Source organism: Salmo salar, chromosome ssa01 (genome assembly GCF_905237065.1).
Source record: "Salmo salar chromosome ssa01, Ssal_v3.1, whole genome shotgun sequence".
NCBI classification, from domain to species: domain Eukaryota; kingdom Metazoa; phylum Chordata; class Actinopteri; order Salmoniformes; family Salmonidae; genus Salmo; species Salmo salar.
The window spans coordinates 133,677,907-133,730,818 of NC_059442.1; the positions used below are offsets into that span (position 1 = coordinate 133,677,907).

Genomic DNA, 52,912 nt, shown 5'->3' on the forward strand with positions numbered 1-52,912 from the left:
AAGTTGTAATAGTAGAATGCATAAGGTGCCATTTCAAAATTGGGTTGTGCATCATCAGTCCCTCTGTCATGTCAGTCATTACATACCTTAGAAAGCCATTTATAACTTGTCAGAAATGTCCAGATCAACTAGCCCATGTCAGCTAACGTTTTTTTATTTTGTTTTTTAGCCCATAGATATTGTTGTAATTTTTTTGTCACTCAAATAACACATGAAAACCTATTAGACACGGCAAAATGTATAGAATTGCAAGCAAATCTGCCTTAAAACGGCAAAGTTTTCTTTGCACCCCATGACAAAATATGTAGAATTTCAGGAAATAAGCTTTGAACCTGCAAAATTCTCTCCACCAACAAGAGGGGTGTGAACAGTTTGTGTCATAAACAGTGCTTGTGCCCATAGAAATAGATGTGGCGTGTGAACGCTTGCGCGGCGAGGGAGACTTGTACACACTAGAGCTTGAAACATTACAATACTCATGTCTGTTCCCTTAAAAGTTACAGTATCCGTACGATAGGTATAAAAACAACATTTGACAAGGCTATTACGTTTGTGTTTGTTTATTGGACAACATGCATCCAGACATCATGTTTATAAATGTATATTTGATGTGGTGACGGGTACATATGTGCAATTACAGTGCATAGGATGAGATTACTGATGCTGAAAGAATGCCATAGAAAGTTCAACCAAAGGCAACAACAGACAGTGCGAGGACACTTGAAGGTTCACATGAGAGGTCATTTCTATACACCATGTCCATACAGTATACAGTATATTGCGTTAGTTTTTATTTGCAAGACATTTATTTCTGATAAGAAATACATTTGTTTGCAAGTTATGTTTCTATCAAGAATATTCGATCCCTAAGACATGTTATTCTGAAATGATTGATATGTGCATTTTCCCCCGCGTTTGGCACAAAGTATCAGAGCTGCACTATGTTTGACTTGATGAAAATCACAGTCACATATAGAGAACAAAACTGCTTCATATGACAACACATTGAGGGATATGAAAAAACATCAGATCACGCTCAACAAACTGTACATTAACATATTCTCCTCATTATTGCAATGTAACATTGGTCATATACAATATCATTGCTTTACTATTTTTTTTATGTATTGTCTATTACACTGGCTATTTCACATTTGCACAAATGCATATAATGTCAAATAGTTATTTCTCATATATGAACAGATAACCGAGCAACATTTTGTCAACCTCATCAAGGTAGACTTTTGCAAGCCCTGTTCTTTTTCACTATTTGATATACTATTTTCTGGTATGATACAGACTTGATTCAGCTTGTGATAAAAAGAGCAAGAGAATATATATAGCATTTCATTACAATGATAGTTAAATTCTTCATATATGATAAAGAGAAAACAGATTTCTAAAAAAGTAATATGACAAAAGGGAAAAATGTAAAATTTTAAGTACATGGCCATTAACAGATTAGTAATTGTGTTAGAATGATATTTCAGTTTCAGTAAACCTGGGAATCATACATTAGAACCCTGATTTAAACAAAAAATGTATATATTTGCATTCTTGATATCTTGATCTTTGATATAAAGTATCTCTTCTTCCATTAAGAAAATAGAACCATGTAAAAATCTAAACAATAGCTTAATGTTGTTTTGGTGGACCATGTCAAAAGCCAAACAAAACATATGTTTAAATGTCCTTTGAAACTGTCTCCACATTCACAGAATATAAATATTTACAGAAAACGTTAATGTACGATGTACTTTTTTGCAATAACAACTATCATTTGCATAATCATTTTAATAAATACATCTGACTTTGGAGGTAAACACCACAGAGGAAGTACACAAATCATATAACTTGGTATTATTTACATGTACATGTGCTGTGTGTTTAGAAGGAGAATTGGGCTGAGCCAGCAATCGGAACAGTGACTCGAGAGATAGAGATTGGCAGAGATAGAGATTGGCAGATGCATCTCAGGTTTGCTGATGATAACTATTATTATCTGTGTCTACGAAATTCCCCAAATGATATCTCCACATTTCTAAATTCATTCTCTACAATAGGTAGGATACTATCTTTAGAAACTGCCGTTGGTACTGTAGATTTATGTTGTGTATGTACTGTACATGTTCTTTAAGTGCTGTTGAATAAAAATGTATGTAGAAAAAAATGCCGTTGGCTACGTGCTTTGCAAGGGCAGGCTGTAATGCCACATGATATACACTAGTAATGTCGATATGTTTCAGACAACATAGTTACCAACAGAGCACAGACACTACGGCTTTACTCATTTATCTCATAGGAAATAGAAGGCCAATAAATTACCTTATGAATGGTATAGGGTGACATTATGGTGAGTTACATTTACGTCATTTAGCAGACGCTCTTATCCAGAGCAACTTACAGTAGTGAATGCATACATTTCATACATTTTTTACTCCGTACTGGTCCCCTGTGGGAATCGAACCCACAACCCTGGCGTTGCAAACACCATGCTCTACCAACTGAGCCACACGGGACCTAGTTCAATCAAAGAGATTGTATAATTGCTTAGTATTTGTTCTTTCTTTTTGTGTATGATACAGTGTGTTTGGTGGTAACCTTCAGAACATCTGAAACTAATGGTGAAGGGTAAACAAGACATTTTGTTCCTCAGGTTCCTGGCCTATATCCATTTGTCCAGTTGACAGTTTTGGTATCAGGGTGTTCAGTCTGTGTTTTGGCTCTAAATGGATCTCAGGACAGAATGGTCATTAAATATATGTCTCTGAAAAAAATTACATGCTCTCTCGGTTCCTTTCTATCAGTTCGATTTGTCTATGCTTAGTCACTGGGTTGAGTGTGAAAGGATAAAAAAGGAAACAATCCTTCTGGTAGTAGAGGACAGGGTTTTCTACTTCATACCTCTACGAAGCATCTGGTTAGCTGCAATAAGCATTACGCTGATGATAAATGCAAAGGCGAAGGCACAAATCAGGCTCTTCCGCACACATGTGTGCTTCTGTTGTGTTGGGCTGGCTGTGAAGATAGAGAGAACGTCAGAGAGAGTTATATACTGTATATATAGATAGAGAGAAGGTCAGAGCAAGAAAACAACAGAGACAGATATGTACAGTTGAAGTCGGAAGTTTACATACACATTAGCCAAATACATTTAAACTCAGTTTTTTACAATTGCTGACATTTATTCCTAGTAAAAATTCCCTGTCTTAGGTCAGTTAGGATCACCACTTTATTTTAAGAATGTGAAATATCAGAATAATAGTAGAGAGAATGATTAATTCCAGCTTTTATTTCTTTCATCACATTCTCAGTGGGTCAGACGTTTACATACACTCAATTAGTATTTGGTAGCATTGCCTTTAAATTGTTTATCTTGGGTCAAACGATTCCGGTAGCCTTCTACAAGCTTTCCACAATAAGTTGGGTTAATATTGGCCCATTCCTTCTGACAGAGCTGGTGTAACTGAGTCAGGTTTGTAGGCCTCCTTGCTCGCACACACTTTTTCAAATCTGCCCACATATTTTCTATAGGATTGAAGTCAGGGCTTTGTGATGACAACTCCAATACCTTGACTTTGTTGTCCTTAAGCCACTTTGTCACAACTTTGGAAGTATGCTTGGGGTCATTGTCCATTTGGAAGACCCATTTGCGACCAAGCTTTAACTTCCTGACTGATGTCTTGAGATGTTGCTTCAATATATCCACATAATTTTGCATCCTCATGATGCCATCTATTTTGTGAAGTGCACCAGACCCTCCTGCAGCAAAGCACCCCCACAGCATGATGCTGCCATTCCTGTGCTTCACGGTTGGGATGGTGTTCTTCGGCTTGCAAGCGTCCCCCTTTTTCCTCCAAACATAACAATGGTCATTATGGCCAAACAGTTCTATTTTTGTTTCATCAGACCAGAGGACATTCCTCCAAAAAGTACATTTCTCAAAAAAGTACAATCTTTGTCCCCATGTGAAGTTGCAAACCGTAGTCTGGCATTTTTATGGCATTTAAAAAATATACACTGCTCAAAAAAATAAAGGGAACACTAAAATAACACATCCTAGATCTGAATGAATGAAATAATCTTATTAAATACTTTTTTCTTTACATAGTTGAATGTGCTGACAACAAAATCACACAAAAAGAATCAATGGAAATCCAATTTATCAACCCATGGAGCTCTGGATTTGGAGTCACACTCAAAATTAAAGTGGAAAACCACACTACAGGCTGATCCAACTTTGATGTAATGTCCTTAAAACAAGTCAAAATGAGGCTCAGTAGTGTGTGTGGCCTCCACGTGCCTGTATGACCTCCCTATAACGCCTGGGCATGCTCCTGATGAGGTGACGGATGGTCTCCTGAGGGATCTCCTCCCAGACCTGGACTAAAGCATCCGCCAACTCCTGGACAGTCTGTGGTGCAACGTGGCGTTGGTGGATGGAGCGAGACATGATGTCCCAGATGTGCTCAATTGGATTCAGGTCTGGGGAACGGGCGGGCCAGTCCATAGCATCAATGCCTTCCTCTTGCAGGAACTGCTGACACACTCCAGCCACATGAGGTCTAGCATTGTCTTGCATTAGGAGGAACCCAGGGCCAACCGCACCAGCATATGGTCTCACAAGGGGTCTGATGATCTCATCTCGGTACCTAATGGCAGTCAGGCTACCTCTGGCGAGCACATGGAGGGCTGTGTGGCCCCCCCAAAGAAATGCCACCCCACACCATGACTGACCCACCGCCAAACCGGTCATGCTGGAGGATGTTGCAGGCAGCAGAACGTTCTCCACAGCGTCCCCAGACTCTGTCACGCCTGTCACATGTGCTCAGTGTGAACCTGCTTTCATCTGTGAAGACCACAGGGCGCCAGTGGCGAATTTGCCAATCTTGGTGTTCTCTGGCAAATGCCAAACATCCTGCACGGTGTTGGGCTGTAAGCACAACCCCCACCTGTGGACGTCGGGCCCTCATACCACCCTCATGGAGTCTGTTTCTGACCGTTTGAGCAGACACATGCACATTTGTGGCCTGCTGGAGGTCATTTTGCAGGGCTCTGGCAGTGCTCCTCTTGCTCCTCCTTGCACAAAGGCGGAGGTAGCGGTCCTGCTGCTGGGTTGTTGCCCTCCTACGGCCTCCTCCACGTCTCCTGATGTACTGGCCTGTCTCCTGGTAGCGCCTCCATGCTCTGAACACTACGCTGACAGACACAGCAAACCTTCTTGCCACAGCTCGCATTGATGTGCCATCCTGGATGAGCTGCACTACCTGAGCCACTTGTGTGGGTTGTAGACTCCGTCTCATGCTACCACTAGAGTGAAAGCACCGCCAGCATTCAAAAGTGACCAAAACATCAGCCAGGAAGCATAGGAACTGAGAAGTGGTCTGTGGTCACCACCTGCAGAACCACTCCTTTATTGGGGGTGTCTTGCTAATTGCCTATAATTTCCACCTGTTGTCTATTCCATTTGCACAACAGCATGTGAAATTTATTGTCAATCAATGTTGCTTCCTAAGTGGACAGTTTGATTTCACAGAAGTGTGATTGACTTGGAGTTACATTGTGTTGTTTAAGTGTTCCCTTTATTTTTTTGATTATTATTCTGACATTTTACATTCTTGAAATATAGTGGTGATCCTAACTGACCTAAAACAGGGAATTTTTACTAGGATTAAATGTCAGGAATTGTGAAAACATTTATTTGGCTAAGGTGTATGTAAACTTCTGACTTCAACTGTAAGAGCAGCACAGCATTTATTTATGGAAGTTTGTCCTGTCATTATCAGAGAATAAAAGATCAACACTAACCCTGATCGTTTGGTCAACTGTAAGCCGATTAAAAACACAACGAAGGGAAAACTTACACTGGTCACACTTATTGATAGTGGTTGAAAACTCTTACTGTCAATGTCCACTTGGCACTCTTGACTGTCCAGGTGGCTCTCTTCAGTCATGATGATGTTCTCAATGTCTTTCATGGTTAGGTGGTCACAGAAGGTGTCATACAGTAGCCTCTTCAGCTCATCCACTGTCAGCTTCGACATGTCACACTGGGGGACAGTACCAGACACAAACACTTGAGCACAGGTGTCTGTCTGCATATCAATGTTTGAGCAAGGTTACACAGAGGAGCATTTCTATGTAAGACAATTAGAGGTGGTGCAAAGGTTTTTATCCCATCACCGACACAGTTGTGGTGAATACATTTCAAATAATGGATTATGTTATATCAGATTTCACATATTTCATTTAGAGAATCATCAATTTTGATTAGCCTGAGCTTTTTTAGATGTGAATTCTTTGTACTGCTACAACGTTTAAAATCATGAACATCCTCCTGACTATTATGACATCCAATGTAATGATTCATTCATCACAGTGATGAAGAATTTAAACGATAAAGCAACTAATAAAGTGTTTGTTTTAATTGTCTGAACATGGCTCTGGAATAGACTCTCTCTCATGAATAAATTGAATAGAAATTTGAATCTCTGGGGAACGCTTGCAACGGCAATTAGGAATATAATACGTGATGTCATAACCACAGTGGAATTGCCCTCTCTTTAATGATTATTTAGCTCCTATCATGTTTTTATGGAAATTTTAATTAGACTGACTGTGGTTTATAATCACAAAAGCTTTGAAAGCCCTCAGGAAAATTATCTCACTCCAATGAGGAAATATTAAGCCATAATTAGCTCTGATAAAGAAAGAGGAGAAGGAGGTAGATGAGGGGGCTGATAGCAGATACCTTACCTTCCAAAATACAGAGTCAAAGTCCGCCCCATGGAACTTATCAGGCATCCCAGCAGCAACAAGTTTAGGTCCAAGCAGTGCAACAAATTCCTCGAAGTCAACCTGGCCATCACCTGCAGGGATAGGAGTGTGGATATTTAGTCAACATGTTGGTCAGCCAGACACTTTTACACATGTAATGGAGCAAAGGCCTTATCTTGAATGATCTCAGTGAACAGCATTTAAAATTGTGTGTGTTTGTGATTCACCATCCATGTCCAGCCTTTGGATAATAATCTCCAGCTCCACCTCATTGGGCATGTATCCCAGCGACCGCATAGCCACCCCCAACTCCTGCTTTGAGATGTATCCGTTTCCATCTCGGTCAAACACCTTGAAGGCCTCACGGATCTCTGTGGAGAAATGAAGGAACAAAACTCAGATAGGAGAATTGAGACTTGTCTGACATTCTAATGCACTGATAATGGGAAGTTCAGATTTCCCCACCACACAACATAGCTGTCCTGACCTTTCAAACTACCCACAGATAACTGTTAATAATGCTCAAACTTAGTTAGTTGCAGCTAGTTGGCTGATATTTTTATTGCTCAGCTGAATTTGTAGAGCTTTAAATCTCTGAGTGTGTATTTGAATCAAACAGCAGAGAGACTGAAGTTTTGCATATTTGATGCCAACTGTACCTTTTCACTTCAAACAGAATACTTTAGCACATGATGAGAGGCTACAAGCCTATTAGCAGTAGCTAGGGGGTTTGGAATAGTTTCCATACCAGATCTTGGAGGAAATAAACAAAATCCTCATCAAAATTGTAAAGGGCTTTGTAAGTTTGTTTAGATCAGGTGTGAAATATCCTTGACCTGGAGTTTACCTAGATACAGTACATCACTATTGAGAAATTTGTGCATAAGAAGATCCACAAAAAAAGGCTGAGCCTGGGCAGGACAGGGAAACACAACAGATAATAAGGTGAGGGCCTTCCAGAATCAGCAAGTACAAACTGAGCAAATAATTTTTTATTTTATTTTATTTCACCTTTATTTAACCAGGTAGGCCAGTTGAGAACAAGTTTTCATTTACAACTGCAACCTGGCCAAGATAAAGCAAAGCAGTATGACAAAAACAACAACACAGAGATACACATAAAAAATCGTACGGTCAATAACACAATAGAAAAATCTATGTACAGTGTGTGCAAATGTAGAAGAGTAGGGAGGTAGGCATTAAATAGACCAAAGAGGCAAAATAATTACAATTTAGCATTAACACTGGAGTGATAGATGTGCAGATGATGATGTGCAGGTAGAGATACTGGGGTGCAAAAGAGCAAGAGGGTAAGTAATAATATGTGGATGAGGTAGTTGGGTGTGCTATTTACAGATTGGCTGTGTACAGGTAGAGTGATCGCTAAGCTGCTGTGACAGCTGATGCTTCAAGTTAGAGAGGGAGATATAAGACTCCAGCTTCAGAGATCTTTGCAATTCATTCCAGTCATTGGCAACAGAGAACTGGAAGGAAAGGCGGCCAAAGGAAGTGTTAGCTTTGGGAATGACCAGTGAAATATACCTGCTGGAGCGCGTGCTACAGGTGGGTGTTGCTATGGTGACCAGTGAGCTGAGATAAGGCGGGGCTTTACCTAGCAGAGACTTATAGATGACCTGGAGCCAGTGTGTTGGTGACGAATATGTAGTGAGGGCCAGCCAATGAGAGCATACAGGTCACAGTGGTGGGTAGTATATGGGGCTTTGGTGACAAAACAGATGGCATTTTGAGAATGACGCAAATATTAATTTCCACAAAGTTTGCTGCTTCAGTGTCTTTAGATATTTTTGTCAGATGTTACTATGTAATACTGAAGTATAATTACAAGCATTTCATAAGTGTCAAAGGCTTTTATTGACAATTACATGAAGTTGATGCAAAGAGTCAATATTTGCAGTGTTGACCCTTCTTTTTCAAGACCTATGCAATCTGCCCTGGCATGCTCTCAATTAACTTCTGGGCCACATGCTGACTGATGGCAGCCCATTCTTGCATAATCAATGCTTGGAGTTTGTCAGAATTTGTGGGTTTTTGTTTGTCCACCACCCTCTTGAGGATTGACCACAAGTTCTCAATGGGATTAAGGTCTGGGGAGTTTCCTGGCCATGGACCCAAAATATCAATGTTTTGTTCCCCGAGCCACTTAGTTATCACTTTTGCCTTATGGCAAAGTTCTCCATCATGCTGGAAAAGGCATTGTTCATCACCAAACTGTTTCTGGATGGTTGGGAGAAGTTGCTAAACGGAGGATGTGTTGGTACCATTCTTTATTCATGGCTGTGTTCTTAGGCAAAATTGTGAGTGAGTCCACTCCCTTGGCTGAGAAGCAACCCCACACATGAATGGTCTCAGGATGCTTTACTGTTGGCATGACACAGGACTGATGGTAGCGCTCACCTTGTCTTCTCCGGACAAGCTTTTTTCCGGATGCCCCAAACAATCGGAAAGGGGATTCATCAGAGAAAATTACTTTACCCCAGTCCTCAGCAGTCCAATCCCTGTACCTTTTGTAGAATATCAGTCTGTCCCTGATGTTTTTCCTGGAGAGAAGTGGCTTCTTTGCTGCCCTTCTTGACACCAGGCCATCCTCCAAAAGTCTTCGCCTCAATGTGCATGCAGATGCACTCACACATGCCTGCTGCCATTCCTGAGCAAGCTCTCAACTGGTGGTGCCCCGATCCCGCAGCTGAATGAACTTTAGGAGATGGTCCTGGCTCTTGCTGGACTTTCTTGGGCGCCCTGAAGCCTTCTTCACAACAATTGAACCACCCTCCTTGAAGTTCTTGATGATCCGATAAATGGTTGATTTAGGTTGGAGGTTATTTTGTAAAGGACATCGCCGAAGTCAAGGATGGGTAGGATAGTCAGTTTTACGAGGGTATGTTTGGCAGCATGAGTGAAGGAGGCTTTGTTGCGAAATAGGAAGCCGATTCTAGATTTAATTTTGGATTGGAGATGCTTGATGTGACTCTAGAAGAAAAGTTTACAGTCTAACCAGACACCTAGGTATTTGTAGTTGTCCACATATTCTAAGTCAGAACCGTCCAGAGAAGTGATGCTAGTCGGGCAGGAGGGTGCGGGCAGCATTCAGTTGAAGAGCATGCACTTAGCTTTGCTAGCATTTAAAAGCAGTTGGAGGCCACAGAAGGAGTGTTGTATGGCGTTACTGTCTAAATAACCTGGATTATGCACTCAGCAGGGGAATATAGGAACCAGTTCCTCGAAACACATGCTCCACTTTGCAGTTTGTCGTTTTCAAACCCGTTGAGTCTTGTTAAAATTAAGTAACTGCAATATTTAAAACCTATTTTGCACTAGAAGGCTTATTTGCTGACAAATGTGGATTTAAATTGGCACAAGTTGAGGGAAAACAGCCTACGCACATTTGCATGGACTGTGTATAGGTTTAGTATAGCATTTTGATTTCATTTGTATACCTCATTTGAGCACAGTATTGTTGAAGTTTGGTGTGCTGAAATCTGATATGAATGTATGCTTCTACACCTTGTACACCGTGCTTCTAAATCAAATCAAATCAAATCAAATGTATTTATAAAGCCCTTCTTACATCAGCTGATATCTCAAAGTGCTGGACAGAAACCCAGCCTAAAACCCCAAACAGCAAGCAATGCAGGTGTATTGCTTGGCCGTGCTGCTGCTCCAGTTTCAACTGTTCTGCCTGCGGCTATGGAACCCTGACCTGTTCACCGGACATGCTACCTGTCCCAGACCTGCTGTTTTCAACTCTCTGGAGACAGCAGGAGCGGTAGAGATACTCTCAATGATCGGCTATGAAAAGCCAACTGACATTTACTCTTGAGGTGTTGACTTGTTGCACCCTCGACAACTACTGTGATTATTATTATTTGACCATGCTGGTCATTTATGAACATTTGAACATCTTAGCCATGTTCTGTTATAATCTCCACCCGGCACAGCCAGAAGAGGACTGGCCACCCCTCATAGCCTGGTTCCTCTCTAGATTTCTTCCTAGGTTTTGGCCTTTCTAGGGAGTTTTTCCTAGCCACCGTGCTTCTACACCTGCATTACTTGCTGTTTGGGGTTTTAGGCTGGGTTTCTGTCCAGCACTTTGAGATATCAGCTGATGTAAGAAGGGCTATATAAATACATTCGTTTTGATTTGATTTAGAAGCACGGTGTACAAGGTGTAAAAGCATACATTCATATCAGATTTCAGCACACCAAACTTAAACAATACTGTGCTCAAATGAGGTATACAAATTAAATCAAAACGCTATACTAAACCTGTACACAATCCATGCAAATGTGCATAGGTTGTTTTCCCTCAACTTGTGCCAATTTAAATCCACATTTGTTGGCAAATAAGCCTTCTAGTGCAAAATAGGTTTTAAATATTGCAGTTACTTAATTTTAACAAGACTCAACGGGTTTGAAAACGACAAACTGCAAAGTGGAGCATGTGTTTCGAGGAACTGGTTCCTATATTCCTCTGCTGAGTGCATAATCCAGGTTATTTAGACAGTAACACAATTGTATGTTTACTGTGAAACAATGAGCAACTGAGTGGCCATAGGCCATTTATATTTAGTGAGCTTAGACAAAGTCCGAAGGATTTGGCTAGTGGGATCTAGCATCACATACCTCCACAGCATCCACTATAAAACATGCATGGGGTCTGAATTACAATATAGTGAAGTAATTAGACACCACAAACTCAGTTCCATTTGACAGGAGAATGGAAATAGTAATAGTAATAGCATGCAAACGAATTAGTCGAGACTCCCATTACTTTACATTTACATTTTACATTTACGTCATTTAGCAGACGCTCTTATCCAGAGCGACTTACAAATTAGTGCATTCGCCTTATGATATCCAGTGGAACAACCACTTTACAATAGTACATCTATATCTTTTTTTTTGGGGTGGGGGGGGTTAGAAGGATTACTTTATCCTATCCCAGATATTCCTTAAAGAGGTGGGGTTTCAGGTGTCTCCGGAAGATGGTGATTGACTCCGCTGTCCTGGCGTCGTGAGGGAGCTTGTTCCACCATTGGGGTGCCAGAGCAGCGAACAGTTTTGACTGGGCTGAGCGGGAACTGTGCTTCCGCAAAGGTAGGGGGGCCAGCAGGCCAGAGGTGGATGAACGCAGTGCCTTTGTTTGGGTGTAGGGACTGATCAGAGCCTGAAGGTACGGAGGTGCAGTTCCCCTCACAGCTCCGTAGGCAAGCACCATGGTCTTGTAGCAGATGCGAGCTTCAACTGGAAGCCAGTGGAGTGTGCGAAGGAGCAGGGTGACGTGAGAGAACTTGGGAAGGTTGAACACCAGACGGGTTGCGGCGTTCTGGATGAGTTGTAGGGGTTTAATGGCACAGGCAGGGAGCCCAGCCAACAGCGAGTTGCAGTAATCCAGACGGGAGATGACAAATGCCTGGATTAGGACCTGCGCCGCTTCCTGTGTAAGGCAGGGTCGTACTCTGCGAATTTAGTTGTGATGAATACTTTGGGGCACTTGCATTCATGTGTTAACCTTCTGTTAAATGTTTGCAATTGATAAAAGGCAAATCGGAAACTCTTTTGTGTACTGAGGACTGAAACTAAATGTGTCTGTGTGTCCCTAACCATAGGCAGAGCGCCAACTATTCTGCGGCCAGGGTCAGCCTGACCTTACTGCTCTGGGACACAACAGCAGGATCAAGACAAATCACACGTTACAATTACAGTAAGTGCTTTTATAGCAAACTGTTATGCTTCCCAGAAAGCACATCAAAGGAAAACTATGATTAATGATTTCTATAACAGTCAAATCAATGAGTAAGTTGTTTTGATAGCTATTGTTCAGTCTTCACATCCTATGTATGATGGAGATGAATATGCCATTGCCAAGGTTATCTTTTTCCGTACACTCTTAGAAAGAAAGGTGATATCTACAACCTAAAACGGTTCTTTGATTGTCCCCATAGAAGAACCCTTTGAAGAACACTTTTTGGTTCCAGGTGTAACCGGTGTGAAATGGCTAGCTAGTTAGTGGGGTGCGCGCTAATAGCGTTTCAATCGGTGACGTCACTCACTCTGAGGCCTAGTTGTTGTTTCCCTTGCTCTCCAAGGGCTGCGGATTTTGTGGAGCGATAGGTAACAATGCTTTGAGGGTGTCAGTTGGTGATGTTTTCTTTTCTTTTTTACGTTACCTTTGTTTAACCAGGTAGGCAATTTGAGAACAAGTTCTCATTTACAACTGCGACCTGGCCAAGATAAAGCAAAGCAGTTCGACACATACAACAACACAGAGTTACACATGGAGTAAAACAAACATACAGTCAATAATACAGTACAAAAACAAGTCTATATACAATGTTAGCAAATGAGGTGAGATAAGGGAGGTAAAGGCAATAAAAAGGCCACGGTGGCGAAGTAAATACAATATAGCAATTAAAAAACACTGGAATTGTAGATTTGCAGTAGGTGAATGTGCAAAGTAGAAATACTGGGGTGCAAGGGAGCAAAATAAATAAATAAATACAGTAGGGGATGAGGTAATTGTTTGGGCTATTTATAGATGGGCTATGTACAGGTACAGTGATCTGTGAGCTGCTCTGACAACTGGTGCTTAAAGCTGGTGAGGGAGATAAGTGTTTCCAGTTTCAGAGACTTTTGTAGTTCGTTCCAGTCATTGGCAGCAGAGAACTGGAAGGAGAGGCGGCCAAAGGAGGAATTGGCCCAGGGGGTGACCAGTGAAATACACCTGCTGGAGCGCGTGCTATAGGTGGGTGCTGCTATGGTGATCAGCGAGCTGAGATAAGGCGAGACTTTTCCTAGCAGGGTCTTGTAGATGACCTGGAACCAGTGGGTTTGGCGACGAGTATGAAGCGAGGGCCAGCCAACGAGAGCGTACAGGTCACAGTGGTGGGTAGTATATGGGGCTTTGGTGACAAAACGGATGGCACTGTGATAGACTGCATCCAATTTGTTGAGTAGGGTGTTGGTGGCTATTTTGTAAATGACATCACCGAAGTCGAGGATCGGTAGGATGGTCAGTTTTACAAGGGCATGTTTGGCAGCATGAGTGAAGGATGCTTTGTTGTGAAATAGGAAGCCAATTCTAGATTTAACTTTGGATTGGAGATGTTTGATGTGAGTCTGGAAGGAGAGTTTACAGTCTAACCAGACACCTAGGTGTTTGTAGTTGTCCAGATATTCTAAGTCAGAACCGTCCAGAGTAGTGATGCTGGGCGGGCGGGCAGGTGTAAGGCAGCGATCGGTTGAAGAGCATGCATTTAGTTTTACATGAATTTAGGAGCAGTTGGAGGCTACGGAAGGAGAGTTGTATTGAAGCTAGCATTGAAGCTCTTCTGGAGGGTAGTTAACACAGTGTCCAAAGAAGGGCCAGAAGTATACAGAATGGTGTCATCTGCGTAGAGGTGGATCAGAGACTCACCAGCAGCAAGAGCGACATCATTGATGTAAACAGAGAAAAGAGTTGGCCCAAGAATTGAACCCTGTGGTACCCCTATAGAGACTGCCAGAGGCCCAGACAACAGGCCCTCCGATTTGACACACTGAACTCTATTGGAAAAGTAGTTGGTGAACCAGGCGAGGCAATCATTTGAGAAACCGAGGCTGTTGAGTCTGCTGATGAGGATGTGGTGATTGACAGAGTCGAAAGCCTTGGCCAGGTCAATGAATACGGCTGCACAGTATTGTTTCTTATCGATGGCAGTTAAGATATCGTTTAGGACCTTGAGCGTGGCTGAGGTGCACCCATGACCAGCTCTGAAACCAGATTGCATAGTGGAGAAGGTACGGTGGGTTTCGAAATGGTCAGTAATCTGTTTGTTAACTTGGCTTTCGAAGACCTTAGAAAGGCAGGGTAGGATAGATATAGGTCTGTAGCAGTTTGGGTCAAGAGTGTCCCCCCCTTTGAAGAGGGGAATGACCGCAGCTGCTTTCCAATCTTAGGGAATCTCAGACAACACGAAAGAGAGGTTGAACAAGCTAGTAATAGGGGTTGCAACAATTTCGGCAGATAATTTTAGAAAGAAAGGGGCCAGATTGCAGAGGGTTCCTGGTTCGAGCCCAGGTAGTGGCGAGGAGAGGGACGGAAGCAAACTGTCTTTTGGGTTCCATGTAAAACCCTTTCCCAGAAAATTCTTCATGAAACCGAAAAGAGTTCTACCTGGAACCAAAAAGGGTTCTACCTGGAACCAAAAAGGATTCAGGCTCAGGTGGAACTATTTTTGGTTCCAGGTAGAACTATTTTTGATTCCATGTAAAACCCTTTCCACAAAAAATTCTTAATGAAACCCAAAAGAGTTCTACCTGGAACCAAAAAGGGTTCTACCTACCTGGAACCAAAAACAGTTCCACCTGAGCGTGAACCCTTTTTGGTTCCAGGTAGAACTCCTTTGGGTTCCATGTAAAACCCTTTCCACAGGAAATTCTACATGAAACCCAAAAGGGTTCTACCTGGAACCAAAAACAGTTCCACATAGAACCAAAAAGGGTTCTAACCGGAACCAAAAAGGGTTATTCTATGTGGACAGCCGAGTGTACCAAGTAGTTTTATGGATTTCTCTTCTCTTGGCTGTATAAGGAAGGTTGATACAAATACCAGGGCCTCATTATAATTAACAGTTTGTGATAATAATGAGGTTTTCACCACATACAATGACAGAGATAGGCAGTTAAAACAATAAAAGGAGTGGCTCAATAGCTTACGTTGACAGTCCTTTGCCAATAAAATCATTGTTTAGTGTGTCTTGGAAGCAGACAGCTAGGCTGATGTTTGTTTATTCTTCATCTCCCTCCTGCGTGGCTGTGTTTGTTGGCTCTGTTTGATCTGCTGTCAGGTTATCACCTTTGTCTTTCCTTCATCATCTCACTGAAAGAGAGATCCTCCTCCTCCTCCTCCATCACAAGTCTCACATAACCCTATTTGTGATTTCAAGTCTTTGCATCAGTCAGACTAACATCCCATGAGCTCTAACAGAGAGATGGGGTCACGTCGCCCTGGCCATCAGACATCATTCAGCCCTGCTCAATGCCTCACAACAATAATAGCAACCAATGTCCTACTTCCACCTGACCAATGGGTGTGATTGAACAATTGTCTCATAGCTCATATAGTGCCAACTCTTGTTTTCTTTTACTGTTGAGATATGATGCCATCAGACTGACAAATGCAACACCCCTTGGAGTGTTGTAGCTGTAGAGACAGTCACCAGTGACTGACTGTTATGTGGGCAGCAATAAATCACTTATTTTAGTTTATACTTCTTTACTATTTCAGCACAGCCTCACTGATATACACATATCTTGATATGTTCATTGACAAATACTGAATATAAAGGTATAATTTTGCTAGCAAGTGACCTTGGCTCTTTGTCAGATATGATTATGAATGAGTTATTAATGAGTGAGAGAGGTTGAGGGTCATAGATTCTTGACTAGGACCACCTTCTTGGAAAATGAGTTTGTCTTAGTTCTTCATTAAATGTCAAGGGTATGGCCACCGCATTGGTCCTGTTCCAAGAAGAGTTACACTTGAACGCCTTTTACGTTCCTTGGCATATCCTGATTTCATTTTTCTTTCTCTGAACTTTGAAAGTCGGTCAAAACGTAATGTTTTCCACAGTTAGCTTAAGCTGTAGAGGTATTGAGTTAAAGTCATGGTCTGTTGCTTCAATAATGTTAAACGACAAAGTCTAGCTTGCTGCCTGCGCCTGTCAATTTTCTTCAAAGTCATTGCACAGCTGCAGATCATTGACTGGAGTTGAAGTCTCATGTCAACTATCATTATTAATGCTCACAGTACAAGTCTGATCTTTGGAATTGCTGACATTCCTGAGCAGTGACAGCACTATGAATACGCACCAAACCACATTCCATTATTGTAGAATTAATTTACATTCAAAGTCAATTCCTCCATTTCCACCTGGAAGTCACTTGAAAAAGATTCCAATCTAGATATGTAGATATCTAGATATGTATTAAAATCTCCTCGATCAATCTGCTCTTTATTGAATAGAGCAGAAATAAACCATTTCTGGTGTAGCAAGCCCAGAAAGGGGATCTCGACAGGGGTCTGTCTGTACCGTTCCCCTTGAAAAAAAACCTCTGAGCTCTAGGACAGTTTTTTTCTGCTCATCTGTCTCACTCGGCTTGTAGCTCTTGTATGGGCGATATAGCTGCATTCTGCACTGTCCCTAATGCTTTCCCAACCGATGACTAACGACAATGAAACCAAAATGAAAAAGAAATTGCTAGACTGTGCGGAGCCAACTGACTGATAATGGGGTTTATATGGTCGGCAAATATTTAAAAGCCTCTTTGGTTGTGCATACATCTATCAAAGATTAAATTACTTTATTCACAGCCATCTCACTGTATTTGCTGAAGCTGGTGTCAGATATATATTTTTTAGAGACCTCCCACTGGGCACAAGCTGGTTGAATCAACATTTTTCAACATCATTTGTTAATGTATTGTGACGTGTAATCTACGTGAAAAATACATAGGATTTGTAAAAAGTAATCAATTGTTGTTTTTGAGGGTGAAATTTCATCATGGCAACCACATTTCAACACAGACATACTTTATATAGAATATGTTTGTCACGCATGATCTGTTTCAGTTGTCCTTGTGCTTGTCTCCACCCCCCTCCAGGTGTCGCCCATTTTCTCCAATATCCACTGGGTACTTATACCTGTGTTCTCTGTTTGTCTGTTGCCAGTTCGTTTTGTTTCGTCAAGACTACCAGTGTTTTTCCCTCTGTTCCTGTCTATTGATTGTTCCTGGTTATCCCGGTTTTGTCCTTTTCTGTCCGCCCTGACCCTGAGCTTGCCTGACGTCCTGTACCTTTGCCCCACTACTCTGGATTATCGACCCTGCCTGCCTTGACTTGTCGTTTGCCTGCCCCTGTTGCTGTAATAAACATTGTTACTTCAACACAGTCTGCATTTGGGTCTTACCTGAAACGTGATAATGTTAAATTATTTGTACCTTTAAAATAACATCAGATCTTCAACTTTAAATCCACATTTTTTTTTTTTTTAAATAGGCTGGGTGGGCAGCACCTTCTACTGGAGAATTAATCTACAGTGCCTTGCAAAAGTATTCACCCCCTGTCACACTTGTCGTACTTATAGGACCAAGGCGCAGGGGGAATGTGTATGCTCATCTTCTTTATTTAGAAGAAAACCAAAACAAACACTTTATCAAAAACAACAACGAGAAACAGTCCTGTGAGGCACACAGCTACACATATGGAACAACTACCCACAAAAACCCATGAAAAAACACCCCTACTAAATGGGACCTTCAATTAGAGGCAACGAGGATCAGCTGCCTCCAATTGAAGGTCAAACCAATAAACTAAACATAGAAATAGAAAAACTAGAATGAACATAGAAATATACTAACATAGAACATTAACCAAAAAAACCCGAAACACATAAAACAAACACCCCCTGCCACGTCCTGACCAAACTACAATAACAAATAACATCTTTACTGGTCAGGACATGACACCCCCCCTTGATATTTTTCCTATTTTGTTGCATTACAACCTGTAATTTAAATTTAGTTTTATTTGGATTTCATGTAATGGACATACACAAAATAGTCCAAATTGGTGAAGTGACATGAAAACAAAAAATAGTTAAAAAAAAATTAAAAGTGGTGCGTGCATATGTATTCACCTAATTTGCTATGAAGCCCCTAAATAAGATCTGGTGCAACCAATTACCTTCAAAAGTCATATAATTAGTTAAATAAAGACATGATCTCTCACATGATCTCAGTATATATACACCTGTTCTGAAAGGCCCCAGAGACTGCAACACCACTAAACAAGGGGCACCACCAAACAAGCAGCACCATGAAGACCAAGGAGCTCTCCAAACAGGGCAGGGACAAAGTTGTGGAGAAGTACAGATCAGGGTTGGGTTATAAAAAAATATCAGAAACTTTGAACATCCCACAGAGCACCATTATTAAAAAGAAATTAAAATATGGCACCACAACAAACCTGCCAAGAGAAGGCCGCCCACCAAAACTCACGGACCAGGCAAGAAGGGCATTAATCAGAGAGGCAACAAAGAGAGCAAAGATAACACTGAAGGAGCTGCAAAGCTCCACAGCTGAGATTGGAGTATCTGTCCATAGGACCACTTTAAGCCGTACACTCCACAGAGCTGGGCTTTATGGAAGAGTGGCCAGAAAAATAAAAAATAAGCAAACACGTTTGGTGTTCACCAAAAGGCATGTGGGAGTCTACCCAAACATATGGAAGAAGGTACTCTGGTAAGATGAGACTAAAATTGAGCTTTTTGGCCATCAAGGAAAACGCTATGTCTAGCGCAAACCCAACACCTCTCATCACCCCGAGAACATCGTCCCCAGAGTGAAGCATGGTGGTGGCAGCATCATGCTGTGGGGGTGTTTTTCATCGGCAAGGACTGGGAAACTGGTCAGAATTGAAGGAATGATGGATGGCGCTAAATACAGGGAAATTCTTGAGGGAAACCTGTTTCAGTCTTCAAGAGATTTGAGACTGGGACAGAGGTTCACCTTCCAGCAGGACAATGACCCTAAGCATACTGCTAAAACAACACTCGAGTGGTTTAAGGGGAAATATTTAAATGTCTTGGAATGGCCTAGTCAAAGCCCAGACCTCAATCCAATTGAGAATCTGTGGTATGACTTAAAGATTGCTGTACACCAGCGGAACTCATCCAACTTGAAGGAGCTGGAGCAGTTTTGCCTTGAAGAATGGGCAAAAATCCCAGTGGCTAGAAGTGCCAAGCTTATAGAGACATACCCCAAGAGACTTGCAGCTGTAATTGCTGCAAAGGGTGGCTCTACAAAGTATTCTTTGGGGGTTGAATAGTTATGCACACTCAAGTTTTCTGTTTTTTTTGTCTTATTTCTTGTTTGTTTCACAATTAAAAAAGATTTGCTTCTTCAAAGTGGTAGGCATGTTGCATAAATCAAATGATACAATCCCCCCAAAAATCTATTTTAATTGCAGGTTGTAAGGCAACAAAACAGGAAAAATACCAAGGGGGTAAATACTTTCGCAAGCCACTGTATCTACAGCTACCATTTAGTCTCCCATCCAGGGTTTTATCCAAGAACAGCCTTGCTTATTTGTCACTGTCTATTACCAATGTGCTATTGTGAAAATAATTGTTGAGAGTTCTCCACTCCAACTAAATAGATTCACTGTTGCTATCAAAGTCATTCCAAAGGGTAGGTTCAACATAATAAATTAAATGTGACCAGCCATACTTTCTCACTCATACAGTATATCATCAATGATGCTATTTAGGCCTATATCGCAATTTCAGTCATCCACAACTATTCAGCTAGATTCAACCCAGAATTCCACAAAAAATAGACAATACAATAGGCCTAGGGTTTCAAGCTCTGGTTTATTTCAGATTAAAATAAAAGTTAAAGAATGGGATTAAGCCAGTGTCTCAGATGGAACTATCCAAGCAGTAGATACATCTCCTTTAATTGTTGATATTTGGTTGAGTTGTCAACCAAACACAATTCAATCTTACTTTTCTAATACAGTAAATAGCCTAAAGTTAAGGCTATCTTGCAAACTAATTTAACATTCAACCTGAAAATGAGTAACACATCCATGGCCACATTTTGAGGTTACTGTAACTTAAAATGTCTTATGTAATCTTGTAAATGTGAGTAAGGGTCTTAATACAGCTGTGTGCATGTTTAACCTGTTGAGTATAGGGGGCAGTATTTTCACGGCCGGATGAAAAACGTACCCAAATTAAACTGCCTACTACTCTGGCCCAGAAACTAGAATATGCATATTATTAGTAGATTTGGATAGAAAACACTTTGAAGTTTCTAAAACTGTTTGAAGGATGTCTGTGAGTATAACAGAACTCATATGGCAGGCAAAAACCTGAGAAGAATCCAACCAGGAAGTGGGAAATCTGAGAATTGTAGTTCTTCTTTTGAATCCCTATCGAAACTACAGTGTCTGTGGGGTCACGTTGCACTTCCTAAGGCTTCCATTGGCTGTCAACAGCCTTTAGAACGTTTTTTCATCCTTCTCCTGTTACTGGGCAGAGAATAGTAGCTCAGTCAATGAGTGGACTGCCTGAGGATAAAGGGCTTGGTGATGCGCGAGCCTGCGAGCGCGCCGTTCCTTATTTTTCTCCTGGAATGAATACGCTATTGTCCGGTTGGAATATTATCGTATTTTTACGTTAAAAATACCCTAAAGATTGATTGTAAACAAGATTTGACATGTTTCTACAAATGGTAATGGAACTATTTGACTTTTCGTCTCTGGTACTGCGCTCACGCGTTATGCCTTTGGATAGTGATCTGAACGCACGAACAAAACGGAGGTATTTGGACATAAATATGGAGTATTTTGAACAAAAAGAACATTTCTTGTGGAAGTACGAGTCCTCAGAGTGCATTCTGACAAAGATCAGCAAAGGTAAGAGAATATTTATAATACTAATTCAGAGTTTTGTTGATGCCAGAACTTGGCGGGTAGCTGTATAGCTTGCTTCGATGGCTGAGCTATGTACTCAGAATATTGAATAATGTGCTTTCTACGTAAAGTTATTTTGAAATCTGACAAAGCGGTTGCGTCAAGGAGTAGTGTATCTATAATTCTTTCAATAGCTGTTGTAAATTTTATCAACGTTTATGATGAGTATTTTTGTAAATTGATGTGCACATTCACCAGAGGTTTTGGTGGGAATACATTTTCTGAACATCACGCGCCAATGTAAAATGCTGTTTTTGGATATAAATATGAACTTTATCGAGCAAAACATACATGTATTGTATAACATGAAGTCCTTTGAGTGCCATCTGATGAAGATCATCAAAGGTTAGTGAATATTTTAGCTGTACTTTTGGTTTTTGTGATGCATGTCCTTGCTTGGAAAATGGCTGTGTAGTTTTTCTTGTGAAGTTTATGTCCTAACATAATCTAAATTTATGCTTTCGCCGTAAAGCCTTTTTGAAATCGGACAATGCGGTTAGATTAACGAGAGTCTTATCTTTAAAATGGTGTAAAATAGTTGATTGTTTGAGACAATGAAATTATGTTTTGTATTGCTGTTTTGTATTTCGCGCCATGCTATTTCACTGATTGTTGAATAGTGTGTCCCGCAGGTGGGACGCTAGCGTCCCACATAGCCCTGAGAAGTTTTAAGCTAGCATGCATTGGTCATCACAGCTCTGTGGAGATTTTCACAATTGCTGTAATAATCTGCGCAAAATCTTGAACGGCATTGATCACTTGGACCATGTAAACTTTTAATGTAATCTCAACTGCAATCCATGTCATTTGGTTCTGATATTAGATTAAGCACAGTGATAACAGAATCTGTTTTATAAATAAACAAAATAGCCGACATTGTTTTCCCATTTGAACTTTACTGTGCTTTTAATTTGTTGAAAGTGCAGTGATTGACGTTTGGGTTACAACTAAACTAAAAATCAGACATTGTTTTTCCATTGGAATTTGGTTGTGCTTTTAGATGGTTGAAAACATAGTGACAACACATTGGCAATTCAACAAACTTTTGGCTGTCTTTTTGAGTGGGTGAATATAGGTTGTAATCTCATTGAATAACATCTCAACCAAATATTATCCAATTAACAACGTTGAAATGACGTGGTGTGCCCAGTGGGATGCTCATCCATTTCATGAGATTTCTCTATCTTTCAACAGGCATTTATTTTTACGATAATACAGCTGAACTCGCACTGTGACATTGGTTCTGCATTCAGTGAGGCTGCATCTAAGACAGAGAGAGAGAGAGAGAAAGAGAGAGAGATAGATAGAGAGAGAGAGAGAGAGAGAGAGAAGAGCCCTCCTCTTCAAATAGCTTACTGTAAGCCTAGAGCGCGCCAACAAATTATCACAATCTCCATTCCATCTTTGTTATGACTAATCCTGGGTTATCTCTTCAGGTTTACAGATACTACAAGAGACTAAGCTTCTTCTGATGTGCCATGGGAATTGCAGTACAAGCTGTCTGCTTAGATATAGCAGAGCTGGGCTCTTCACAATGGTGGTGAGATAAGGTGAGGAAACCACCTCATAGTTCACAGTATTCTGGGACCCTGCAAATGAGAGGAAAAGCCTCACTGGTACTAATTTAAACTGCTGGTGAGTCCATTGGGATGCCACTGCTTACCATATGTCAACATTTGGCATAGGATTCCCCATTCTGGGAATTTACCCACCTACATTCAGTAAGTGATCAGGGTAACAGTGTTTGATGAGAACAGCGCTATATACTACAGTGTTATAGTTTGTTCAAACAATGCCATGCCATTTTGTTCTATAGCACTTAGAAAAGCGTGTAAATCTTGCTCAATAAAATATAATGCTGATGATTCTTTCTATTACAGATGGAAGATCTTAATTTGATCACTCTTTTGTTGCTGAGAGTTTTCCTGCAGATGAGCTTCATTATTTACATAAATTCACTAACACATGGTTATATTAACAGTTTTCCACTTTTCATGTAGCCTCATTTTGACCAGCTAATAGTTTAACCACCGATCAAGCAACATTATGGACTAAACGTTAAAATCCTGTTGCTGCAGGATTATTTTGCTGCGACAATACTGGTCAAATTAAGATCCTACACCTGTATGTATGCACTCTATTATATCCAGATTAGAGTCCAGTGTGTGTTCAACTGTGTGTTTGGTACTATGTGGGAATCAGCTGATGGGGGACTAGAGGTTTGTGGGTCTCTGTCAAATGTTAACATTGTATCAAATATAATAGTAGATTCATTGATTTGCAGATTTACAGATAGTAGAGTCAGAAGCCTCCGTCTCCTTTATATGAGGTGCTTACTGCAACCTCTTCCCATTTGTAACCATGCATGAAGATAGCTTTTGCATATAAAGTGGAAAGTGATCTGAGCCCTACTCCAATGCCTGGTGTCTGGGGGATTCTCTGACATGCTGTGATCTATAAATAACGTTTGCAGGCTCCGTCAGTTGTGCGTTGACAAACAGGAAGAGGGGTGGGGAGCGACCGAGACCTGGGACCTCACTCTAAGGAAGTCAGTGCTGTGTAGGCGAACCACCAATCTTATCTAGCTCGGCAGACATGTTCAAGTGCCACAACTGGCAGTTAAAAACACTTTCCTGACTATGCAATAGTTGTCGAGGTACACTTGAATTAACTGTGCAGTCTGATTATTTTGAGGCGTTGACTCTTGTTTGTAAGGACTAGGGATTGGGAAGAATAATATAAAGTGCCATTCTCTTTAATCCCTATTCCCGTTTGTTTTCACTGATGATGACTATAGTAGCACCTTCCCACTACATATTTAAAAACGTATTTTCAATATAATTTTTAAACGCACTATTTTGGTAAATGTTTTTTGTCATATAACAACTATAATAATTGTAATTTTGGTGAGAAAATGTAAATGTCACAATTGTCATATTAACACATTGCAGTGTTATCTTCAAGGAGCACGCAGGTTTTCATATTGGAACTTGGACAGTGCAGTATTACAGTGTAATCAGTCACAGCAGCCAGCCAGCAACCCAGCCAAAAACACAAGCCAATTATTTCAGGAAAAAAAGACAATTGGCTCCTGTGCAAATTTTATCAAGCCTTTCCCCTCATAATCAACCTGTCCTTTTTCCACCCCCCTGTCTGAATTTGGACAGCTCACTGTGCCTGTTACATTGGATGATCCTCAATGAGTAAACAGCAGTCAAATGGCTTCCTCAATAAGTTAATGATTTGCTGCAGAGCTCTGCCTGCTGCACTGTCCTTTGGCTGGCACTCCACCTGCAACATATGGCATCTTGGGCATTTTTGTTTTGATCTAATTATATGAGTTTGGCCCCGTCATGGTTGGTCTTTTGATAAGAGTCTCAGTCCCCCAACAGCTATTTTTTTCTCCATGCCAAATAAGTTGCTCAAAGCAATGATGGAATTTTAGGGCGAGACAGCTTGGCCAGATCTGGGGCCAGGGCGACCAACTAACAGCAGAAATAGAAATGTCATTATCCGTGTGAAAGACTCAGCCATATCTGATCTGACTGTCATCTCTATTTTTCTTCTTGTTGACTTTGCTCCAAAAACACTAGCCTTTAAACAGATTTTGATTAGGGTGTTACAACAACAAAATCTCCACTCTCAACTTTCACCAAATGTATGAAAACACATTCTATTTCATGCAGGGCCTCGTTTGTGCCCGAGGCCATCTCCCTGTTTAATAGGAACATTAAGGGAGTCTGATGGACTATTCTAGAGATAATTTAGCCCTACAATTAATTAAGAACTGCGAATACCATTAACTTTTAATTTCTTAAATTGCACTATGCACCCTGAACTGATGCCTTAATAAGTGATTCTATCTATTTTTTACACTGTCAGTGTGTGTTTGTCCTGTCTGAAGCACCATGTCAGCCCGGAAGGAATTGCCCCTTGGGGATTAATAAAGTTGTGTTGTATTGTATTGTATGTGTATCTCATCATTGCTGGAACCACCCAACTGCCCTTTCAGACAGGAAGAATGCTACTATATTCAGGCAGTGTTTTGTTTTTTACCCAATGCCAGATAGAGGATCTCTTCAATGATCCCTCTGCTGAGATGCAGCTGGACACCAAAAGCCAGGGAGATTTTGTTACTATGTGAACTTTAGAATCTGACTTTTTAAAATGAAAACATCCCCTATGAATTTAACTACACAGACCATTCTTCCTGGAGTAGTAAATTAATAATAGTCTCGAGTTGTGATATTTGGTTAATCTCGTAACCCAGGACCAAATCTACTGTGGAAAACTAGGTTCTATATTACCCAAACTCATAGGTTCTCTATGGTTTGCAACCTCTATCGACAAACTAATGTCAACTAGAACAATGATGCATCAATGTCAATCAATCCCTAACTAAAGATTTGTATTATACTGTTGATTGTTTTAATTTCTATGTATTTAGTTCACAAATCTCCACCATGAACCACTTGTTTTCAGAATTCACCATGTAGCTTTTTTCATTATCATCTGGTGCTTCTAGGTAGCATTCACTCCTCCCTGCCCCATGTCATATTCTGCTGTCAATCATCAATGACCTTCAGAAAAGCAGCCAATGTCATGAATATATTCCCTTTTTATTGGCTACTGTGAGTCACATTCGTCATTAGCAGTCATCACAGATTGTGAGTTCCAATGCCATACCATGCAACACAGTGCACACATATGGACTGAAAGGCACAATGTCCTCTACTTCAGGGTCACGTCACGCTGGATTGTACTCTAATGACTGTTCTTTCCTTATAGTGTGAAAAAGTGAATAATTGCCAAATGTTTTTTTCTTCCATTTGAATTGTAAGTACTTTGTTCTCTATGATTCAGATCTGGAAAAGACAGACATACACAGGTTATAATCTGGAGTGTCGGCCCGTCTTTGCTACTTTATGTTCTCTCAGGAAATGCCGTTGGAATTATTTTTTTTTTTATCCTGCTACACAGTTACACTTGGTGATATCATCTGTCTCCTGATTTTTACTCTATATATCCCTTCCCTGCAGCACCAATGCATTAATTATAAGTCATAACTTTAATTGAATTACCTCAGAAAGGTTATTAGAGTAGGCAGATAGATACACTCTGTGGATGCTGGGTGGCCTCCAAAGGAAATACTGTAACTTGGAGTGGGAAAAAGACAGGGGCTTCAATAAATAATGTATTAATCTGATTAATGGCGTTAATTGAGTGATTGCTGTTGAAATATATAATATCTGTAACATACACATGCTTACTCACAGTCTGAATCAACAATGTTTTGCAAGATACAGAAGATTGATACATCCTGAATATTGAGTGAGAGCTATTCCATTTACTGCTAGACATAACAAAGATTTGGAAGATGTAGGTCCAACAAGTTTTCTGTGAAACAGGAGTATATGGAGTCACTATAAGTATCATTATGTGGGTGTTCTTGAATTACGGTGGCATTTGGGTCCTTTGCCTTTGCAACCATGAAGAACACTTTAAAATGACAAATAGTTACACATCATTTAGGGTTGCAAAGGGTTGGGAACTTTCCTGTTAATTTCCAGAATTTTTCCGGAATTTATTCATGGGAAGTTAAGCCCGGGAATTTTGAGAATTTTGCTTAAATTCATCAAAAAAGTTAGCTTATAACAGTGAACCTTTTTTGTGGGATACACATAAGGTAATTCTAGGTCTTGTGGCATATTTTGTTAAACTATCCCCAATTCAATGGAATTGCAACTCTCTGCATCCACAGTACATTCTTCCATCACATGTGCAGTGCACTCCTCCATCACATGTAATCAGCTGTAGGTGAGAGACATTTCACTGCAGTGGACATTTCACTACAGTGGACATTTCGATGCAGCTAATGTAGAAGGAAAACCTGTGTACATTTGCAAATATTGTGCCAAATCATATGTGAAGAATGCAACAAAGATACAGAATCATCTGGCCAAGTGCATTATGTTCCCTCAGCGCTCACAACAAGCAACCTCTGACAAAAGTCCCTCTACTTCTATATGAGGTGAAAATGATGAATCAGACAACTTATCGATATCATCAGCTCATGGTCCTCCTGGAATCAGAGTTTTTTTTGACTCAATGGAGGAACGTAGTCAGAGAAATGCTGATGAATGTCTTGCTCGAACTGTGTATGCAACTGGTTCACCACTGATGCTCACAGGCAATGTGTATTGGAAGAGATTTCTGAATGTTCTTCGTCCAGCATACACCCCCAACCAGACATGCTTTATCTACTCATTTGCTGGATGCAGAGTTCAACAGAGTTCAAGTGAAGGTCAAGCAAATCATTGAGAAAGCAGACTGTATTGCAGTCATCTCTGATGGGTGGTCGAATGTTCGTGGGCAAGGAATAATTAACTACATCATCTCCACCCCTCAACTAGTATTCTACAAGGGCACAGACACAAGGGACAACAGACACACCGGTCTCTACATTGCAGATGAGCTGAAGGTATTCATCAATGACCTTGGACCATAGAAGGTATTTGTGCTGGTTACAGACAATGCTGCGAACATGAAGGCTGCTTGGTCTAAAGTGGAGGAGTCCTACCCTCACATCACACCCATTGGCTGTGCTGCTCATGCATTGAATATGCTCCTCAAAGACATCATGGCGCTGAAAACAATGGATACACTCTACAAGAGAGCCAATGAAATGGTTAGGTATCTGAATGGTCGTCAAGTTATAGCAACAATCTACCTCACCAAGCAAAGTGAGAAGAATAAGAGCACCACATTGAAGCTGCCCAGCAACACCTGTTTTGGGTGGTGTTGTCATCATGTTTGACAGTCTCCTGGAGGGGAAGGAGTCTCTCCAAGAAATGGCCATATCACAGTCTGCCGATATGGACAGCCCCATCAAGAGGATCCTCCTGGATGATGTATTTTGGGAGAGAGTGGTAAGCAGCCTGAAACTCCTGAAACTTATAGCAGTAGCCATTGCACTGTTTGAGGGAGACAATGCCATCCTGTCTGATGTTCAGACTCTGCTTGCAGATGTAAGAGAAGAAATCCCTACTGCCCTGCCCACTTCAATGTTGCTCCAAGCAGAGAAAACTGCAGTTCTGAAATACATCAAAAAGCGTGACGACTTCTGCCTGGAGCCCATACACGCCGCAGCAGACATGTTGGACCATGTATGCTGGCAAGAGCATCCTGTCTGGTGCAGAGATCAACAAGGCCTATGGTGTCATCACTACCGTTTCTCGCCACCTTGGCCTGGATGAGGGCAAGGTTCTTGGCAGTCTGGTGAAATACACTTCCAAGCAAGGGCTTTGGGATTTTTTACATTTCTATCAGAGGGATTTAATCATTTGCAATTATGTCTACTTATGATAAGGTAAAAGGTTTATGTTTCTGTCTCCGTATGATATGGTAAATATATCCAATGCAAAAAACATCTACATTTAAATGGTATTAATATTAATTTGATTATATTTCCGTTAATTCCCATATATTCCCGTTAATTCCCACAGAAAGTTTCCACCTCTGAATATTCCCCAAAATGTGCAACCCTACACATCATACATTCTTTTTTTATATTGAACAGTTTGTCAATGATAAAACATAATACAAGTTCTTTATATTGCAAAACATTAAATTTATGCATTGTTTAAGGTACTTAGGCTAAGCTAATTGGCTTCTTCCAGTTGTGACATGTTTTGGGGGTTTAGAGATATCTATTATTTTGAATGCTAGAAAGTGAACAAAAGTATGTAATATATTGTGTAGATCAATAAAAACAAAGAAGGCTATTCAAAGTTGTATGTCATTGGTGTTAATGCCTTAAAATTCACTCATTACAAAGATATACAAGGACCATTCAAGCAACATTCAAACAAATATTGTCTAGCAATATTCAAGGCATACTTTTCCAAGCCTGTAAGCCTTGGAATAAATAATAGTTCATCATAGCACTCATTCAGATTGGCATGCCTACAGGAAAAGGGTTAGAGAGGGGTATTCTAAAGGGTTCTTCGGCTGTCCCCATTGGAGAACCCTTTTTTCTTCCAGGTAGAACTCTTTTGAGTTCCATGTAGGGATCTCCAAAATGGTTCTACCTGGAACCTAAAAGGGTTTTTCAAACGGTTTCTCCGACCTATGGGGACAGCCAAAGAACCGTTTTAGGTTCTAGGTAGAACCTTTTGTTTTATAAATTGTTTTATCATTTTTATTTAACCTTTATTTAACTAGGCAAGCCAGTTAAGAACAAATTCTTATTTACAATGACTGACTACTAACCCTAACCCGGACAACGCTGGGCCAACTGTGCTCCGCCCTATGGGACTCACAATTAAGGTCAATTGAGATAAAGCCTGGAAACGAACCAGGGTTTGTAGTGACACCTCTAGCACTAAGATGCAGTGCCTTAGACCGCTGTGCATACATTCTCTTTGGTTTTAATTACTTTGCAGATGGTAGAACTACCATCAAAACAGATTATTAAGAACAATTACAAAAATGTTGTGCTAACTGATGTCTACCAACCATAAGTAAAATGCATCCACGCATGACTGTAAGTCGCTTTGGATAAAAACGTCTGGTAAATGGCATATGTTTATACCGCAATTTTAACAGCTGGGAACATACATGTTCGTTGTCTTCTGAACAAGTGAATGAGTCAAGACAAGTATGATAGAACATACTAGGGCAATCTGCGTGCATTTGAAGTTGTAATTGCTGCCCTTGTGTGAGACCATTGTGACGTGCTAACATTTAGCCCTGTAGCTGTGGGGCGCTCTCCACGGTGCTGAACGGCTGAGATCGAGTGACTCATTGCACCGTCAAGGCAAGGGTCATTTCCTTGACCTGGCTGTATCGATCCTCCACATGCAGAATGGATTTAGGCAAGACATGAAACAATAGATATAATAATCATGACTCACCTTCCACCTCATCCTCGGGCAGGTTAATGGGGGTCCGGTATGATAGGATATCTGGAATAGTGCAGTTTCCCTTGTACATGAACCTTGTGGTCCGCACTGGCATTCGCACTGGCATTTCTGCGAGGGAAAATCTGTATCGCGATCTTCATATAGCTCACTGTAGTTTGCTGACCGAAACTTTGCTATAGTCCACTTTGGAGAACAACATTTTGCAACCGGAAAAAAGATCTATGTTCAGGTTCTGTCACTTGACTGTTATTGTTTTTTGGTGTAGCCTGTTGAGAAAACAGTGGCGGAATCGAAGCTCGCGAAGTCCCGGACAAAGTGGCAGGTGTCTCTGCTATGTCTTCAATGCATGTAATGCCTATATATCAAGAGTGCTTGTGTAGCCTATATGTCACATCAACTTTGCATTACAATTACCGAAGGATATAAGTAGCCCTACTAGATATATTGCTGAAACTTTCTTTTTGGTCGTAATTCTATCTATTTTATTGTCTCAAATAAACCTAGCAAATATCTTTGTTACATCAAAACCAACTATTTTAATCCGCACATTGTAAGATATTTTATTCCGCATGTATTGGAATAAAATAATGATACAAAAATAGAAACTACAACTATATATATAAAAAAACGTGTCAACTACAAATCCAATTCGAGAGCAGTTTAAGTGTGCGCTGGCTTTGAAATGCATATCATTTCATATTTGTTAGACTGAAGACTTCTATTTTCTGTTTGATAGGATTAACATGAACAGATTTTTAGTCCTACAGGTCGTTGTTTTGTACAAGGTATGTATTGCCTTCCGTCTCCTCACACTTTCCTTTTCCGTTTCCTTTATCTTCACTTCTGAAGACCAGTCGATAAAACTGTAAGTAGCCTAACTAATAGCCCCCAAAAGCCTCTACCGGTAGCCTATTGAAGAGATTTTCGTCTGTAACGTTCTCCTTGAAAATAAAACAAGAAAAAAAAACGAAATAACATCAAAACTAAGAACTAGAGTTGTCAAAGTATTCAACTGTCAAGGGATTTCCTGGGCGACCCACTGCGTCTTCAGATGGATCCTTGAGGTTGATCCTCCTCGAGCCGTCTGCTCTGCACACTGCCGTCTCATTTTGTTTTTCTCAGTCCAAGCTCCCCAAGCTTTTCTCTCCCCTCCAGTGATGACACCTCCTCCACCTCCCCTTTCTAAGTAGACTCAATTATCTAATTGAACACAAAAGTGTCTCTCAAGGTTGACATTGATGACTGACTCGTTTTACTAGTGATGCTTGAACATGATGGTCATTGTATCTTGTATTTCGGCACGTAATGTTGAATGAATAGATGGACAGTGTAATAGCCTACCCATGGAGATAGAGACATGATGTCGTTTTATATAACAATATCGTTTTATTTCTAGAGATTTGTATATGATAATACAAATGTGCAAGGGCTGATCCCGAGTAGCAAGAGGTGAACTTCAGTTTGATTTTATTGGAGGACACCTGCTGTGGTAGGAAGGTCATAGCCGCGCATCGTAATTCAATTTCAGCACCAAGGATAGCGCATTCTAACGTTCATACACTTACCGCACTGCCTCTGCTGCATGTCAGTCTGAAATCGAAGAAACCAAATGCCCCTACCATTTCCTTTTGAAGTTCTTCAATATGTGTTTTCAATGAAGCATCATTTAATAAAGCATGCATCACTCAAATCTGTGGATGAAGCAAACCAGAATCACAATTTCTGAGCTGTGTAGAAATTATTCAGCATCGTGTGTGTGCATATATGTGTGTGTGTGTGCGTGCTTGTGTGTATATATCTTTATGCGCTGCTTGTTTGTTGGCTATGTGTCAGGATTCTTTACATAGTTGAATGAGAATCCTGTGGTGAGGGCTCTCTATGGTTTCTTTGGCTGTTTTAGTGCTGGTTTGGCTGACAGGTCTATTCCCCTCTGGATGCTGGGGGATTGTCTCTCTCTGCTGCACCTGCGCCCCTCCCTGAGCCTCTGTCTGGGCACTGCATGGGCTCTGACAGCAGCAGGCTTTATGAAAGCTGAATAACAGGCCCCTCTCATTCCAAACCCCTCCACAGTACAATGGATATATGATGGCTCAGACCCTGAGTCATCCTCTCAAACCAAGAAAGACAGGCACAGCTTTTTAGAAGAAGAACAAAACAGTAGGCTACTAGAAATGTCTATAGGAACCCACCTGTTGACCTTAACATCAACGTGCGTGCAGTTCATAAAGTGAACAACAGGTAGCTAGCATTTCTTTGCTGAGATCACCATTCCACGGTTAGCGAGACTCTGTTTTCCCCCACACTGCACAGTACGTGTCTTGTTTTCAAAAGCATCCTTGCATATATGGTGAATGAGTACGTCACCTTTAAATGTGTATTGATTTTCAATGTCCTACTAGCCCTGCTAGAATAACATATAAAATAACCTGTTGTTTCTTCACTGTGTGGGCACTGCACTGCATGAGTTTGTTTGTGTCTTTGTCTCTGTGCGTGTAAATGTGCACGTGTGAGAGAGCAGGTTTAGGGCAAAAGGTGCTCCACAATAGTGTACACATTCTTTGTCCACAGGCGGTATTAGAAGGTCAGACATCCATACAGTGTTTGACGTCCAAACTGCTTTCAGCCAACAGCCATCATGGGTTCCTCTTTTGTTCTTGTCAAATCTTTAATGGTCTCAGACCATTTTCATAGACCCAGGGGTGACAGGGTCTGTCGATATTAACACGTTTCTTCCCTTTGTTTCTTTGCTTGTACTGCACAGGTGAAAAATAATGATTTGTCCCTCTTTGTAACAGTAAACCAATGAAGTAAGATCCCCTAACTTGTCAGTATCAATTTCATTAGTGTCATAACTTTTTCAATAGTGTGATGGAAGTCACAGTGAAATGATGTGGGAGTCACGTTAAAAAGACAGACAAAATCCCATTAAAACAAACCTCTATTGCTACTTGTTTGTTTTATGGTTGTTTCAGAGAGAACATATGTTATATAAATCATTCTCCACTGGGGGAAAACCTACATTAAGGGATTTCAGACTTTATGCCTCGGCAGGGCAAAATAAGTAGAAATGTTCTTAGTCGATCCACTAGACGAGGGATCGGATTTGATGGCTTGAAATGTTGTTTGTCTTTTGCCTAAAGCAATCAACCTCTCAGATGTCTGCACTCAGTGTTACAGACGCACTGTAGCTCCTCCTGGAAATGCAAGATAACACAGGGAAAAAGATTCCTCGTTCTCGACTAAAAAAGTTTGAACATGCGTTAAGATGTCTCAATTTTTACATAAGATCATACACAACACACAACAAAATTATAAGAATTCTTAGGTAGAATCTATTGGTTGTAAGTGTGTTATTTTACTGTTCAGCACACACACATTGTCGATGACAAGATTTATGTCAGTTGTTACCAACAAATGCTCTGTGTGGTGGCTAATTTCTGCATTAACAAATGAGGAGAGTTACAAACTTCACACACACAAGTCAGAGTTATACTTAAAACTACATCTTTAATAATTAAGATGCTTTTGCAAAAGCACTTGACCTTCAATGAACCATTGAAAAGTGATTACACCCAAAATCCACCCCTCTCAACGTACATGACGAACAACAGATCTTAGGAACAGTTCACAAAGGTTAAGTTTTGTATGAAAGATATCTATAAAACATAGCAGACAGCAACTGCTGTATCAACAGTGTTCATTGTATAGACCAGTATCTGGTCCTCCTACCCCAAACTGGAACCGTCTCTCCCTGGTACGGTATAGAACAGACCCATTAGCTCATCCAATGGCATAAATCAATTGACAACTCTAGATACTCCCATCTCAAGTAAACCCCCTCTTGACTCCACTCCTGGACAAGCTCACTGAGGGGAGTGACTTGCGCACAGACATTGTGGAGACAAATAATTGGTTCCCCATTAATCATATCATCCCTTCACATGGTTTAACAGATAGATTCATATATGAAGTCAATGTTCCATTTTGTCCTCCCTGTCTGATATTCTGCATAGCAACAGAGATATGTCAAAGACAAGTCTGACCTCTCCCCTCTCTGGGCCCCAAGTGACTGAGCCCCAGCTAAGGGAACAGTGCAACTAAAAGACACCAGAGTCCAAAGGATACATTCTAATGACAAGTATCTCACATAAGCATATTATGCAAATAAAACATCTTAATTATCTATGTTACCCAACTAATTCTGATTCATCCACCACATCTGATGTGAATAACAATGGTCTACATCTATTTGAGAAATAAATAAATGTGTAAATCAGCCTCTGTTATTCTAGTAAATTGCCCATCGGTGGAGGTTGAAGAAATTCCTGTAAAATACCTTTTTGATGAGATGTTGTTGAAAACAGAAAATAAAACAATTATAATCTGTTAAACAAACAAACTAGAACAGATTTTCCCTCCATGAAAAATACAATCTGTAAAACTAACAGAGCAGAAAGAAGTCTCATCAATGGGACCTGCCTTGCTGCAGCTTACTATGGCCGATTCTATTGGCAATTTTGATTGCTTCTGTAATTGACTGGAGGACCCTCAATTCCAGAGTATACACTTCTCTGACAGCATGCATGTGATCAGAATGAAACCTTGCCCATTATCCAAGTAACACACTCTCAACTTCCAAGGCTTATCTATGGCAGTACTTGTAGTTGGCAGTAGTTGGTCTGCCAGTACTCTCACAACACTGTCATGGAAGTAACACGAATGACCACAGTACTCTAACAACACTGCCATAAAAGTAACACAAATGACCAAATACAGCTGTGTTTGATGTAATTTGTTGACTGGCAAAACTACCCATTTATGTTGTAACATAATCTTAATATCCAAGTGGTTTTAATTGAGAAGATTTAATGGGCCAATCAGCAGTTGAAACAATAACAAAGGGTTATTGAGGCTATACAGTGTTTGTTTACATTTACATTGTTTAGAAACATTGGAGTAAAACAAGTGTACATTTTGGGGTTCTGATGGAGTACAACAGTTAAAACTCTTAGATGTAAAGTCCCCTGTTTTGGGGACTTGCGTGATTCTGGTACTGTTTCTGACCAACATTTGCACGTATAAATAGATCTGTGGACACAGTAGATCGAAATGGCTTGCATTAAGCGACGGCCCTGGTTCCCACAGATACAATAGTATATTGTCTGAGCCTGTGTGACGTAGGATGTGAAATCTGAAATCACTTGAAGCTGGGAGGTCCCTCCTACCATTTTATTCGATATTCCGACTGTCCGTCAACTCCTGGCTGAATCCTATGTCATAGCCTATTGACAAAGCACATGCCTGCAATCCTTACATCGTAGCGCAGCAGGAGAGAGTGGTTTCATCACTGTAGCACATTCAGAGATCAATTTCTAGGCATTCATCTACAAAAATGTATTGATTCTAAGCACAAAACACGTACTGATTAAAATTAGATGAAAGGCGAGTTCCTAACGAGTTCAAGAAGCCAAGCTAGAGCTCTGTGAGACGTTAACAGTGATGGGAGAAAACGTTTGATCAAGAGAGACCATTAGAAAATATGCACATTTTCTCTAACACTAAATATACAAATATGTACAGTATTTTCCAGTTATAAGGAAGGTGAAATCTTATACTTAGTAATTTTATAATTTGATTATACCATATTTAGAAAGGATATAAGTCATTTCAAGCCTTATTCATACATTGAATAGGAAATACATAATTTAAAATATTTCATATTTTTATCGTATTTGTGTCCTTGAGCTTGTGTCCTCAGAATAACTATTTTTATGGCCCTCTCATGATAAATAATACATACAGTACCAGTCAACAGTTTGGACACAACTACTCATTCTAGGGTTTTTCTTTATTTTGACTATTTTCTAGATTGTAGAATGATAGTGAAGACATCAAAACTATGAAATAACAAATATGGAATCATGCAGTAACCAAAAAAGTGTTAAACAAATCAAAATGTATTTTAGATTTTAGATTCTTCAAAGTAGCCACCCTTTGCCTTGATTACAGCTTTGCACACTCTTGGCATGCTCTCATCCAGCTTCACCTGGAATGCTTTTCCAACAGTCTTGAAGGAGTTCCCACATATGCTGAGCACGTGTTGGCTGCTTTTCCTTCACTCTGCGGTCCAACTCAACCCAAACCATCTCAATTGGGTTAAGGTTGGGTGATTGTGAAGGCCAGGTCATCTGATGCAGCACTCCATCACTCTCCTTCTTGGTAAAATAGCCCTTACACAGCCTGGAGGTGTGTTGGGTCATTGTTCTGTTGAAAAACAAATGATAGTCCTACTAAGTGCAAACCAGATGGGATGGTGTATCGCTGCAGAATACTGTGGTAGCCATGCTGGTTAAGTGTGCCTTGAATTTTAAATAAATCACAGACAGTGTCATCAGCAAAGCACTCCCACACCATCACACCTCCTCCTCCATGCTTCACGGTGGGAACCACACATGCAGAGATCATCCATTCACCTACTCTGCGTCTCACAAAGACACGGTGGTTGGAACCAAAAATCTCAAATTTGGACTCATCAGACCAAAGGACAGATTTCCACCGGTCTAATGCCCATTGCTCGTGTTTCTTGGCCCAATCAAGTCTCTTTTTCTTATTGGTGTCCTTTAGTAGTGGTTTATTTGCAGCAAGTCGACCATGAAGGCCTGATTCACGCAGTCTCCTCTGAACAGTTGATGTCGAGACGTGTCTGTTACTCAAACTCTGTGAAGCATTTATTTGGGCTACAATTTCTGAGGCTGGTAACTCTCATGAACTTATCCTCTGCAGCAGAGGTAACTTTGGGGCTTCATTTCCTGTGGCAGTCCTCATGAGAGCCAGTTTCATCATAGCGCTTGATGGTTTTTGCAACTGCACTTGAGGAAACTTTCAAAGTTTCCTCATTACTTTACGTCTTAAAGTAATGATGGACTGTCATTTCTCTTTGCTCATATGAGCTGTTCTTGCCATCATATGGACTTGGTATTTTACTAAATAGGGCTATCTTCTGTATACCACCCCGACCTTGTCACAACGCAACTGGCTCAAACGCATTAACTTTAACAAGGCACACCTGTTAATTAAAATGTTTTCCGGATTACTACCTCATGAAGCTGGTTGAGAGAATGCCAAAAGTTTGCAAACCTGTCTTTTTTGTTGTTGTTTTACCTTTATTTAACTTGGCAAGTCAAATTCTTATTTACAGTGACGACATACCATCAAGGCAAAGGGTGGCTACTTTGAATAATCTCAAATATAAAGTATATTTTGATTTGTTTATCACTTTTTTGGTTACTACATGATTCCATATGTGTTATTTTATTGTTTGGATGTCTTCACTATTTTTCTACAATGTAGAAAATAGTACAAATAAAGAAAAACCCCTGAATGAGTAGGTGTGTGCAAACTTTTGACTGGTACTGTGGATTACATTTTGATTGCATTTAGTTACATTTAACTGGTTTTAAATTAAGCTCATGAGGCATTTATAAGTTATGTTCTTCAAAGATCAATGGGTACAATACCACAATTGATGTAGTAACTGCTGATTGCCCCATTAAGAGACTTTGGTATTTTGTTATTTTATTTGCTTTGGTTTTTATTTATCCCCCAGTCTGGAATAAACTATTAGGAACCTGAGAGCAGATCATCTGAATGGATGCTTCCAATATGAATTCCTGATCGTAAATTGTAATCGTAATGCACTTTCGCATATCAATGGGGCAATAATCGTAATATTGCGGTGGGGTTGACACTAATGAATTTCCTACTGATGATGAGTTGAACACATTTTCCTTAGATTGATGATAGCATTAAGCAGCAGAATTAACATTCTCTAAATGAAAAGCTATGATTTCCATTACTATTGTCCCGCTTTACACAGGGAATTCTCACTCACTGTTGTTGCCTGTGTGAATGTTGTGATCATCACCAGTTTAATCACCAGTTTAAGCGCCTAACCCACAGGATGTCTTGCTCTAACACTGCCAGGGAAGAATGCCAGGGGTGTTGAGTTACTTCTGCCATGGCACACAGTATTATATCTGCCTAACATCACCAAACAATAACATTTTGGAGTGACAAGGTGTTTCACCCGCAGTTATTGTCAAGTTGTTTGTTTTAAGTACAAAGACTTTTTGCCAGGAACATAGACCTCTCAATACTGCTTAATGTAGTTTGGGGACAACATCCTGTTGACTTCAATAACTCTGTGTTTGTATCAAGCTGACATCTGCAAAACAGTCATCCTACTTAATATTCTCTGTATGCTCTTGACTTGCCTAGAGTGCTTGAGAGTAATGAGGCACGATGATTTTTCGCATATAATTGTATATATTTTGGATTTTATTTATTTATACTTTGAAATCATTATCTTTTGTCCAACCTCCAAGTATACTATTACCAAACCTTTCTTTCAAAAATAACTAATGATATTTACACAGCATATCAACGAGCCTCTTTGACAACTCAGATATGCACTGAAAATGAAATCCAGAGCTTTCAGCTCAATTCTCAAAACCAAAGAATCAACAGCAAGGGGGTTTTATGTATTTTTCTTGCACATTCAGTTTATGCTTTAGTATGGGAGAGTACGGAGAGAGGGACCAGTTGTCGCTGTGTAGGTTGTCACAGTGTTCATAAATAACAAATCTTGAGGGTGCTGTCAGCTTCAGAAAACTTTTGAGATAGGGACAACTTTCTGCTTTTCGTGACCAAGGAAATGTTTTTCATTGTTGTTGTTGTTGGTTATGTCATTACTGTTAAACTGTCATTAAATCACACAGGCAGTCAGTTTAAACTACTGTATCAATTCTCATGTAGAGCCATGAGTATAGAGAATCTTCAGAAATATTTTGCATAAGCATTAGCTGTACATCTCACAGAGACCATCAGTCAACTGCACAAAAGTTCCCCTGCTTTGACACCAAGATTACTCAGAATAAGCTAACGTGTTCATGAAGTGAAAGTAACATAAGTTCCTTATGTCTTCTTTGGAGAAGTTTTTCATGCGGAGTTCTGCACCAGTCAGCCAGTCAGGAGAAAAATGGGCCACATGACACGAGTTAAAAAAACAGATTATGTAAGAAAGGGCCTTGAGGTTTTTCTGTAGTTCTTTTAGATTGCTTCCCAGTTGAGGGATGCTCCTCTGAATAAAAATACTTCCTTTCCAAAGTTATTTTCCTATTCCCTTTTTCTGCAAAGTATTCGACATCCAAGCAGAAGAGTGGTACAAGGATGAGCCTGCGGTGGTTTAGCAGAGTGCTTCTTTTCCAGCGCAGATGTGACATGCCTCATCAGGCTCCAAGTTATAGAGCTGATTTGTAGGAGCTGAATCAATATTAGAGAGACGTTTTAACACCAACTCCCTTTCTTGACAATCTTCCACTTCTCAAAGAAGTTTCTCTTGGTAGAAAAAAAAATCATTAAAACACTCAAACAGACCCTCAGCTTGAATATAAGACAGTTCATCTTTCATCAAACGATGCTCTTCTTGAACACAACTTCAGCACAACTGCAGCCCTAAGCACAACGTAATGGGTGACATAAGCAATAATGACAGAGCAGTGTCACAGTTGGTGGTGATGAATGATGCAGCAGCAAAGCCTTGTGAGTCAGCCCCCAGATGAGCCTGTCATTGTTAGCTCGACTATGGTGGAATATTGACAGCATTATAGGCCTATAAACTCTAAACTATATTGCCCACTGTATGTCAACTTCCATGCTCTCCCTTTGACAGCATGAGGTGCGGTAGGCATATTGATGGACGGTTCCAATCAAATGAAAATGATGGATCAAACAAATTCATGTACATGTTGACTTCAGATTATGCACTTGAAGGCCCAATTAAAAACCAGTTTATTCAGAGGAGAGTTTGTCGGTGGGTAAAGGTGGAGAGCAGCCAACATGTTGATCCATCCTCTGCAGCTGTTCCCTTCACTTTAGAGAGGCACTCCAGATCACATATACCACTGAATAACAAATATTGTTTGCAGGGAATCATGTCAAGAAAGGATGAAAATAAACAGTCAAAGTGTTCTTTTCCAAACCCTGTTTACGTGAGTCTCTGTGGGAGATCTGAGTTATGCTTGCTATCTGTTGTTAAAGGATGTAAATGAACATTACAAGTTATGATGGTCTAACTGAGGCATTCTCAAGAGTCACCAAGTGAGTGAGTGGGCACTGTATATTACTGAAGGTGTGAGACTGACCTTATTTTCTTCCACAGCTATTGCCAGGGCCATACGGGACTCCAGCCAGGACAACTTTCTCTCTGATCTGATTACCCTGCATTAACTGTGACTGTAACTCAATCAGAACTTGGGCCCAATGTTTGCCTGGAATACATAAACCTTTTCTACCCCTTTAGTAAAGATTGCCATTGACATTAACGCATCTGTTGAGGCGGCTCTCACTGCAGGGAATAGTCTTCATTTTCATTTCCTCTCATTTACATGTGGATTTCAGCACCACAACCATGCTGAGATGTAAATGTAATTAGTGTGAAGGAAAACAAACAAATACTCATTGAGTAGTTAACCCAGAATGTTATTATTATTTACACTATTCAGCCATATGCTGCGTCAAGTGTGATCAACTGGATACTGGATTGTTGGAATAATTCGTTTGTTGATGGTTGATATTTTATTTTCTTAAAGAGAGAGAGGGAGTGAAGGCTTACTGCTGTTGCAGTTTTATCTAGGTGATTTGCAAGATTGAGTTGGACAACTAAAAAGTGGCCAACTTACATTCATGTCTCAACCTTAAGTCTGCTCTCACAGCCAACTGTTGTTCAATTACAAGTTGTCGATAGAAATTACTCCCTAAATCCATCAGTGTAGGAAGTATTAAAAACCAAATATTGCTTTTCTGTTCTCATAACAAATGAGACGGACCTCTCATTACATGTTTCATCTCTCAATATTGGCTTACATTTCTGTAGATCAACATATCATTGGATAGGTGTTCATTGAATTACAGTACAACAGTGAGATTACCTAAAAATACTGCATGTGTTTTTATTCTGTTTATGTATAAGCTGTGCCTTGACAATACACTTCCTGGACTGTGTCACTGTGTCTGATCACAGAGATTTATCTTTTCCTGCTATGCATAAACTCAGGGAGAGGGAGATGTGGAGAGAGGGAGAGAGAGTAAAGGAGAGAACACCATTGTAGTGCAGAAGAGCCAAGGTCATTCAGATTGAGACATTAAATCAGCCTCCAGAGACAGACTTACATTAAAGATGCACTATGCAGAACTTGCTCCGCCATTTCCTGGTTGCAAAAATTAGAATAGGTCGCCTTATTTCAGTTTACGTGATAAAATAAGCAAGTGTAGAAAATCATTGTACCATCTAAACTACTGTGAAATATATTTTCCATAAGCAAAAATATTATATATTCAGCTTTTTGAAGCTGGTGTACAAAATCAAAAGACGCAAAAACAAAACTTAAGAACGGGAATCATAAAAATAGTGCACATAGAACAGATCTTAGACTTGCATTCCATGAGAATGACAGATCTATAACATACATTTCTATGTGAATTTGGTCAGGTCACCCAAAGAGTTACATATTGCAGCCTTAAATAACAGTAAAGAATTTTCACTTGGCAGCTATGACTTATAGCTCTATTTGGCTGCTTGATTGCTGGATGAGGGAAATTAGTATTGCTTTAATATGGGGAAATAGGGCTCTCTATCACATACACACTGCTTACTGGACTTGTACAATACCAGGTAGTATATATTACTATATAATAATTTAATACTATTACTATATTATACTATATATAGTACCAGTCAAACGTATGGACACACCTACTCATTTCAGGGTTTTTCTTTATTTTTACTATTTTCTACATTGTAGAAAGTAGCCACCCTTTGCCTTGATGACAGCTTTGCACACTCTTGGCATTCTCTCAACCAGCTTCATGAGGTAGTCACCTGGAATGTATTTCAATTAACAGGTGTGCCTTGTTAAAAGTTATTGCTTGTTGTAACCATTGCTTTCCTTCTTAATGCGTTTGAGCCAATCAGTTGTGTTGTGACAAGCTAGGAGTTCTATACAGAAGATAGCACTATATTATTGCAAGAACAGCTCAAATAAGCAAAGAGAAATGACAGTCAATCATTACTTTAAGACATGAAGGTCAGTCAATGCTGCCGTGACTTGACTTTAACATCAATCTGAAGACTGTTATTTATCCAATGAACTAACTATGTTTAATTGTTACGCGATTAAATTAATAATGTAACAATTAACTCATAAGGATCTGGGGCACCACGAGAGCGGTTCTTTAAAGAGTTACCATCTCTAGAATTAAACTCAAAAAGGTCTTTACCTATCACATCTATAACAGTCAACTTATTAATCAAAACCTCCTATCATATCACCATTCTGAACAGTCATAACCTCCTTGCATCTGAAAAAAACAGAGCCTGTCTTATGATTCAGTACTACACAAATTTGTTTAATTATTTATTTACTAGATAATTAAATGGGAACACAAGATAAACATACACACGCTGCACCGGTTATTGACTGTAATAAACTGAAAACAGGTCCCTAGCGGAATGACAACAGCATTGATGCTTGTTAAAGGAGAGATGGAGAGGGAGAGAGAGGTACAGAGACACTTAACATTGGTACATTCAGAAATGACTCTCATCTACAGTAACCATATACTTTGAACACGAACTGCTGCCCACTTTGAGTAAGAAATCATGAATGTATTTACGTGAAATGCCTGGGTTTCGCGGCACGCTTGTAAGGCTCTGATTGTCCGAAATGGTTACAACAAGTCTTCTACTGTTATCCTTCTTTGTAGTTGTCCGGTAGCCGGGGACTTGTCGTGTAGTCTTGAACAGAACTACAGAGTTGACTTTCCTTCCATTCACTGTTGAAGACGCTTCTTTGAAGATAGGCTAGCCTTGTGTTGAGATTCAAAATTCAAACCACTTTAAACGTGCAGCTGCAGCTTCACGCTTTTCTGGTCTAATGTGTTTTTTTTTCTTAACCTATCATTTATATGCTCAAAAGGGGCTCTCTGGCCTCACTCCAGGTGGTAACTACTCACTGTGCAAAGTTAGGTAAAAAAAAATATTCTTATAGCTTCTCAAATCACATCTCTCTCGTAACAAAAACACTTTCATAATTCTTCATATTACATGCACAACACGAAGTATGGAAACTTCATATATGTAGTGTCTATACTTTCTAAGTTACAGTATTTCCTTTTTAACATTTTTAATAACATCACAAAATAACAAACAAAATTACATTCGTGTTCTATATATTGCCTCTGACCATTCCCACGTTCTAAGTCATAAATATTGTGCCAGTTTTCACTTATGAACGAGTTAGAGTTTCAGCGGGAAAAGTTTGCTTTGGTGATATTGAGAGCGCAGATCTGAATCTTCTCCCTTGATTTATAATAGGGCTGTTGTTAACCCCCCTAGTTCTTTCCTTCCCGCTCTAGGGTGAGAGGGGGTCTGATTGAAGTTATACATTGCAAACCTGATTTGACCCATTTGTATACTCGTGGACAGTCAAGACAATGCGGAATATTTCAAGAACTTTTAAAGTTTCTTCAAGTGCAGTCGCAAAAACCATCAAGCGCTATGATGAAACAGGCTCTCATGCGGACCGCCACAGGAAAGGAAGACCCAGAGTTACCTCTTCTGCAGAGGATATGTTCATGAGAGTAACCAGCCTCAGAAATTGCAGGCTATACAAATGCTTCACATCTCAACATCAACTGTTCAGAGGAGTCTGTGTGAATCAGTCCTTCGTGGTTGAATTGCTGCAAAGAAACCACTACTAAAGGACACCAATAATAAGAAGAGACTTTCTTGGGCAAAGAAACACAAGCAATGGGCATTAGACCGGTGGAAAACTGTCCTTTGGTCTGATGAGTCCAAATTTGAGATTTTTGGTTCCAACTGCCGTGTCTTTGTGAGACGCAGAGTAGGTAAACGGATGATCTCAGCATGTGTGGTTCCTACTGTGAAGCATGGAGGTGGAGTGATGGTGTGGAGGTGCTTTGCTGGTGACACTGTCTGTGATTTATTTAAAATTCAAGGCACACTTAACCAGCATGGCTACCACAGCATTTTTCAGCGATACACCATCCCATCTGGTTTGCGCTTAGTAGGACTATCATTTGTTTTTTAACAGGACAATGGCCCAACACACCTCCAGGCTATGTATGGGTTATTTTACCAAGAAGGAGAGTGATGGAGTGCTGCATCAGATGACCTGGCCTCCACAATCACCCAACCTCAACCAAATTGAGATGGTTTGGGACGAATTGGACCGCAAAGTGAAGGAAAAGCAGCCAACAAGTGCTCAGCATATGTGGGAACTCCTTCAAGACTGTTAAAAAGCATTCCAGGTGAAGCTGGTTGAGAGAATACAAAGCTGCCATCCAGGCGAAGGGTGGCTACTTTGAAGAATCTAAAATCTAAAATATATTTTGATTTGTTTAACACTTTTTTGGTTACTACATGATTCCATATGTGTTATCTCATAGTTTTGATGTCTTCACTACAATATACACTACCATTCAAAAATTTGGGGTCACTTTAAAATGTCCTTGTTTTTGAAAGAAAAGCTATTTTTTTTGTCCATTAAAAAAGTATCAAATTGATCAGAAATACAGTGCAGACATTGCAAATGTTGTAAATGACTATTGTTAGCATTTTAAAAGGCTAATTGATCATTAGAAAACCTTTTTGCAATTATGTTAGCACAGCTCAAAACTGTTGTTCTGATTAAAGAATCAATAAATCTGACCTTCTTTAGACTAATTGAGTGTCTGGAGCATCAGCATGTGTGTGTTCGATTTCAGGCTCAAAATGGCCAGAAACAAATAACTGTCTTCTGAAACTCGCCAGTCTATTCTTGTTCTGAGAAATGAAGGCTATTCCATGCGAGAAATTGTCAAGAAACTGAAGCTCTTGTACAACGCTGTGTCCTACTCCCTTCACAGAACAGTGCAAACTGGCTCTAATCAGAATAGAACGAGGAGTGGGAGGCCCCAGTGCACAACTGAGCAGGAGGACAAGTACATTAGAGTGTCTAGTTTGAGAAACAGACTCCTCACAAGTCCTCAACTGGCAGCTTCATTACATTGTTCCCGCAAATACTCTGGGATGCTGGCCTTCTAGGCAGAGTTCCTCTGTCCAGTGTCTGTGTTCTTTTGCCCATCTTAATCTTTTCTTTTTATTGGCCAGTCTGAGATATGGCTTTTCTTTGCAACTCTGCCTAGAAGGCCATCGTCCTGGAGTCGCCTCTTCACTGTTGACGTTGAGACTGGTGTTTTGCAGGTACTATTTAATGAAGGTAACATAATTGCAAAAGGGTATTCTAATGATCAATTTGCATTTTAAAATGATGAACTTGGCTAACACAATGTGCCATTGGAACACAGGAATGATGGTTGCTGATAATGGGCCTCTGTACACCTATGTAGATATTCCATTAAAAACCAGCCGTTTCCAGCTACAATAGTCATTTACAACATTAACAATGTCTACACTGTATTTATGATCAATTTGATGTTATTTTAATATACAAAAATGTTGCTTTTCTTTCAAAAACAAGGACATTTCTAAGGACATTTCCAAACTTTTGAACGGTAGTGTATGTGTTTGATCTTTTGACTGGTACATATATATACGGGACAGTACCTGGCTGTATTGCAAAGTGTTGGTTTGTATTATTTAGATTATTAGCGACAGGAAGTTGATGTGTGATATTCCGAATGTTAGTGCACATAATGAGACTGGAATTACATGAATATTTAATCAACTAGGTGATGAAGGGAAGTATAGCATGAGTTGTGTGTCCAATGTCAAACAGATCGATACCTTGAATTTGGCAGAAGATATTTGTCTCACTGTCTGTGGCAGACAGGTATAAACACTGTAACCTAACCCCTAACCCAGGGTTCCTCAACTGGCGGATTGCGGGCTGTATTTGGCCCACAGGTGGTTTTATTTGCCCTCCCAAGTTTTATGAGCAAAAAAATAAACTTTTTGTATTTTTTATTGTTGGACATAAAAAAAAAAAAAAATTATTTAAGTAATCTGTTCTCAAGTATTCCAACGCATAATAGAGAGACATTTGATCGTATACAAACATAAGCAAGGTTTGAATTGATTATGTTTTAGTCAAACATTGTATCTGTTTGGGCACCATCGGTCAATTTGCAGTCGACAAATTATTTGTAAGTTTGTTCCAGCCCCCCGACCATCCACTCAAGAAAAAAATGGCCCGCGGCTCAATCTAGTTGATGATCCCCCCTAACCCTTCTCTTTTATTAGTGCAAAACATGACAAAATCTGATTTGTGTGCCTGTGCCTGTGTGGTTTTATATGTTGCTTAAAAAACTCCAAACATGCCTTCTCTATCTGTGTTCTACAGAGTAGAACATCTAGCAGTGTAGCCTGTTTTTCTGTTTGTGAAGGGCACACAGCCACTCTGTATCCAATTAGGTTACCTTCTGGAGCTTTCCAGTACGCTCACTGGGAAAGTCAAAACAGCATAGATACATAAATTACACAGTCCTTTTGTGCTGCGCTCCTGGCACTTGCCAGCAATGCACAGCCATCAGAAATGTCTTCAACAGTGCAATGGAGTGTTCAGTCTATTCAAAACAATGACCTTCTAGATTCAAAACACTAATACACTTGAATGTCAGCTAATAATTTCCGCCGTTTATTTGCAGGATGGACCAACATGAGTATAGTGGGCTACATTTTAAGCAATAGTATCACTACTGTTTTCGATTTTGGCATGATAACCTTCACAGACTAGTCTGGGATGAATTCAAATGATTATTAAAGTCTAGCATCAGTGGATGAAACTCAGGGTAAAATCCATTGACTGGTGCAGCCTGAAGACAAGCATATCTTGTTTGTGCTGTTTCAATGATCTAAGTATTTTGTCACAGATCTTAGACACAAGATAGTGTCTTTACCCTCAATGCAACTTAGATAATTAACAAAAATGTATCATCGATGAGGGGGTGTAGAATGCTCCATGTTAATGAGCAGGTTTGTAAATCTCTGAAGACAAACAGAAGACTTTCAATTGAGATTCCTGATGAAGACCAGTCATGAGGAGAAATGATAACTGAGGATAAGCAAGCAAAAGTTATTATTTTCACCACACTCTCATTTGGAGATTAAGGAAGGAAATTGTCAGTTCAAGATGACCTAGAAATGGTTAAAAAAGTTACATATGCTCAAAAATGTCATTATTGCATGTATGTTTGGACCTATTAGCATTATAATTCAAATACATTTCACACTTATCATGCGTAGTCATCATGAGTCTGTGAACAATATAGTAATTACCCATTCAGTTGTTTTACTTTTTGATGGTTAAATCTTGTGACAATGGCCCTTGATAATACCTTTAGCAAAGCCTGACAATCTGATTGAAATCTGATTGGAATGTAAAAATTACCATGAGTAATAAACCAATGGGCAAAACTTGATTAATTCCAAATTATTCAGAAAGACAGTGGAGTGCCTCTGGTGAACAAGCCATCGTGAACTGAAATTGTCCAATGTAGGCTTATAGCAGGTGTTAAAATATTCATGTTTTTTTTAAAGGCAATCAAAAAGTGTTCCATTATTTCCTGAGGTGACGGGAGCTGCCACACTGAGAGGCATCTCTATTACTGTGACTGCTAATAGGGCAGTCTCCTCTTTGACATGCCAATGGGGCCATAGAATGACAAGCGTTGGCATTTGTGACAAAGAGGAAAAATTATTTTGGAGAGAAGCAAAAAGACAGGAAGGGAAGAATGAAAGAATGAAAACAGGACAGATGAAGATATGTCACTTCCTTCCAGTCTGACCGACATAAGGGAAAATGACACCTCAAGGGCATCCTTGTGGGTTTCTTTGTGAAAGTGCTGTTACTGTCAACAAATCTCATCCAAACAATTATATTTCCACAGAATTGGTTTTCAAACGTTAGTCCCTTCTCTGCAGTCTCATGCAGTGACTCATACTTGGAAGATTCTATGATGACTTTAGTAGTAATTCCAGGTATAGGCTCTCAGTCAAGTCAGTGTTATAGTTCTATTATTAATGTACAGTTATTCAGTATAGTGTGTCTCCAGCTGTTTCTACTATTATTCATTCACTGGGGGAAGAAAGAGGACACTCCACTCTTCCACTCTATTGTGTTCTGACATGACTATTTTTCACCATCAGCAAGGATGACTGATGCAGAGTTGAATGTGTGTGGTATGTGTGTTAAGCTTGCAAGAAGATATCTCAGAGTGTTTGAGTTCCAACTTAAAATGGCCACCTTATCTGGTTTGACTCTTATCTGGTTTGATCCTGATATCCATTGTCTATCAAATGGATTTGCATGATTAACAGGCTTTTTCACCAGCTTATGTTTCAGCATAAGTATTGATTTTCATTCTGCAGAACCTCTGTGTGAAGAAAGAGATGATACGCCTGGTTTTACATTAGTTTGAGATGCACAATCTGTCACTGAGCATTATCCTAGGGTAGAGCATAATCCCAGGATAGCTGGCTACAGTGCCTTGCAAAAGTATTCACAATCTGTAATTTAAATGGGTTTTATTTGGTGTTGATGTAATGGACATACACAAAATAGTCCAAATTGGTGAAGTGAAATGAAAAAAATTACTTGTTTCAAAAATGTAAATAATAAAATAAAAAAGGAAAAGTTGTGCGTGCGTATATATTCCCCCCCCCCCCCCTTTGCTATGAAGCCCCTTAATAAGATCTGGTGCACCCAATTACCTTCAGAAGTCACATAATTAGTTAAATAAATTCCACCTGTGTACAATCTAAGTGTCACATGATCTCAGTATATATACACCTGTTCTGAAAGGCCCCAGAGTCTGCAACACCACTAAGCAAGGGGCACCATGAAGACCAAGGAGCTCTCCAAACAGGTCAGGAACAAAGTTGTGGAGAAGTACCGATCAGGGTTGGGTTATTAAAAAATATCCAGAACTTTGAACATCCCCCAGAGCACCATTAAATCCATTATTAAAAAATGTAAAGAATATGGCACCACAACAAACCAGTCAAGAGAGGGCCGCCCACCAAAACTCACGGACCAGGCAAGGAGGGCATTAATCAGAGAGGCAACAAAGAGACCAAAGATAACACTGTAGGAGTGCAAAGCTCCACAGCTGAGATTGGAGTATCTGTCCATAGGACCACTTTAAGCCGTACACTCCACAGAGCTCAGCTTTGAGGAAGAGTGGCCAGAAAAAAAGCCATTGCTTAAAGAAAAAATTGAACATTTGTTTGGTGTTCGCCAAAAGGCGTGTGGGAGACTCCCAAAACATATGGAAGAAGGTACTCTGGTCAGATGAGACTAAAATTTAGCTTTTTGGCCATCAAGGAAAACGCTGTCTGGCGCAAAACCAACACCTCTCATCACCCCGAGAACACCATCACTGCAGTGAAGCATGGTGGTGGCAGCATCATGCTGTGGGGGTGTTTTTCATTGGCAGGGACTGGGAAACTGGTCAGAATTGAAGGAATGATGGATGGCGCTAAATACAGGGATATTCTTGAGGGAAACCTGTTTCAGTCTTCAAGAGATTTGAGACTGGGACAGAGGTTCACCTTCCAGCAGGACAATGACCCTAATCATACTGCTAAAGCAACACTCGAGTGGTTTAAGGGGAAACATTTAAATGTCTTGGAATGGCCTAGTCAAAGCCCAGACCTCAATCCAATTGAGAATCTGTGGTATGACAAAGATTTCTGTACACCAGCGGAACCCATCCATCTTGAACGAGCTGGAGCAGTTTTGCCTTGAAGAATGGGCAAAAAATCCCAGTGGCTAGATGTCACGAGAATTTTCAATCCCAATAATGATAATTAAACAATCATTTAATGTTTGACCAATTTCCCGAGGTTTGTAAGACCCTGGATTCAATAATAATTGGGCAAAGTCTCAGATTTTAAGGATAGTCTATTTTTATTCATGAGAGCTCTAAAGTCGAGAATGAGGACCCAGTCCTTTTATAATACACACACACACTCCTATCTTTAGACCACTCCCTGCTCAAACAACCAGTACTTTTCCACTGACCATAAAGAACCATACATTTTATCACATCTTTCAAGGCTTTCACCTCCCCTCCCCATTGGGGCCCTCTTGGTTTGAAAACTTCTAATGATTTTCTATTATCTACTCTACAACTTCACTCTGCTTACATCTCTACTAAAGAATATAATACCCTAGTATTAACATTCTAACAGATCTACTCACATCCTTGTTTTATCTTCTCATGATTCTCAAACATTTCACACTATCATACAATTTCAGAGTGGAACACTTTAGCCATTATTCTAAAACATACAAATTATTCTATCACAAGATTTGCCAAGCTTATAGAGACATACCCCAAGAGACTTGCTGCTGTAATTGCTGCAAAAGGTGCCTCTACAATGTATTGACTTTGGGGGGGTGAATATTTATGCACGGTCAAGTTTTCAGTTTTTTTGTCTTATTTCTTGTTTGTTTCACAATAAAACATATTTTAGATCTTCAAAGTGGTAGGCATTGAGTATAAATCAAATGATACAAACACCCCAAAAAATCTATTTTAATTCCAGGTTGTAAGGCAACAAAATAGGAAAAATGCCAAGGGGGTGAATACTTTCGCAAGCCACTATATATCTAATCTGCCGTATTCCTGTTTTATTTCAACCTTACTTACATGCACTTCATCAACCCATGAATATGTATCCTCATGCCAGTACAATACTTGGAAAACATTCCTATTTTATCTCTTTTTATAAGCTCATTTTTTTGACAATTGCTTTTTCATTCTCATTGCATCCTAGATTACAAGCTGTTATCTTCATTGCTCTGTTTATCAGCTCAGAGTTGTGTTTTCAGTGGGTGGTAGATTTGTTTTTTTGTTATGATATTGTTATTCACGTCTAAGGAACTCTTGCAGTCCTTTCAACCTCGAAAGCTGGTTTACAGGTATTGACCAACTCTGGTTTACACACTGACCAACTCATCAACCATTACATCATTAGCCTGGGTTCCTGTCATGCACTGAAGGATTGTCCCTGTCCCTATAATATGTGTTAAGCCCTATTTAAACCACATGAATGATTTTATTAATTCTATCCTGACAAAAGAATGATAGTAATGTTTGACTGTAATCTCTTGGAAAAAAATAAGCTATTATCACAGACAAAACAGTCTGTCGTTAGGTCCCGTTGTCATTGAGCTCACAACTAGTCAATTTTGCTGTTTGCTCAAGGTGCGTAAATACAATCCGTCCTATCCATCAGCCAGCGGTCAAGTAATAGTGTCATCCTCTTGCATGTCCTTCATGTGTGGCATCTCACCACGTGAGAATCACCATTCACATTCATTTGCTGACAGTGAAGAGGCACATTTCCTACTAGCCCCTCTTACCAGAGGAGGACCAGGCTCAGGCAGAGTAACAGAATTACTGGAGACCCAGACTGCACTTCGCTTTGAGCGTGGGGCAAACAGCCCAGTCGCTGCCTGCGCTCTGCAGCACAAATTATACACAACAAAGATACATTGGCATAAAAGCAGATACACACACAGACAGGCATACACACATAGAGACACACATACAGTACAAATGCATACGAGCACACACACACTCATTCATGAATAATCTCTTTTGAACGGGCGCAGGGGAACTTCATAAAGGTTGAAGAGTTGGTGGCTTCAGCTGGGAATACTAAAAGAATACTAATAGGCCCCTTAGCTTACATAGTTTGAGAGCAACCTGAATAAGGGATTGGGGGGTCAGTAGCCATAGGAGAGGCCATAAAGGGAACTCCAAGAGCGTTTTGTGATGGCATTTGAATCATGTCACGCACCTCACTTCACACTCCCAATTGCAATTAGGTCTTATTCATTTACTATTCATTCAGTTCTCTCCTATATCTCCTCAGCATGCATTATTCAGAGGTCCGTAAAACTGTCTAATGGTGCCACAATAGCCTCCTCATGTACACATGGGACTGATGGGAAGCTATCTGCATTCCCATCATCAGCCACACTGACTGCTCTCTCATTGTCTTTAAATCTAAAAAGGAGCGTGGACCTCCTTTCAGTTAGGCAAATTACCTTGGACACAGTGTCATTGAACTATTCACACACATTGATTCCCACATGCTGTTAGCCTGGTTCAGTCTATGAAGTCAAGTGGGTGTATCAGCTATATGATTGCACATCTCTTCACATTCACAGATCATGCCAAGGCAACAGCATGGGTGGTGGTGAAACGTAACTCTTAAATGACCTGTTGCTGCAGCAGATGCCAGGCTTTGTCAGTAACATTAACACAGGGAAATAACATGGCTTCCGGATTAGACATTCAACATGGATGTTCATGACTAATGGCTGTGTCATTAATGTGTTCCTCCATCCTGTGAGGACAGATAAAAGGCCAACAGAGACAGATAGAGCTTCCAGTGTTAAAGTGGTGTATTTTTAACGCTTTAAAGTAAAACACAGGCACATCTGTATTTACCTCATTCTGGACATTATCTTCTTTCTTTTCATGAAATTGTCTTACCATCTCTTCTGTAAAGTGAGGTTTTTGAAACAGGAAATGAGAATAAATACATGGTTCTGGTTTCTCTAATGTGGTTGACAAGATG

At 40.1% G+C, this 52,912-nt stretch overlaps 1 protein-coding gene across 1 annotated transcript; it reads right to left on the minus strand.

The window, feature by feature from the left end:
* Positions 1-544: 544 nt before the first annotated feature.
* On the minus strand, positions 545-31,337 carry cabp7b (calcium binding protein 7b). Its single transcript, XM_014130334.2, has 5 exons — positions 30,229-31,337; positions 7,005-7,148; positions 6,757-6,869; positions 5,903-6,050; positions 545-3,018 (listed from the first exon to the last, which is right to left on the minus strand). The coding sequence occupies exons 1-5, from the start codon at positions 30,341-30,343 to the stop codon at positions 2,894-2,896; spliced, it is 645 nt and encodes a 214-aa protein (XP_013985809.1). The 5' UTR covers positions 30,344-31,337; the 3' UTR covers positions 545-2,893.
* Between the last annotated feature and the right edge of the window lie 21,575 nt (positions 31,338-52,912).

Excerpts from the sequence above, each read along its gene's own strand:
- cabp7b (XM_014130334.2), bottom strand. The coding sequence starts at position 30,343 with ATGCCAGTGCGAATGCCAGTGCGGACCACAAGGTTCATGTACAAGGGA. Across the intron at positions 7,149-30,228 it reads GCCCGAGGATGAGGTGGAAG|AGATCCGTGAGGCCTTCAAG; the intron begins GTGAGTCATGAT and ends ATTTCTCCACAG. Across the intron at positions 6,051-6,756 it reads TTGACTCTGTATTTTGGAAG|TGTGACATGTCGAAGCTGAC; the intron begins GTAAGGTATCTG and ends ACTGTCCCCCAG.